At 38.2% G+C, this 72089-nt stretch overlaps 2 protein-coding genes, 2 long non-coding RNA genes and 1 pseudogene across 5 annotated transcripts; 3 read left to right on the top strand and 2 right to left on the bottom strand.

Annotated features, from left to right (window-relative positions):
• Positions 1–9992: 9992 nt before the first annotated feature.
• On the bottom strand, positions 9993–10840 carry LOC114320118 (vacuolar protein sorting-associated protein 28 homolog 1 pseudogene; annotated as a pseudogene).
• Positions 10841–25543: 14703 nt separating this feature from the next.
• LOC114320158 (Tetratricopeptide repeat (TPR)-like superfamily protein) lies at positions 25544–34360 on the top strand. Its single transcript, XM_028267284.2, has 5 exons — positions 25544–27120; positions 30475–30659; positions 30743–30913; positions 32004–32456; positions 33733–34360. Exons 1-5 carry the CDS (start codon positions 25644–25646, stop codon positions 34174–34176), a joined length of 2730 nt encoding a protein of 909 aa, XP_028123085.2. The 5' UTR covers positions 25544–25643; the 3' UTR covers positions 34177–34360.
• Positions 34361–39171: 4811 nt separating this feature from the next.
• LOC145798579 (uncharacterized) lies at positions 39172–40588 on the top strand. 2 transcript variants are annotated; one of them, XR_014339658.1, is made up of 3 exons: positions 39172–39405; positions 39842–40157; positions 40487–40588. It is a non-coding gene; the product is annotated as an uncharacterized LOC145798579 (long non-coding RNA). The 2 variants fall into 2 exon arrangements; XR_014339657.1 differs by lacking the exon at positions 40487–40588 and adding an exon at positions 40287–40392.
• A 13246-nt stretch (positions 40589–53834) lies between these two features.
• LOC145799406 (rRNA-processing protein fcf2-like) lies at positions 53835–54479 on the top strand. Its single transcript, XM_082888981.1, has one exon. It carries the CDS (start codon positions 53835–53837, stop codon positions 54477–54479), a length of 645 nt encoding a protein of 214 aa, XP_082745107.1.
• Positions 54480–57055: 2576 nt separating this feature from the next.
• On the bottom strand, positions 57056–57741 carry LOC145798578 (uncharacterized). Its single transcript, XR_014339656.1, has 2 exons — positions 57386–57741; positions 57056–57279 (listed from the first exon to the last, which is right to left on the bottom strand). It is a non-coding gene; the product is annotated as an uncharacterized LOC145798578 (long non-coding RNA).
• Between the last annotated feature and the right edge of the window lie 14348 nt (positions 57742–72089).

Here is a 72089-nt window from a genome sequence, read left to right as displayed (position 1 = left end):
ATTGCATTTCCATTCCATGCATTGTCATGCATTCCGGAATACGTGCGTTGTTGCGCATTTAAGCCCATTTACACTCCGTGTGGCATGCACGTCACACTTGGCATTGCACTTGTTAGTGCATTGTATTTTGTTCGCGCTATCTTGCGCACCTCACTTGCACTTGTTTGTGCATTGCATTTGTTCGCGCTATCTTGCGCACCTTACTTGCACTTGTTAGTGCATTGTATTTTGTTCGCGCTGTTCTGCGCATTGCACTTGTTAGTGCATTGTATTGTTCGTGCTGTTCTGCGCATTGCACTGTCTTGTGCATTTCAAACCTCGCGCTGTTCTGCGCATCGCACTGTTTTGTGCATTTCAAAATTGTTCGCGCTATCTTGCGCACCTTACTTGCACTTGTTAGTGCATTGTATTTTGTTCGCGCTATTTTGCGCATCGCACTATTTTGTGCATTGCATTTGTTCGCGCTATCTTGCGCACCTTACTTGCACTTGTTAGTGCATTGTATTTTGTTCGCGCTGTTCTGCGCATTGCACTTGTTAGTGCATTGTATTGTTCGTGCTGTTCTGCGCATTGCACTGTCTTGTGCATTTCAAACCTCGCGCTGTTCTGCGCATCGCACTGTTTTGTGCATTTCAAAATTGTTCGCGCTATCTTGCGCACCTTACTTGCACTTGTTAGTGCATTGTATTTTGTTCGCGCTATTTTGCGCATCGCACTATTTTGTGCATTGCATTTGTTCGCGCTATCTTGCGCACCTTACTTGCACTTGTTAGTGCATTGTATTTTGTTCGCGCTGTTCTGCGCATTGCACTTGTTAGTGCATTGTATTGTTCGTGCTGTTCTGCGCATTGCACTGTCTTGTGCATTTCAAACCTCGCGCTGTTCTGCGCATCGCACTGTTTTGTGCATTTCAAAATTGTTCGCGCTGTTTTGCGCATCTCATTGCATTTTGCATGCATTCCATCGCACTGTCCTGTGCACTCGCGTTGCCTAACGCATTGCGCTATTTTGCGCATCATACCGTCGTGCAATACCGCCGGTCTGGCGAGACCTTAAACACGCATGGTCTGGCGAGACCTTAAACACGCACGGTCTGGCGAGACCTTAAACACGCATGGTCTGGCGAGACCTTAAACACGTACGGTCTAGGAGACCTTAAATCCTTGGAAGGTGTAAGACCTTTAGTGTTCGCATTGTCGTACACTTCGAGAGCACGCGTCTTTTAAACACGCACGGTCTGGCGAGACCTTAAACACGCATGGTCTGGCGAGACCTTAAACACGTACGGTCTAGGAGACCTTAAATCCTTGGAAGGTGTAAGACCTTTAGTGTTCGCATTGTCGTACACTTCGAGAGCCGCGTGTTGTCGCGCATTTCATGCAACATGTATTTCATGCATTTCACTTGCATCATTTGCATTTCAAAAAAACAACAAACAAAAACATGCATTGTCATGCATACATTTTGCATCCCGGTCTAGGAGACCTTAAATCCTCTGAAGGTGCAATTCCTTCGGTGTTTGTCGTGCCCGAACGACTTTCGGTGGTCTGGTAAAGCCACCTGTCTGTGCTTGCGATGAGTTCCTAGAAGACCAACGGGGACGGTGGAAACTAGAGTTCGAACGGCTTATGCCTAGAACGCAAAGGTTCGGGAGTTCCGAGACTAAAGTCTGGTTTAAATACCCAGAGGTTTACCCTCGGCTTGAAATCTGTATGGAAGCCCCATAGGTTGAGGCGGCATGTCTACGCCTCAGTTCTGGATACTGAACCAACCTAGTATATCACCCTGTTGGTAAGATAGGGAAAGTTGCAATCATAGTCATTGCATATTTGCATTGTCTTGCATTTGCATTGTAGTTTGCATGCATTCATTGCATCACCTTCCGCCTTTGGCTTGCGCCTTTCCATGTTGAGCTTGGTCTGGTATGTGCCCTTACTTTTCATGTTAGAACACAGTTCTGTATGTGTATCGCGCCGATTCCACGTTGATATGTTGGTTGAGGGTTGCGGCACCTTTTCTGTGTTACACATGGCTCGTATGTGTGCATGCCTTTCCTAGGCAAGATTTGGTTTGGCTTGTATGCCATATCCATTGTATCCATTCCATTGCATATTTGTAAATATTGCATTGTAGATTGCATGCATTCATTGCATCACCTTCCGCCTAATGGCTTGCGCCATTCCAGGTTGAGCTTGGTCTGGTATGTGCCCTTACTTTTCATGTTAGAACACAGTTCTGTATGTGTATCGCGCCGATTCCACGTTGATATGTTGGTTGAGGGTTGCGGCACCTTTTCTGTGTTACACATGGCTTGTATGTATGCATGCCTTTCCTAGGCAAGATTTGGTTTGGCCTGCGTGCCATATCCACCCATTACATTGTAGTGTAATTTTTGCATCCGGCATTAGGATCGTAGTCCTTTCTCCAGCGGGTTGTTTCCCCACTTGTGTCATTCCACCCAATACTTGTTCTTGCGTCTGTCTACAATACTCATAGTTCAGTTGACCGTTCTATGGTAGACAGACTTGTTACCTCCATCAATCTATTTGACATAGGTGTGGTTTCGAACCGCTCGTGATTGGATCACGATTCAATTGCTTTGCATGTAGCTTGCATTGTTTCAATTACATTGCATCTGCATTTGCATTGTTTATACATTGTTTTGTATATATCGCATATCGTTTTGCATCCACATTTGCATTGTCATGCATGTTGCTAACAATATTGTACCTGTTAAGTTTGTTTTCTTTTTCAGGCACGATATTGTATGTACGGTTCATTTGAAGCTGGTGCAACCAGACGAGCCGCACAGGTATTGTATCTCCCGAGTGAGACGTATTGAGAATTCCATAATTCTCTTACATCCTTTCTGCATTGTAGTGTAGTTTGGTATGCTAGCTTAAAACTGTCGCATGTTTGCTTCATTACAGCTTTCTTTGCATCATCATAAGTTATGCTCGGCTCTGTGCATTGTCGTGCATTTTGCCCCTGCCTTCGGGCGCATATCTTATTTGTATTGCATGTTTGTCTAAGTCTTCGGCCTTGTCAAAAATGGGTCGTCTCTAGGCTTTGACATTCACTCCCGTCATTGTTATGACTTTCGAGTTCTGTCAAAGAGGGGCAACTGTAGACACCCCATTTTTGACCGTCCTCAAGACTCGGACGTCACCGCTTGAACACTCGGTGATTATCCTTGTTTGTGTTTGTTTGGAGTTCCCGGAGGTTTTGGCTCTCGCGCCCTACCTCAGAATCTCCGAACTTGACCGTTCAGTGTCCGGTTTTGCACCGAACACTTGTGTTTTGCCTTGGAAGGGCAGGGTAGGGCTTGTAGACCATCCCCACCCATCACCGGCAGTGGCTAGAGGCCACCGGCTGGTTTTTGCTGCCACCGGCAAAATAGTTTGCCGGTCGGCACTATTTGTTGCCGGTCAGCACTTTTTTGTGCCGGTCGGCACTTTGTTTGGCCAAGATGGCATTTTTTGCCGGCCGATTGCTGTTCATCTGCTTTTGCAGATATTTTAGGACAGCTGTATAACTTTTTCTCCCCTCCATACACGTGTATGGAGGGATCTCCCTCTTGCAAAGCTTGTTGAATAAGCTTTACAAGAGGCTTATAGAGAGGGCTCTCTCTAAGGCTTAGAGGAGGGAGGCTTAGACATTTTAGAGAGAAAAAAAAGACAGAAAAGAGCTCTGGTTTTCTAGGGTTAGGGTTAGACATACACAATCTATCTCTCTTTCCCTCCCATTTTGCACACTAGGTGTTTTGTGCCTTACTATTGCACACAAACACCTAGTGTTTCACCTTCCTCTTAAGATTAGAGTTCTAAGGGGTTGTTCTTGAACTTCTTGACTGATTTGGAGCCAAAGGAGGCCATTGGAGCATCCTTGTTGAAGAGGACTACAAGGGTAAGAAACTTACACCTTTATTCCCCATTCTTGCATCAATTTTATACCTATCTTAGAGCTGTTTTTGTGATTATTGTATAACATAAAAAAGTTCTATTTTTAAGCCCTCTTTATTGTTTATTAAGAGTGTTTTGTTGTTTGAGGGGTGTTGACCACCCTTAGGCCCCAAAAGGCCTCATTTTGAGCCATTTTGTGCTAGCTCCGGGATTTTGGTGTTGAGGTCTCTTCACCACTGAAATCTTGAGGGATTTCAGTGGTGAAGATGATCCTTTGAAGTCCCAAGAAGGAGAGGGCCACCCCCTCTCCTTGTTGTCCTTGAAAAGGGCACATCTTGGCCTCTTAAAGAAGCCTATGCTTGAGTGTGTGTTGAGCATGTTTGGTTTGTTTTTCATGCTTATATATCCATGATATAACATGATTTCAAGTTGGTTTTGGAACCTTATGCATGTTTAGCATAGTTGCCTTGTAATGCCATATTTGTGCCTTAACATGTCTAGGTTGTTAGCCTTTGTTGGAGCATGTTTTAGGCTTGTATTTGTGAAGATTATATGCTTATTTTGCCATGTTTTAGATCTGTCCATAGTCGTTTGGGTCGATTTTAGCATGCATTATAAGGCTCCTTTGCATTTAGGTTTGTTGGCCTTGAGTATGTGCATGTGTAGCATGCAATCTTTGCATTGTTTTGGTGATTTGGGATCATTCTACATGTCATTTCAGTCCCATTTCCATGCTTGTTTGATTGCCTCGCATGCCTCTTTAATGCTTTGAAAGCATGTTTTGCAATGTTCCATGTTTTGGTGCCTTTGCATGCCTTTGAATTTGGGCCACTTAGATGCCATCTAAGGAGTCCTTTGGCCTTGTTTTAACATGCTAAAAATCTATTTTTAGTTGTTTAATGCATGCCATGTTTGGTCATGATAAGTGTAGTTCAATGCCTTATCAACTTGCCTTGAACACTTGGACTTTTTGTTGCATGCTTGACTTGGTTTATAATTTGATTTGGCATCATTTTATAACATGATTTTAAGGCTCATGTTGCATGCTAATTTGTCCATGTTTCCTTCTTTCAAGTGTGCTTGAATGTTGTTTGATTCATGCTTAAGTGTTGGTCCTTATGAGCATGTGTGTGTGCATGCCATTTAGCTCTCACTCTTTAGCACTTTTGGCTACTGTTTTAGGCCTATTTTAGAATCGCCTAATTCATGTTTAAGTCCATCTTTGCATCCATTTGCATTGCCATATGCATGCTTGTATGCTTGCATAAGTGTTTTGCCATGCCATGTTGCATTCCTAGCTTGTGTGCCTAGGTTGCATTGCATTTTGCATGCATGCCTTGTTCCTTGAATTGGTGATAGGAATTGGGCCTAATTTGTTTGATTGGTGTGCATTGCATTTGAAACCAAAGTTGCATACTTGGTTCTTTGGGCCATCATGCATGGAAATGCGTGATTGGTGGTCCGAGAACCGAGGCACATGTCCCTTTGAGTCGTCACAATGATAAGAGACATGGTTGATGCATACATGCCTTGAAATATGCTACCATGCCTTGTTTTGCCCTTTGTTGCTGTGAGTTGCAGGTTCTGCAGGAATACTCTGCCGACCGGCAGTGTAGTGTGCCGACCGGCACATTTTTCTCTGCCGACAGACCCTATTTTGTGCCGATGGCTATACTACACTGCCGGTGGAAGTTTCATTCAGCCGGTGATGATACCCTCTGTCCAAGGATGTAGTCCTGAGGTTTTTACAACCTCCAGAGGAGGAAAGGAAGGAAAACAGAGGCAGCTTGCGCATGGTGGCGCGTTTCCCGAGACGCTTTCCTGCTTTAATTAATTAGTTAATTTGTTAATTAATTAATTTGTAATATTTAATTAGCTCGCGTAGTTAATTAATTTGTAATATTTATTTGGTCCCTCCGAGCGAGGGCAAATCTGTAATAAGTGTGCGTGAGTGTGTGTATGTCTTCCAACCTCACGTCTTTCTTCCCTTTTACTTACCTGCTTTGATGGTTAGTATTAGGTCACGTCTAATTTAGCATACCTTATGCTATGCATGTGTGCATCCATGCATTTGTATTACATGCATTAGGCTCGGTACATCACGCTAATTGCATCAATACTTCAATTTTCAAACTGAATACGTGATAATTGTGCATTTTCACATGGCATGTTTAGGATAGCCGAGCCTATCTTAGCGACATTTTGTATGCGATGCATTAGGCACTTCACATGGACTTGGATCATGCATGATTACTAACAAGTTCTTTGTTTTGGCGCGGAGTACTATGTAAGTATTTCCGCTTTAGCATATCGCATGAGTGTGAATGTTGCCATAACAGCATGCTTAACATGTGGCTAGATGCTTATGTGTTAAACTGTTTTGAATGCCTGTGGGTGAAGGTTGGGTTGTTTGAGTTGGAAAAACTCGTTGAAATCCGTATTTTAGCCTACTTGCGAGTAGCAAATTCCAAAGCATTTTCAAACCAAACGGATATGCAATGTTTATTTCCAAATTAGGCAATCTAGTCTATACTTGTTTGCTGTGCGCATAACATAGTAATTCTAGGCTAATAAATGGAATAAGAACACGTAAAGTTTTCAAAAACGGATATCATGGTTAGTAGAGGCCGGTCTTCGGACCGGGCGAAAGGGGGTGCTCATAGCTGACCTTCCCCGATCGTACCCAAGCTCCCGAGCCGAGACAACTCCGGTGATGACGGACATGTGGCCTTCGGCACCGAGTCAGGGTTTCCTAAATTCTCCCATAAAAAAAATATTTAGGTGGCGACTCTGTATCTGGCAAAGCAGTCCATGTTTGGCACTACTTTTTCAAAAAATCTGTTTCTCAAAACGATTTGCCAGATTTGGACTCTTTGGTTCAGATTTAGAACCGTGACTACGAAAAGTCGAGTCCGAGCTGTAGCGAGGTCCCCACGCGGGCGCTGTTACACATGCATTCCTCATGGTGTGCCTCGGCTATATTAATGATAGACTTGGTGATTTCCGTTCTTGCCTCCCTGGAAAGTCCAAGCTGGTCAAAGAACTGCTTGAACTTTACACAGTCTCGCAGGGTTTTGGCATAGTGATCCGGATCTTTTTCCACTCTTGGAGGCTCGTAGTTAACCATCTCCTCGGTCTCCTCAAAATAAGATGCCACATAAACATGGTGTCCTCCTCTTCCATAGTATTCTTCTCCTCCTTCTGGATCAAAGGGATCTTCGCCATGAGTCATAAATGTTCTGCCCTCTGGATCGAGAGCACTTCCATAGTAAACTTGCTCACCCTCTGGCTCGAGGATGTCGTCCAGATAACAGTCATCGTCATCGAGATTAGCGATAGCCTCGATCATTGGGCCTTCATAAGCTATCATAGCAACGTTCTTGCCCTTGTCTCGGTGTTGAGGATATGGTTGTTCTCGGATGTCTTGAGTCCCTCGCTTTTTGAACCTCAATTCGTCTGCCTCGACTTTATCTCTGAAGATTTTCCTGAGAGTCCAACACTTCTCTGTCGGATGTTTCAATGTACGATGGTAGACACAAAATTCAGGGCTCTCACGGTCCTTTTTTGATGGCATTTCTTCAACATAAGGCAATTTTAGCTCTCCGTCAGCCACCCATTCCTTAACTAGAGCTTTCACTTCCTCGATTCCACATGGATAAGAAACATTCCCCTTTTCACCATTATATTGCTTTCTTTTCTGGCCTCTATGACCTCCCCCTTGTGAATTTCGGGTATCCGGGGCAGAGGCAGCAGCAACGATAGGTCCACGAGATGACTTGAAACTAGTCTTGTAACTGGCTTTAAATCCGGACTCCTGAGCCTGAGGAATGCTAATGTTCCGAGCTGCTTCTATTAATGCTGAGAAGGTGGGTAGTTTGTGGTTAACTAGAAACATTTTGTACCTGCTCAATGCCCCTTCTAGACAAATTTGAACCAGATAACTTTCCTCAACTGCTTCATGACAATCTACGGCCTTGTCCTGAAACCTTTTGACGTAGTCAAGGATGTCTTCACTTTCTTGTTGCTTCTCTTTACACAATGTAAGTGTGGTCACCTTCTCCGCCACTTGAAAGAACTTGGAGTGGAATTTGTTAACCATTTCCTCCCAACTTCGGACAGAGTTTGGGGCCAAATTAACATACCAACTATATGCTCGGTCGGTGAGGGACTTAGAGAATTCTCTCAGTCGGAGGACGTGGTTTGAACCATGAATACCCAGAGTCTCGATGAATCGCACAACATGTTCTCGGGCATTTCCTTGTTTGCCGTCGAACTTGATGAACTTCGGCACTGTATACCCTTCAGGATATGGATAACTCAGCATCTCAATGGGGTAAGGCGGCTTGATGTCTGGATCAGGCAAAGAGGGTAAGGTCCTCTTGCCCCGTTCGAGATCGAACATGGCCTGCACATCGGCAAGAGTGAGAAACTGCTGAGGGAGAGAGTTTGATGGTGGTATTCCCGGGACTTGGCTTATGTACCCGAAGACTGAGCTAGGGGCGTCTTGGCCATTCTGGTGCTGCGAATTCATCATTGGTGAGGACATTTGACGATACTGGCCATCAGCGCCTATAGACAAGCCAGTCGGTGATGGGATATTGAATTGAGGCCCATAGAGTCCACCGCACGGCGCCGCTATACCGGGTTGTGCTTGCAGATTTGTTGTTGGCACCAAAGGAGGCCCGCTTGGTGCTTGGGTAACATTCACTGGTGGCGTAACAAGATTAGGTACGGGCATAGCTCCCTTTTGCGCCATCATGCTCCTTATGTTTTCCTGGACACCAGCAGTCGTTGGAGTGCCGTTCATTACACCAGAAACTCCCCTAGTCACCATTGGATCTTGGCTCGGCACGCCATGGAGCCCGGGCATGGGCAAACTGCTGCCGCCTACTGTGGTTTGAGCATGTGTTACTGTGGCTGTGTTGCCATGAGCCACAGGTTGATTGGGGCCTGCTTCTCCTTGGATTTGATTTTGCGCTCCGGCGGGAATAACTCCACCACCCGTTTGATTTCCGTTTGGCGCCGATGCAAAACTAGAACTCATCACTAACATGGTGTGAGTGAGATTCTGAAGAGTGGTAAGAATCTCTTGCTGAGTATTTTGAAGTCCTTGAATGGCTTCAAGCAAAAGTGGTTGATCTGGAGCCATGGTTCTATCATCACCACCATTAGAGGATCCTTGTTGGTGAACTTCATCTTCTCCCGCCATCCTTGTTGGAGTTGTGTGGATTCCAGATCTCGTTGAGACCATTAACCAATCCGCCTCCCCAGCAGAGTCGCCAAAATGTAGGAATGGGTTCAAGAAAGGAGTTGGAAAATTCGAAGATCTTCAAAGATCCTTGAAGAACAACTTCGAATTCTCTAGAATATGATGAGAGGCTTAGATTCTTCAATAATCTCAACTTAGGAACACGACAACAAAGGAGATGATGGAGATAAGAGATTGGGTGAAGAAGAAGGCAAAATGGCTAGAGAATAGAATAATGGCAAGGCTCTCCCATGGATCTCCCACTTTCACTCTCAAGGTTGATAATGGAGAAGGGAAATTAGTTCTTTCCCAAGAGTTAAAAATCTCCAAAATCCATCCCTTGTAAAGCTATGGGTGGGTGCTATTTATAGGCACCTCATGATGTAGGATGGAGCCCATGTGCAAGGCACATGGGGGATATTCTCTCTAACCACCTTGTCCGAGGAGGTGACCTCTCCGAGGAGGTGACTTCTCCAAGGATGAGAAAACCCCGAAGAGGAGATCAGTCCCTCGGCGAACCCTTCTTCTTAGCCACACCTAACCAATGATCCCCAATCATCCCAAAGGGTCAGGGGTAGTCCCAGGGGACGTCCTGCCGCAAAATATTGCCGAGTCTCATGGACCCCCCGGGGTCGTGCCACCTCGACCCGGGTATAGGCTAGTTTAACCGAAGAGTGAATTTATCTCCACTCACCGTCCTCGGGATCGGGTCCTTTGTTCGAACTCCATTACGCCCATGGTTCTGGTGCGTAGATCCCGGAAAGCTCCGAGCCCGCAAGTGTTCTGGGACTCATTAACGGAGCGACTTCTAGATTGCGTTTGAATCCGTTCGAAGCCAAGTATTTCGGACCTCTAGGTTCGTGGATCCGAACCCTTTCGAGTCCGAGTGCCTCGGATCTCTAGGCTTGCTTAATACCCTTTCGAGTCCGGGCCCGAGTAAGTCTCTAGGTTCGTGGATCCGAACCCTTTCGAGGCTTAGAGCCATTTAGCCCGTTTGATGGCGATAAATCTGGGCCCACCGATTCTTGGACTTGCAATAAATTCGGGCCCACTAATCTTGGGCTATTGGGCCTAAATAATTTAGTGGGCTCAAATTAGCCCCTCTTACAGACTCCAAATCAAAGTGAAGCTGCCGAGCCTGCTGCTCCGTCAACTCATCTGATGCTCCCATCTTCGACAGCCACCCAATCCACTCCATCTTCATCTTCCCTTCGAAATCAGAAGGCTAAATGGTATGCTTGTTGAGTGAAGCTGAAAGATCCGAAAGCAAAGGGTGGACCTGATCAACAACAACCATGTTCAGTTTCAAAGATTCCATTGTTGTAATAAAGTTTTGCACGCATTCAGCCACAATAGCTGCCAAAGTAGTCGTTGACATTGCCGCAGCTGCCCTGTGCTCAACCGTTGCAGGCATGCCTGAAGTTACAAGGCGGTTCAAGGCTGCCATGCAGTCCATTTTGTATGTGTCATGAAACCGCTCAATGTTTGGAACAGTGTCTTTGAGAGTGAAAGTTAATGTTTTGAAATGGGCAATCAGTTTTTGGCACTCTGGCTCATACACTGCTGCCAAAATGATGTCGCGAACATATGCCTTCTCAAGCTTCTCGGTGGCTTTGATTATGGCATAAAGCTCGGAAAAGTTCTCATACACCTCTCACTCTCGCTTGTCATTCCACAGCTTAACTTCCATTAGATAGTAAAAGTTAAGGTTTTTCTTTTTAATCAATTAGGGCTTCAAATTTGGAAATGGAGAATAAAATAGGACACGCGCAAACAGGTTCGGCTTTTTTTGCTGGACAACAATCACATTATAAACCCATCAGGGTAAACAAAACTAAATAACAAAGAATAAGATTCTATAAGCTACATAGATATGTATATGCATACTAGTGTTCATATCTCTGTTCTTGTATGTGTTGAAGGATCAAACTTGCACAAAACACAAGTATATATGTTCAATTGGCCAAATATTACAGAACAAGACTATGATTCTATAAAACTACATGAATATGTATACATGAACACATAAATATGTATATTTGTATGCATATCAAATTTGAAAAAAAATTCCAAATATGTAAGTAGAATTGGCCAGATATTCTTCAAAACTACAGTACTATAAGCAGCTTAACATGTATGAAATTGAAAGGAACAAACTGATCAGAGCAATGGATTGAGGGAATACAAAAACACTTGTGTTTGAATCATGAATTTGGGTATTCATCAAAGCTTTTCCCAACCCATTTCAAATTTCTACCCAAATGCATGATCCAAACACACAGCCTAAATCCAAAACTCAAACTTGCGGAAGAAAAACACCATATATACAACCCACAATTTCCGAATCAAGAAAACCCATGAATGTACCTCAAAAAACAAGTAAACCGTAACAAATTTTTAAAAGAGAAAAGTTAGGAATCAAGAAAATTTTCTCATGAAAATGATCATGAAAGATTTATGATCCTTGAATTCCCTTGATTAGTGTGTGGTGCTTTTTTTTAAGCATAATCCAAAGATCGCAAAATTTTCATGATTATTTTCATGAAAAAATTTTCATGATAGCATTGCTGTTTTTAAAAATCAACTCAATGATACGTGTACACAAACGTACATATAAATCCAATTAGAGAGAGAGAGAGAGAGAGAGAGAGGGGGGACTCACGAAGGGTGGGAAACGCGGCTTTGAAAAATTAATAAATTAATTAATAGTTTTTAATAATGCTAAAATTTTATTTCAATTAATAATTCAAATAATTTTATTATTGTATAGGTAAAAGTTAGAAATTTTACTTTTTTAATTAATTTTGTTAAATAAAAAATTTTGATAGAAAAATATTTGTAATTTTACAATTTATATTTTAAGCAAACATGTATTTGTAATTTACCTTAATTTTTCTATTTTATAATTTGATTCTGATTTAAAAAATTATAAAATCGGTGTTAGTGGATCAATTTCATATTTGAGTCAACTGTCTTAAATTTAAATCGAATGGGATCGTATAATTTAAATCATGTAGCTGCTGTTATTGGTGTTGTTTTTTTTAATTATTTAACATAATTTTAATTTTATAGTTATTGTTATTACAACAAAATATTTATTTGGTGGAACTTTTATGTTTATTACATATTAAACAATTATTTTTTTGTTAGATATTCGGTCTCTTTAAGTTAATGATTGGATAATTGGCCTGTTTAGATTTTGAAAGTTTATATGAGAATAATTTGTTTGATGGACACTTTATTATTTTTGAATTTTATGATAGGTTGATTTTTTTTTTTGAAAATGTTATATAATTTTTTTTTATGTGAACAGATTATGTGAAATTGTTATTCTAAATCGAACAGCCATGTTCGAATGATTTGATTTGAATTGATTTCATAATCTAAATGGTTTGATTTGATTCTAATTTTTATAGAACCGTAAATAATAAATTAATCCTGATTTTATTCTAATCGGATCTAAATCAAACTATGCTCATCCCTTCTTACAACTTCCCTTCTTAGCTGAAGTTAATTGGGACAATTATTTCATTTGAATAAAAAAAAAAGAAGTTAATTGGGACAATTAGTTTGTGAATTCAGCTAGACTTAGTCAAATTGAAAATTTTAAAAATTAAAAAAAAAATCAAAAAGATAAAAAAAAAAAAAGTAAAAAAAAAAAACTGATTTTTTTAATATTTACTTTTGGCTTCTAAATTTTTTTAGAATTTTTCATTTTTTTTTTAACTTTTTAGATTCGTGTACACAAGACGAACCGAAAAAGTAAAATTTTTAACATAATTTAAAAAAAAATTCACTAAAGACAAAAAAAAATTCAGAAAAAGAGGTGATTTTTTTAGGTGTTCCCAAAGACGTTATCTTAACCGTTTTTCTCCTAAATTTCATAAAAATTATTTGTACAAAAAATCAATTTCATCAGATACGAATGATAGATGAATAATTAATAATTTAAGTTTAAATTATAGTTGTCGTTTATTTTTAAAATTAAGATGTAATTTATTTATGTCTAATGATATTTGATGAAATAAATTTTTTACAAAATAAAATATGGAGAGGTATATAAAAAATAGTGAGGAAATTGAGATAGGGAGATGAGCATTCCTTGAGTTACTAATCAGGAGAAATTTCTCGTCTGTTTCTCATTTGTTTCTATCTTTATTTCATTAAGTTTTTTCATTTCAATTTTATTGAACTTAAAACTTACACTCTAGATTTAATTAAGAGTACCCAAGTCCAATTCAAGTAAAATTCCTAAATAAATGAAGTAATGCAAATATTTTTTAAAAATTAGTGATAATTGCATTTTGATTAAAGTAACATAAGAAATAAATAATCGACCAATTATAGTCAATAAACATGTATAATATGTGCATGATGCAAGTAAGTTTTTTATGTGAAGTAATTCTACTTACACCACAAAATATACTTCTTACGCCTATTTTCTTTTTGTATCATTCTTAATTTTATTTTCTTCTCATTGTACCTATGGTAATACCCAATTTAACCTTGTCTTCTCAAAACCAAACCCTATCCCACTCGCAATCAGCACCTTCGGGGGGAGGCCGTAGCCTCCAACAGCCAACCCCTAATCCCTTTCCCACTAACGACCAACCCTAATAACCTTTGACTACTGTGATCCCCCTTCCTTCTCCATTTCCTCTTCTTCTTCTTTTTCTTCTTATTTTTCCACATATGAGTTCTTAGATCTGGATTCACTCAGTCACTCTCTCTCTCTCTCTCTCTCTCTCTTGTGTTTTGTTGGCAGTGAAAGAAGGTAGAGTGGTTGGGTCGCGATTAGGGTTGGAAAAAAGTTGAGTTGGGCCGGGTTTGGGCTGGGCTAGCATACATAATAAGGGATTTTGTATCTGCCCAAGCCTGGCCTAGTCCTAATTTCGGGCCTCTATCCCAAGTCCGGTCCAAAAAATAATTATTAATCTCAAGTCTACCCATCGAGTTATATGGTAAAAAAAATTAAATCATTCCATAATTAAATTTAATCGCACATTATATTTTTTAAATAAATATATTAATATCATCATAAATTGAATGATTTTGAATACAAACTGAAGGATTTCTTAAATAAATTAAATGTCAAAACAAACGTGAGTTTTAATAAAATCAACAAAGATAAAGTTTAGATCCCAACAAAAAATATATACTTTAATGTATTATAAATAAATAAATAATTCAATAATTCAATAGCGGACCGGGCCTGGTTGAAAGTATAAATTCCAAGCTCAGCCCATTAATATTTTCAGGCTAAAAATGTTGGCCCAACCTGACCCTATTAGCTAAAACAACCTTCCCAAGCCCTAGAAAAATAAGGCTAGGCTAGGCGGGCCAACGGGCCGATGTCCATCCCTAATTGTGATTGGTAGGGTGAATGGCAGGGATGTTCATGATGGGGCGGTGGTGCTCTCTCTCGTGTTCTGTTATCGGTGGAAGAGGGTAGAAGAGCTTGGGTTGCGACGGTGAGAATGGGCGATGAAACTATTCGAGATGAGGTAGCGGGGGATGGAGCTAAGTTGCAATGACGGGAGGTAAGGGAAAAAAATATGGTTACGATGGCGGAGGTAGGGGAAGAATAGGGTGGCGATGGTGGGCTGAGTTACTGATGGTTGAGGGGGGAAAATCATTGGTAAAAGAGAGTGGGTTGGAGGCAAGTTGAGTTGCTGGTGGGTGAGGGGTAAAGGTTGCCGGTGAAGGAGAGCGGGCTGGAGGTTAGTGGCTAGATGTGGTGAGGTTGCTAGAAATGGAAGAGGGGGTAGCCAACGGTAGTGACTTTGGTGGATGTCGGTGGAGAAGCTGGTGAAAAGGTTAGGTTGGTTAGAAATTAAGTTTAGGATTTGAGGGATTTTTCGGTAATTTTAAATAAGGATAACATTGTAATAAAAAAGAAGAAGAAAGAAAACCATAAATGTAAGGAGATAAAAAGATTGTGTAAGTAGAACTACCCTTTTTTTTGTGTTAGGATAGGAGCAAGCATTTAGTGTTCACACGTTCAATGTAGTTGTCAAACAAGTTCAATGTATCCTCGACCTTTTAAAATTTACTTAGAAATTAACTTTCATTATTTATTTATTTGTTTATTAATACACATGTTAACTTAAAAACTTGTATGAGTTGACATAAATGTCACTTGCACTTGACATAATTTTCACTTATGTCATCGATGTAGTTTTTATTGCACTGTATCTTGTATTAGATGCAATTGGTTCACTTTCTTGTTAGTTTAAATAGTTTTAAAGAAAAATATTTTCCCATGTTGGTCTTCAATCTAAAAAAAAAATATTTAATTTAACAATTTTTTTTTTCTTTCAATCACAATTTATCATACCATTTACTAAATATATTGTTTCACTTCCCCCTTCTCTCGGACAATGGGGCACAGCAGCAACTGCTGCCCCCTTGTGGGCGGTTTTTCCGAGTGTTTTTCGTTTATCTGAACCGTTCATATTGTAGAGTTCGCCCAGAATATTATTCTTGTAAAAAATCAAGTTAATCGGATATTCAAAACCCTGTGATAAGGTCCTAATTATTTTTAAAAATTTATGAAAGTTATGTTAACCGTTAATTTTTATAGAAACAAATATGCTTTGGTTATAGGGCTACAGATATCCAATCAAATTGATTTTTTGTACGAATGATCTACTCGACGAACCCTACAGTATGAACGGTTCAGATTATCGAAAAACAATCGGAAAGAACTCCCACAAAGACAATTACTGTTGTGCCTTAAGGCCCAGCAGTGCCCCCTTCTCCCCTTCTCTCTCATCTTGTATGCACCTTTCCACTCCACTCTCACCTCACATCTGATCATTTCTCTTTTTCCAACCCATCACCCAATCTCCTCTATAAGGCTCTAAATTTTCAATTTACAGCCTCTTTGCTTTATGAATGACATATATCTACTGCAATATTTCATTTTAGTACATTCGATATAAAGTTAATTTTTGAGATTTGGTAGATTTAGGGTTGAAAAGAGTTTTAAGATTATGTTAGCTTTATATTTATGGATCAAAGTGATAAAATTTTAAGTTTTTTAAGGACTAAATGGAGAAAACTTAATTTTTTAGGAACCAAAGTGAGAAAATTAATTTTTGAAATTCCTAAATTGCCTTGGGAATTGATAATTGGACTAAAATGGAAACAAAAAATAGTTTAGAGACCAAAATGAGAGAATCTTTTATTTAAGAATCATAGTGAGAAATGAATCGTGCTCTAGAGGTGAAAGTGTAATTTATCTTTAAAATGTAAAAAGAATGAGATGTGTGATTTTATTTACACCACACTTTTACCTCATGACATTGAATTTCGAATTACGCTATATACAAAAATTCAAAATTATAATTTCATCTCCTTACACAATATAATACCAAGTATACCCTCATCTTTACACATCTTACATATGAAATCCTAACACTACCTTACTCTTAACCACTTCCTCCGATTGCCATTGTCATTGCCATTGCCACCGTCACGACCACTACATCCTCCACCAACCTTCAACCTTTTCCTACCATGACCTTTTCTCCCATTGATGACTTTCCTCTTTTCTCTTCCAATGTGACTATCTTTTTTTTACTAGCCACCGTCACTCTGAATGAGAGAGAGAGAGAGAGAGAGAGAGAGAGGTTTGAAAAAGAAGAACAAGACGATATAGAGGAAAGGGGTTAGGCGTTGCATCGGAGTAAAGTGAAAGGATTAGATGGCACGCTGATGTAGGAAAAGAGAGGATAGGGGGATGTAGATGGGAGGCAATGTGGTTGCAAAGGGATGGCGTGAAAAAAAGAGGGTGGCAAGGAAATGCTACAATATAAGGGCTGATGGACGCCTGCGACTAGTGAGGAGGGTTGGTGTTAACGACAATGGGTAGCAAGTGGTGGAAAAAGGGTTTAAGTGGGTAGACAAATTAATGTTTTAATTTTATTTTTTTTTTTGGATTTAGGACGTAAAAATTAATTTTATATAAAGGTAAAATTATAATAAAAAGGTAAAAAATAAAAGGTATGTAATGAGTTGAAAGTGTAGTGTGAATATAAGGAACAAACACCTATATTTGGGTACTAGTGTATGTCAGTGCCTGAAGGCACGATGTAAATAATGTTGGGATTAGAATAAAATTATAATCCCAACCATTTTGTCTTAAAATTAAATTATCAATTTAATATAAAAACAACACTATTCTTGGGAAAGGAAACCAGACCCACATGGGTTGCCCCTCACTCCCTTTGATTTTTCTTTTCTACTTTTACTTTTTTTTGCTTTTGTTCTTTTTTTAAGCAGAGAGCTCTGTCTCTCTTTTTCCTCTACGTCTCTCTCTTTCTATTTAAACTCCATTGTTGCTCAAGTTTGAGTTTCGAATGGGAGTCATAACCCAATTAATGAAAATCATAAACCCAAACCCAAATCTTAGAAACACAAATCGAAGCACAATGAAACCTTTCAGAAAATCAAACTTTTGACGGTAGAGGACGGAGGCACCGTTACAGGTTAAGATTGAAGAACAGTCCTAAGAATTGAGAGAGAGAAGAGATGAAGAGTTACTGTCGGTAAAGATCGTGGAAGCATCGTAACAATGGAGAGTTGTTGTAGGTAGTAGAGATGTTACTTCTGGTAGCGGCAGAGGAGGGAAATGGAAAGAACGTGAAGAGAGAGAAAGGGTTTTGTCGATGGCGTGTTCCTGGCTGAGAGCAACGGTATCGAGAGGAGAGGTGGTGAGTGACAGGCCGAGAGGAGAAGAAGAAGATAGAGTGATGAGAGGTAAAGTGAAGACAAAGTGATGAGAGGTAAATGTGTGTGTGTGAGAGAGAGAGAGAGAGAGAGAGAGAGAGAGAAACGTGGACGTGGCTTTGAGAGAAACGTGAAAAAAGGAAGGGAAGAGAGAGACAGAGATGGCTTTGAAAGAGAGAGGCGTGGATGTGGGTTAACTGACTTGGGGCAAAACTGATAAAAGATGTTTATGGACGGGAATCTGAAATCCTTAGATTTGTTCATACATTTTTGAGCGTTGGATATTGTTATTAAAAGTCATTTCAGTCGTTCAAATGTCCTAGTAAGACAAATTCAAAAACCCTTCTGTACAAAGCGGCGTGGCAATGGAGAGTTGTTGTATGTGGTAGATATGTTATTTCTGGCGGCGACAGAGGAGGAAGAGGGAGAGGACATGAAAAGAGAGAAAGGGTTTTGTCGACGACATGCTCCTGGCTGAGAGTGACGGTGTTATGAGGAAAGGTGGTGAGCGGCAGGCTGAGAGGAGAAGAAAAAGACAGAGTGGTAAGAGGTAAAGAAGAAGACAGAGTGATAAGAGGTAAATGAGAGAGGGAAAGAGAGAGAGAGAGATAAGCGTGGACGTAGATATGGGTTTGAGAGAACTGTGGAAGAGAGAGAGAGAGAGAGAGAGAGAGAGTAGTGGAATGATAAAAGATGAGAGAGAGAGAAGGGTGGATGTGGGTTAACTGACTTTGGGCAAAACTGATAAAAGATATTTATGGGGAAATCTGAAATCTTTAGATTGTTTCATACATTTTTTAGCGTTGGATGTCGTTATTAAGAGTCACCTCAGCTGTTCAAATGCCTTAGTAAGACAAATGTGTGCAGAATAAATTCAAAAACCCTTCTTTCTTGTTATATAGATTGCCATTTTCTTCATGCTTTAAGTTTGTGTGTTGGGATTAATTTTATCAGTAATTGTTTTGTTGGATTATTTTTTTCATTTTTAATAAAATTTTTTTAATAAAACTTTTATACTTTTAGGCTTATTTAAACCCATTAGAAAAATAAAAAATAAATAAAAAAATCCTCATTATTGACAAAACAAAAGCGAAAAAAACTTATTTTTTGTTTTTTGTTTTTTGTTTTTTGTTTTTTTTTATTTAGTGAACTTTATTTATATTTTATTTATTTATTATTTTTTAGATCTTTTGCACCAGAAAATGTGCAAAGTAAAATAATTTGACACAAATTAAAAGTAAAAATACTAAAAAAAAGTGACTTTATTTATTTTTTTGAGAAAATTACAAAAAAAATTATGGTTTCACTCTTATAACAAAATAAATTCTAAATTTTTAATTTTGTCATTTTAAACCCTAAACTTTTGATTTGTTTTCAATATAAATCATTTGTCTATTTTTATTAAGGTTCCGTTTGTTTTGACAAAAAATATTTTTGTAGAAAATATTTTACTTATTTTCCGTTGTTTGGTTCAATAAAAAGTAAGTAAAACATTTTTCAAGGAAAATATTTTTGCATCATTTTTTTTTTCTAAAATGACTTGGCTTCAAAAATTTCGTGAGTCAATTTTTACGAAATTGACTCTCATTCACTACCTTTTCAATATATTTACCCTTTTCAAATAAATATCTTATAGCTCACTAAAAAGTCATAAATGACACTTTATTGAATCAAAACTTCTTTTTTAAGCAATAAAATGTTTTTATTTCAAGTGTCAACCAAATGTCAAAAAACAAAATCAAAAACATTTTTTGTGTAAAATATTTTATGTCGAAACAAATGAAACCTAAGTAAAATCAACCGAAAAAAAATATTTTAGTCATTAAACTAAACGAAAAAGGGTATTTTAATCATTTTATGTATATGGCATTGAGTTTAATAACCGAAATATTTTTTTCATCGATTTTACTTAATGAGAATAGACAAATGATTTAGATTGAAAATAAATATTAAATTTTAAATTGACAAAATAAAAAACTGAAGATTTCTTTTGTTATAAGGCTTAAACTAAGAATATATATAATTGTTTGTAATTATTTTATAAAATCACTATTGAATTGTAATTTCCTCAATTAGTTTCCTCTTTCTCTTTCCCTCGATTTAAATCCTAAGGTTTTCAAACAAGTGACTTTTGTAACTTTATTAATGAACATCGATGGATGATTTTTTTTTTTTTTTTAATTTTTTATTTTTTTATCATGATAGGGATTTGAAATGCAACTGATAAAGCCCTGGTTTGGTGTTATCCAAGTTGAAGATCATAAAGCATGAATCTAATGGATCAATGGTATCCAATCCTTACAAGTAAGGCCTTCTTTTGGGAAAGAAATGAAGGACCTCAAGCGATGACAAGGTGGTATGTTACTATGCCAAGTCATCGACAATGCTGTAGCTATATCCTATAAGCATTCCTCGCATGTGTGTTATGAGCAATACACTTCAGAGGTTCCTTTAGTACATGTGGTGCAATGCATGGTTGCTACGAATGCATGGTATTTGCAAGGGATTTTGGATTCCATAGATTTCCCTCATGAATGAATCGAAATCATATAAGTGATTAAGGCCTTATTTGTCATAATTTAAAAAAGTCAAAAAGTCAAAAAATGTACTTATTTATATCATCCCAAACCACCCCTTACTCGAGATAATGGACTGTATTGACAGAAGCAACTTTTTCTTTCTTTCTCTTCTACTTTGTTCTCATCCCGTGAATTGTCTAAGTGCTCTTAGCTTTCCCTGGGACCCCTATTAGGCCCTTTTCTATCTATCCTTCCCTTAAAGAGATTTGGAACTCAAGTAAGAAAAACCTTCTCCTCGTGGGATTTTTTTTGAATAAAGAATCCCATTTGAAACTTTCTCTTAACCTCGGACAATTATTCTATTCATTTGAATTTTTTTCTATCATCCTCTTGTTCTCTGTATGTTTATACCAATCCCGGCTAAATTAGAACCCCTTTTTATGTATTCTTATCTTTCTTGCTATAAGAGAGTGGTTTGCCTTTCTTCCTTCCTTTAGTAAGTACTACAGTAGTAGATGGCTTAGTTACCATTCATTATTCCTAAATAAAGATAAGGACTTCTTCCTGATTTGCCTTTCCTGGGTCAATCAGCAAAGATTCGACGATTTTCTCTTCTGAATTAATGGAAAGTGCATGTGTTTCCTATCTTGACATTGAGGAATTCCCCTAGGTTGAAAGAGTGGGTTAATCAAGTTTCTTCAATTTAATAAGAAATATACATGCAGTTTGCTGCCAGTGGCGTAGCCAGGAATTCCCCTCAGTGGGGTCATTCAAAAGGAAAGAGAGAACAAATGAAGAAATGCATCAATGGTTGTTAGAGAATGAAGCGTTGATGGGGCAAATGAATGAACGAACACTGAGCTAAAATTGACACCACTAAACAATGAATAGCTCCAAATATATGTGATATATGTGATATTTATTTAGATTCACTAGGGTCATTTTGTTAAAATTGACACCACTAAACAATGAATACCTCCAAACACTGGGGTCATTTTGTTAAAATCCAAAACTATTAAACAAAATTTCATATATATTTGAACAAAAATTTAAAAGTTCAGTGGTGTCAATTGACACCACTAAATTAAACATAGCCCCGCCCTTGTTTGCTGCTATCCCTTGAGCACGGGAAGATAAAGAATAGGAGCTCCAATAATTCCACTGTCCCTTGGGGGCCTCTCAATACTCAATAGAAGAAGTAGAGGCCCCATAGTTGTAACAACCCTCATGCTGTTTACTGATTAATGACTGATTGATTACCGATAATCACCGATTACTGCTAAACGGAACTGATAATGACTGATAACTGACTGATAATTGAACTGATTAAAGTACTGAACTGACTGACCGAACTTTAAACTAAATTAAATGAATACATCTGTTTGAATTGCATTCTATCTGTTTGACTGTATGATTATCTGTTCATGCTTATATGTTTAAACTGCTAATTGAAGGCCTTATCGGCGGCCGAATCTTGAATTGGTCAGTGTTTTATGATCCTCATAATTAATGTAATTTTATGGTATAATTATCTGAAAACCGATTAGGTATGATTAAATTAGATTAAAATAAACCAATTAAAGAGGTTGACGTAATTACCCTTTTGCCATCTAGTGAGGCCTTTGTTTACTCATATTTGAGCCTTGTGTATGCTTTATCAAAACATTTCTTCAGCCATATTTTGAGCACACCACCGAACTAGAGAGAGAGGAAGTGAGAGAGTGGAATTGTTCTAGAGAATTGGCTTGAAAGGCTTGAAGAGATCATAGGAGATTTGCCTAATTGGACTCCTAAACCTTGAATACAAGCTCTAGGTAAGGATTTTATCTTCTCATTCTTGTGTTTGAACTGGTTCTTGCATGGTTCATGTCTAGTTGTAGAGCTAAGTCATGAATTGGTCCATTAATGGTGAATTGAAGCTCAATCTTTGCATGCATGTTAGTATTGTTGGATTTTGAGTTGAGTTCATGGCAAAAGGTTACATGCATGTTCATAATTTTGTAATGGTCCATGTTTTCACCATGTTTTGAAAAGAATTGGCTCCTTAGAGCATCACATTGGAGCTTCAAAATGGTTTGAATTCATGCATGTTGCATGTTCATATTGTTCTTGAAATTGGTTTGAAATTGGGTTTGAATAAAACACCCTTGGGCTTTGATTTCTCAAATTGAGTTTTGAACCATGTTTAACTATGAGTTCACATGTGTTTTCTGGAAATTTAGCCCAAGAGGTCGAGTTTTGATGCTTTTGAACTTGGTTTTGAGCTTGGAGGTGCAATCTGGGTTTTCCAGATTTCACACTTCCGCTCGAGCGGGTGAAATGCCGCTCGAGCGTGGAATCCGAGCATCCAGCATCTCTCTGCACTGTTTTACAGTCCGCTCGAGCGGAGGATTGGGCGCTCGAGCGGAGTCTTGTCTCAAGCTCGAGCGGGCGTCGAGCGGAGATTCCACCCATCCAGTACTTTTACAGTACGCTCGAGCGGGTAAGTTTACGCTCGAGCGTGTACTTTTGTTGCGTGACCGCTCGAGCGGGGAAACATGCGCTTGAGCGGGACCCTATTTTTCTGAAAATGCTTTTAAATGTACATCTTTGCATCCTCATTCCATTCTAGGCATTCTTAGGCCTAGTTTAAGGCATCTTGTTGAGGATATAGATGTAGAACACACCGAGGCATTAGGAATTAAGTTATTACCGTTCCCAATTGGGTAGCTTAGTGTGTGTTCAATCTGTTAACTGTGTAGGGTTGGCGACTGGGGAGGCACGCTCTAGCATACTGTAGCCCAAACTCTGTGAGTAACAATTGTGTAAAGATATGTTCAACTGATATCTTTTGAATACTGAACTGAACTGTTTACTGAACTGGTATTACTGAATGAATGTATGTCCTTTATTTCTGAACTGTACTGTGGCATCCTTAGTACCTACTGTTTACTGTTACTGTTACTGTTACAGAGATCTCTGTCGGTTCCCTCGTGGAACCACTACTGTTTACTGACTGATGGCCATCATTACTGTTCGGTCTTTTAAGACCTACTGTTACTGTTATGCTAATGGATGTACCACATATGACTGTTTGCTGTACTGAACAACTGAAATACTGATTGAATTGAACTGTTTTCATTACTGTAAGGACATTCATTCTAAACCCCTTTACGCTTTATGTTATTCACTGGGCTTTAGCTCACTGCTCATATATATATGTAGGTGTACAGGCACCAGATCGGAGCTAGGAGCGTCAGGGTAACTCCAGTTTTGTCAAGCCAGCCTTTGTGCCTCACTGCGAGGTTCCGAGTTGCCATGCTATGGCTTGGGGGTGTTTTGTTTGTTTTCCCCCGCCTGTCTTCATACTGTCTAACTGTTCTGTATAGACTAAATGTTTACCGTACTGTTATCAAGGGATTAGGTCCCTGTACTGTGTGACTGTAAATTCTGTATAGACTGTACTGTTTGTGTATGTATGAATGCATGAAAAATCTTTTTGGCATGCAGACCGTCGCAGCTCATTGGACATTGTTTAATTACTGTTTTGGCTTCCGCCAGGCCTTGTACTCTGTTTTACTGTATTACTGTTCAGCAGGCCTTCGGTAATCTCGGATTACTGGCCGGTTACGGTGCTAAACCCATAGGGCCGGGTTTGGGTCGTGACAATAGTTCACAACTTTGTTATTAATACGATTGATTGTGTATTATACAAGGTGTACCTCAAGCTGAGTTATCAAGTCAAGTTTTGGATTTCTTCCTATGTTAATGACTGGTAGATAATCCTATCTTTCTGTTCTGAGTGAATTTTTTTCTTCAAGTTAACCAAGGCTAAGTTCTAGCTTAACTTAAGTGCACTTATAGCTCAATAAGGTATTTGATTCTCTCCGTTCCAAAGGACTGGTCCTGGGGCTCTCTTTCCTAGTAATTGGGTAGCTAGCTAGATTATGAGACTACCCTTTTGGAGGATGATTTGTGAATTCGACATACAAGAAGGCTTCTCTCGAGTTTTCACTTGGTTTTCCTTTATTTTATGGTTGGACCAAAGGTGCTAGTTTGTTGCATATGGCAACGAGCCTTCTTTTTTTTTTTTTGTTTTTTTTTTTAATTTTTAGTGGATCTAATCCAGATCCAAATCTAGTATACATACAAGAATAAGAATGTCTCTTGAGCTTGAAGCTATGCGGTCTAGAAGCCTTCATTGATATAAGGGGTTAGTCTTACGTGTTAGAAGCCTTCATTGCTAGATGAGCTCAACACACAAAAGCCATTTCATTTTTTAGTGATTTCTTTGTTGAAGAAATACAGGAAAATAATAATATGTTCTCCTACCCCTTTGAGGAGTTTTTACTAAGAATTTGACAGAATTTTTCCAGGCAAAAGCTTGTCCCTCCATTCCATCCGCATGTTTGGAATGAGACGAAATAAGTTCTAAGTGCCGATCTTCCTATGTTATCCTATTCGCTAAGTTCTTTATTTTTTGTCATCCCTATCCTACTAGTAGGAAGGGTGTCTATAAAACTAAGACAATAGATAGTAGGCCTTAGAACATATCTATCAAATTAATTATTTTTTATTTTTTAGTTAAAATAGTAAGTAAATCATCAAATTTTAACTCTATCAAACAAGTTATTAAGTTAGCTATTTTAGTTTTTATCGATTTGACTTAACCAATGTAACTAGTGGTTTAGACTAATCAAACATTAAAATATATTACTTTATAAAAAATAATTTTAAATTAAAATTAATAAAAATAATATTTAAATAACATGACAAAAGAATATAGAGTTTGATGGAATATTTAAAATGTGTATGGCCAAAATATAAAAAGTAGCTGTTAAATCAAAATATAACTAATTTGATTCTAGGATAAAAAGTTTACTAAAAATATAAATTGTCCTATATATTTTTAGAAATTACAAATACTCCCTTATCATAATTTAACAGAATTAACATAAAAAATAAAATTTATTACTATTTTTTTATATAATTATAAAATTACTTGAATTATTAATTAAAACATATTTCTAATATCATAAAAAATTATTAATTAAATTGATAATTTATTTGTCACTAATAAAATGAGTAATTAGAAAATTGAATGTAATTTCTAAATGATACTAATTAAATTGATAATTTATTTGTTACTAATAAAATGAGTAATTAGAAAATTGAATGTAATTTCTAAATGATACACAAATAAGAGCACTCGATCTCTCGGAACCTAGGAATTCTAGGGTTTATGAGCAAATCCACAAATCAATGTCGATTCCTCGCGAACTCTACCCAAGTGACGAGGATCTATTGTACGAGGAAGAACTTCTTCGCAACCCCTTCAGCTTGAAGCTATGGTGGCGCTACCTGGTCGCTCGAACCGAATCACCCTTCAACAAACGAGCTGTGATCTACGAACGAGCTCTCAAAGCCCTACCTGGAAGCTACAAACTCTGGTACGCTTATCTTCGCGAACGTCTCGAACTCGTTCGAAATCTCCCCATCACACACTCACAGTACCAAACCCTAAACAACACATTCGAAAGAGCACTCGTAACAATGCACAAAATGCCTCGAATTTGGATCATGTACTTGATTACTTTAACTGAGCAAAAGCTCGTCACTCGCACTCGACGCACTTTCGATCGGGCTCTCTGCGCCTTGCCGGTGACGCAGCACGATCGAATTTGGGACCCTTATTTGGTTTTCGTGAGCCAAAAGGGTGTCCCAATTGAGACTTCACTTAGGGTTTATCGGCGGTATTTGAAGTATGACCCTGCTCACATTGAGGATTTTATTGAGTTTTTGATAAATTCTAGTCTTTGGCAAGAGGCGTCAGAGAGATTAGCTGGGGTTTTGAATGACGACCGGTTTTATTCAATAAAGGGAAAAACGAAACATAGGTTGTGGCTTGAGTTGTGTGATTTGCTTACGCAGCATGCCAGGGAGGTTTTGGGGTTGAACGTAGATGCGATTATTAGGGGAGGGATTAGGAAGTTTACGGATGAGGTTGGGCGGCTTTGGACTTCGCTTGCTGATTATTATATTAGGAGGAATTTAGTGGAGAAAGCAAGGGATATATTTGAGGAGGGGATGACTACAGTTGTAACTGTTAGGGATTTTAGTGTAATTTTTGATGCGTACTCTCAGTTTGAAGAGAGCATGCTTGCTCTGAAGATGGAAGAAGAAAGTGAGGATGAGGAAGATGATGGTGAAGAAATTGCTAATGATGATGATGATGAAGATGACCGTTTGGATGTGGCAAAGCTTGAGAAGAAGCTTAAAAGATTTTGGTTGGGTGATGATAAAGATGTTGATTTGAGGTTGGCGAGGTTGGAACATCTCATGGATAGGAGGCCTGAACTGGCTAACAGTGTGCTTCTTCGCCAAAACCCACATAATGTAGAACAGTGGCATCGGCGAGTAAAACTTTTTGAGGGTAATCCCACAAAGCAAATTCTGACATACACTGAGGCAGTGAGAACTGTTGATCCCATGAAAGCTGTGGGGAAGCCTCATACATTGTGGGTTGCTTTTGCCAAGCTGTATGAGAATCACAAGGATATTGCCAATGCAAGAGTTATTTTTGATAAAGCAGTACAAGTCAACTACAAAACTGTTGATAATTTGGCTAGTGTTTGGTGTGAATGGGCTGAAATGGAGCTTAGGCACAAGAACTTTACGGGGGCTTTGGAGTTGATGCGGCGTGCGACAGCAGAGCCGTCAGTGGAGGTCAAACGAAGAGGTAATTCTTACCTTTCTTTATTCATTGATGATTTCTTAGAATTATTTGTTATTCTCCAGACATTCATGGATTGGCAAATTTCTATGTCAATTAGTGTACTCCATTGTTGCTCTTGATTATATTATCATACTTCTATTTGATGCCAAAACTTGTAAAATCAAAAGCAAACCACAAAATTGTAAAAGATTGTATTTGAACTGACTAAAAATTTCAATTGAAAATTGAAGTATTTAGTTCCCTTCCCTTTTTTTCTCTTCATTTTTTAAAGAGAACATAGGAAATATAAGAATATGTGTGTATGAAAAATAGTAAGATAGAACCAATACTATGCATATTTATCCTAATGCAAATATATATTTGGACCAAGTATGATATAAAAATAAAAAATATATATAATCTTGTGCAGTGTTTTAAAAGGTGCGCCTGAGGCGCCTCAGATAGCTTGAGGTGAGGCGCAGTAGGAAAGGCGCATTTGAAGCGCTTGAGGTGCGCGCCTTAGGCTTAGGCGCGAGGTGCACATCTCATGTGCTTTATTTAAATTTTTACTCCATCCTTATTCTTTGTGTGTGTAACCATATGGAATTACAACCCCTCTAATATAAAATGTAAACACTTGCTTTAAGCCCCAATTTTCATATCAAAAAAAGCTCTAGCCATTAAGCAAAAGCTCTGGGATTGCAAGATGGATATATGGCTTTGGGATTCGATTCAATGTAGTAAATTATAACAGTTTCGAGCCAATGATTGAAGCTATCAGGCAATTTGGTCTTGATTCAAAATTAAAACCACTAAGGTATTATATGGTTTGAGTTCCTCATCTAAAAAAGAAAAATGAATCACGTTAATAAATTGATTAAAGAAAGATAAATAGTATAGGGCAAATTAAGATTAAATGTTTCTTTTGAGAAATGTTTGAAACTTTGAATGTTATTTTTCATGATTTTTGGAATATTGAATGTTGTTTTATTTATTTATTTATTTATTGAAATTCTAAAAATATTTATTTTATGTTGAAAATTTCGCCTATGTTAATATTTTGGTTATCTTCAACAACTTGCGCCTCACCTCAGTGAGGCGCGCGCCTCGCCTTGTGCCTCATGCTTAAGCTCCAGAAGACCTTAGCGCCTCAATGCGCCTGGAGCTTTTTAAAACACTGATCTTGTGACCAAAGTGGTAGTCATGTCTCAAAATGCAAATTTTGATAAACTATACCTTTCTACAAGCTGTTGAGATACTTTTTGCTTGTTGGCATCATTGCCACGCAATCATTTTATCATTTTTTTAATTATCAAAGATGAATTTCATTTATAAAATTCCTTTTGTGAACATATTTTTTTCTCTAATGTTTTGGACCTCCATTGATGCCATTGATCATTATATCTAGTTTTTATGTCGTGTTTCTTTTGCCCATAGTAGATTAAATGTTCCTTTATGCATGTCATCACGAGCTTATGTTGATTCATACAGTTACTTATAGTAGATTATAAGTATGTTCCTTTTGGTGCATTTGTTGATTCATACAGTTGCTAAATTAAATCTAGGTTAGCACAAACAAAGTCTTCTATGGTCTCGTCATCTACTAAGAATGTAAATTTGGAGTCTTAAAATTATGAGAGTTGGGTTTTGAAAATCAAGATACTGTTTTTTTAAATGTGAACTTTGGAGTTCTAAAAATACCAATTAATTCTTTGCAATTATATAAAAAAATCATATCCTTATTTTAACGATATGATTTACTTTTTTTTTCTAGTAAGACATGATTTACTTTTTGGATATGGTACCTTTATAAGTAAAAAAAAAAAAAGTAATGAAGTTTAGTATTTTAAAATGACGAAGTATGCACTTAAACATTGATCAACTGTTAGCTAGTAAGATTTTCCAAAACATATCTTGAAAGAATAATTTTTGGATAAAAAATAGGGGGACTATAATATAAATGGACAGTGGGAAAATTAATTGCAAATCAACAGAGAAAATCATTACTGCAGTTTGTGATTCCTAATTATTAAGATGTTAGTGGGAGTTACAACTCATTCATCTCACGAGGTATTTATAGAAATCTTGATTTTTGATAATTTTGTCCTAGGAATGACCCAAATTTTCTAAGTCCCTTTATTCCAATGTAATCAAAGTTTTGCCATAAGTTCAATTATAATCAAATTGCCCCTAGTTTGCCATAAATTCCAATGTAATCCCTGAGTCAAGGAGTCAAGTCTAGCCAAGCAAGACTCCCCTTGCCAATGCTACAACCTTAGATGTACTAAAACAAGAATAGATATTAGATGGAGTCTTATTGATAAAAATTGCTTTCTCCAAGAATCACTGAGCCACACTCTACAACTAGGCTCAAGTAGCTCTTAGGGCTCAATCATGTAAAGTGAAATTTTTTCGTTCTTTTTTTAGCCTAGGGTTACCATCATTTTTCACTTCAGAATTTATTTCAATTTGATATTATCCAAATTCATTTGTTCTATACGAAGTTTTAAAATACGTCATTGAGGCTCGCCGCAAGATGAGACTAAGGCAAAAAGTATTGAGGCTTTGATTTTTGGGCGAAACTCCTCAAAGGCTTGTGCATCACAGTCTGAAGCGTGTGTTTTATATGCATTTTACACATAAGTATATGAGGAGTACGCATATAGAGAGCTTGTTTTGGGTTGTTGGTAAACTTGGTCTAATGTATAGTTTAAATATAAAATTGAAGAGCATATTTTGTAACTATATTCCATAGGAAAAATCAAGTAAATGGCCAACCAAAAAAAAACACAGAGCTAAGGCTTTTTTGAAGAGCTCAATAATCGAAGTTAAGAATGTTGATGTCACAAGCGATGACGGCAAGATTCCTTTAACTATAGTGAAATGTTCTATGCTTTGAACAAAATTATTTACACCTTTATATTTAGTTTATAATATTTTTTAGTATTTAAGAATATTTTATTTATTTACTAAATATGAAAATTCAAAATTCGAAATACTTATGCCGCGATGCTTAGGGGTTTACACCTTGCTTCATGAGGGGTAAAACGCTTCGCATTGGGTATGTGCCTTTAACAACTTAGGTTGTATAATATTACCTTGGTAGCTCTATATGGTCCATCAATACTTCCACAGCTAATTGCCCCTTTTTTTGTGCGTCTGTTGTGAAGTTTGGAAGTGTATTTTTAATTGAGTTTTTGGATGATTAGTATACACAAATGGTCCATTGTCTCACATACCTTAGTATACACAAATGGTCCACATTATGCTCTACATTATGTTCTTTTTAGTTTCTACTTAAGTTGGATTTTTAGTGATCAGGCATTTGTTGAATTTTAACTAACCTTTGTCTTTTGGTCTATATGTTTTTGCATGCAGTGGCTGCTGATGGCAGCGAACCAGTGCAGATTAAGCTTCACAAATCCCTGAGGCTTTGGACTTTCTATGTTGATTTAGAGGAAAGCCTAGGTACCTTGGAGTCGACTCGTACGGTTTATGAACGGATATTGGATCTAAGAATAGCCACGCCACAAATCATAATTAACTATGCTATGCTTTTGGAGGTAAGAATCTTCCTTCTACTGTCTTGCTATTATCTGTCTAGTGTGCGAGCATGAAAACTAATGATTTAAATTGGCTTTCCCAGGAACACAAATACTTTGAGGATGCCTTCAAGGTATATGAAAGAGGCGTGAAGATTTTCAAATATCCACATGTGAAGGACATATGGGTCACTTACCTTTCCAAGTTTGTTAAAAGATATGGGAAATCAAAATTGGAACGTGCGAGAGAGCTGTTTGAGCATGCCGTTGAAGTGGTATGCACATTAGTCTTCTCTTGATCCTTGTATAATAAGCACAGTTACCTATATGTTTCAGCCACTACTTGCATTGTCCTTAGTTGCCTAAAAGCTGTTGAACTGTTGAGTAATCCTGAGTTGTAAGTTGTCTATGGAGGTTGAACTGCATTCAAAATTTCCTCTGGAGTTGTAAATTGTCTATGGTAAACTTCTGTTCTGGTCAACAGTTAGATTGAATTAAATAAACGAGTATTTGCTGACTTGGCTGGTTGGCCTTAAGGATATTTGTGGACTGTTCTTACATGTGGTCCTGTTTGCCTCGGCTGCTTTATATCTCTGCCTGAAATTATTTTCTTGGTGTGCTGATATAAGGTATCTTTCATCGGTTGGATGATGTTTAGTATATGTTTTAAGTCAAGTTGTGGTCTAGGGTATGAGGACCTTCTCATTAGTGTGATAAAAAGGTAAAGGTAAGGAAACATTATAGGTGATAGGAGGTGGACTTGTTAGCTTCCATGCATATAATAAGGTTGCAAGTAGGTAGGCTATATTGGCAGTGATCTGATGGATTATGGTTATCATAGGAAGAAGATGAGGTGGTTGATCATTATTACTTAACAGTAATGACATATAATTTACAAAGTTTGTTCATAATACTCGAAGATTCTTAGCTTTGTGAAGTTAACATGTCAGGTTATCTTTCATGTAGTAACAGCAGATTGTAAATTTAAGCCTGAGGAATGAGCCAAGCTAGCTCAGAAGATATGAGCATCCATCATAGAATTTGTATAAATTCAAATGTAATCTATATACTAGCTGTATCAAGTAAGATCCTGCTCAGGCAAATTTTAGGGGAATTACTAGGAAAACCTGATCCTTTACTTCACTTACTGCTCCCACCATTTTCTGTCCTTTTGAATTGTTAATGTAGCATTTTCCTATAGACAAATTGTTTCTCTTTATTAAGGTGTATTTATATTGTCTACAATCATTGTGCTTTTGAGTTCAATGGTGTTAAAATGTTCTCTTTTTATTTGCTCTAGGTGCTATGAATTATTGATCATGCTGACTTTGTATCTTTTTTTTTTTAAATCTTATTGTCTATCAGGCCCCTGCTGAATCTGTGAAGCCACTGTACCTACAATATGCTAAACTAGAGGAGGATTATGGTCTAGCAAAGCGAGCTATGAAGGTTTATGATCAAGCTACAAAGGCAGTCCCACCCTCTGAAAAATTGAGCATGTATGAGATCTACATAGCTCGTGCTGCCGAGATATTTGGGGTTCCAAAAACAAGGGAAATATATGAGCAAGCAATAGAATCTGGTCTTCCAGAGAAAGATGTGAAGACCATGTGCATGAAATATGCAGATCTTGAGAAGAGCCTTGGAGAAATAGATCGTGCTCGTGGAGTTTTTGTGTATGCATCTCAGTTTGCTGATCCACGATCAGATCCTGATATCTGGAACAAATGGAACGAGTTTGAGGTGCAGCATGGAAATGAAGACACCTTCCGAGAAATGCTACGTATCAAACGGAGTGTTTCTGCAAGCTATAGTCAGGTTGGTTATGCTTTCTTTCCTTATATTTTGTCTTTTTCCCGTGCCTCTTTACTGGCAAAGGAATTATTTTTTTGTAGACATTTTACTTTGTTTCAGAGAGTTACAGCTGCATTGACTTGAGTGCCTGTCTGCATCTTGTGTTGGAAACAATTTTAATCGGATTTTCTGGGGAAAATTTTACTTGGATCAACTCATCAGAGAATGTTGACAAGATATCAAATAGAATGAGTTTTAGTTCCACTTAAATGGACTACTAATTAGCTTCTGTAAAAGAATTGTGCAACTAAATACTAGCATTTTCGTAATGGAGCCTAGTTGATAGTTTTTCCTAAAAAATTATTTCATGTTAGCACACAAAACGTTTAAGATGACTAGCATGAATGAGCCAGATTGAACGCAACCTAATCATATAGACTGACTTTGAGGTCTGGAGGAGAATTGGCCATTCAATCTTGTGAACTAATTGAGACTGAAATTGGAAAAATAGATATATGAAAGGAGTATAACCAATCGATGAAAGAACATGAAACCATTCTGTTTCAATATAGGTATTAGAAGTGGTTGTGGGCCATGAAGTAGGTGAAGTGGTTGTTTTTGCGATCTGTTCCAACCACTGCTGGATATGATTCCAACAGCCAAACGAGAATAGAAGAGTCAACACCAGGCTCCCTACTAGAATGTTTTAGGTAGCGCTTGGTAGAACTTTCTAAATATGATTTGAGAGTATGAGTTATATTTTGAGTTTGTGAGTTTTGGAATTATGATTTGAGTGTAGAAAATTTGTTTGGTGAAAAAGTTTTGAATTGAGTGCGAAATTTTTGATGTGACATATGATATTTGATACAAAAACTTACAACTTATAACCAAACACACAATTCAAAATTCTATTAAAGCTCATGAAATTTTTTTAAAAAATTGAAAAATATTTTTTTCAAATATATAAAAATTAACATGTGTCTTGCCAAAAAAAAAAAATTGCATTGTTCCGGTCAACCGGCCGGACGACTAGTGGGACAACCGGTTAGTCCAAATTTTCTCGCCTTCGACCGAGTTTTCAAAAGTTAGTGTGAAATTAATTTTTGAAGCTAGTAAACAAGCATCATGTGTAAAATAAGCCCTGGAACTAATGTTCCAAAGCTGTACCAAACAAAGCCGTAGTGTTATTTATTGTTTTGCTTGCATTATATTGTATAAGAGGAGCGGTGATTTGTGTTTTTGTTTCTATTTGCTCATGTACTTAACTTGTTACTCATCATAATTTTAATCATTCTTCCAGACACATTTCATCCTTCCTGAATATTTGATGCAAAAGGATAACAACCCAAATCTTGACGAAACCATGGACGCATTGAAAAAAGCTGGGGTTCCTGATGATGAAATGGCTGCGCTAGAGAAGCATTTAGTGCCTACAGCCAATGACACCGCTACCACAGATGGTACACGCAAAGTGGGTTTTGTGAGTGCTGGAGTGGAAACCCAGACAGACGGAAATCACGAGAATATTGAATTGCCCGAGGAGAGTGATTCAGAGGATGACGGAAGAGTTGAGATTGCAGAAAAAATTGTTCCTTCGGCTGTTTTTGGTAGTTTGGTTCGGAAGCGGGAAGAGGAAGGTGATAATGATGGCAATGGAGACGACACCTCTGCTGTGAAAGATAAAGATGGTGATACTCGTCTCGGTGCCCTGGAGAGAATAAAAAGGCAAAGGAGGGCCGGATAGGGGGTAAATTTACACTTACCTCCCCTTGAGGTTTAGCGTAATTGCAACAATCACCCCGTTGGTTTTTAAAATTACGCTAACCTTCCCTTTCTTTTTCCGATATTCCTTCTGTTGTCATTTATTGTGTAGATTGTGATAAATTTTGAGAGAAAATGACAAAAATACCCCTCTCATCTTCTCTATATTTCTTCCTCTACTAATTCAAAAAAATTTTATTAGTATTATTTCTCAAAATAATTAATTTTCATAAACAAAATTCAAAATAGTTATATGTATTTTTAAGATAACTTTTTATTAAAAATAGGTATTTCAAATTTTTATAAAAACTTAATTTCTCAAAGTAGGTATTTCTTGACAATTTTTTTTATTACTAATTATTTCTATACATAAAATATAAATTGGTGGTCTTTTAAAAAAATAAAAATTGATATTTTTTATATTTTGTTTTGTAATTTTCAATTAAAAGATTGTATTTAATTTAGTATAAGGTTTGATGATGATCGATTTGTTGGTTTTTAATGTGTGGTTATTATACTATATATATATGTTGATTATTATATGGGTCTTGATTACATGCAACGAAATGAGCAATGATTTCTATTTATTGTTTAAACACCTTTATTGATCTTAGTTAGGGTTTAATAACAAAGGTGAGACGTAATATGTTAATTTCTAAATTTTATTTATTTATTTAATTTTTTTTATAGATTCATACATATATATTAAATACTTAAGATTGTCTCAGGTTACAAAATAAAACATGACCTAATTATAAATATATGCAATATTCAATGGGTTCCATGGATTTAAGGAGTTTATTTTGTTTAAAAAATAAAGAAGTTAATTTCTTACCAATAGGTGTTACTTTTGAGATCTATTATCTAATATTAAGTTCTATTGATAAATTTATCAGTCTTGTTTATTTTTATGAATAGATTTATAGTGATAAATCTATCAATTAGGACATGTAAATAAATAAATCTAGTTAATGGGACTAATTAGTAAGTATCTCTTGTTTTTAATTTGAAAAAAAATAACAATCAAACAATATGATAAATTTTGTGTTATTTATATAGTGTGAAATAAATCTTATGTAAAATTATTAAGGTATTATTTACACTAACATTAATTTCAAAGATATGATTTCCTTGTAAGTATTTTATTAAAAAAAATAGATTTTATTTTTTATTTTTGAAAGAGTTAAGGCACGGAACATTGTATGGAAATTTTAGATTTTGTTTATATTTTATTTTATCTAAAGTTTTTAGATCTTGTAGTGAAACAAATTTAGTTATTGCAGGTTACTCTTCCCAAAAAAAACGAAAGAAAAGAAAAGAAAAGAAAATTATTGCAGGTTTTCCTTTTTTATATCTTGTTTTGAATTGGAATAATAACATTTCTTCAAGCATAATGATTTAACCACCATAAGCATGTCCTTAACTTTTTTAAGCTTCTCATTGATTGAAAAAGGAACCATGATGGTGTTTTTGTTACTTCATTTATCTCGCTTTTTTGCTGCTTCTAAAGAGCTGTTGGTGTAGAAACCAACCCACCCCCCCCCCCCTTTCTCTTTTTCAAGCTTCTCATTGATTGAAAAAGGAACCATGATGGTGTTTTTGTTCCTTCATTTATCTCACTTTTTTGCTGCTTCTGAAGAGCTTTTTTAAAGAAGGTATAGTTTAGGTACTTGGTAAGAGCATCCATAATGGATGTGTTAGTGGGTGTACTAGTGTCGGCTAAAATTTGATTTAAAGAAGGTATAGTTTAGGTACTTGGTAAGAGCATCCATAATGAATGTGTTAGTGGGTGTACTAGTGTCCGTGGCTAAAATTCGAGAGACATACAGTAACTTTTGTCTTCACAATGGAAGTGTTAAGAAGTGTGTTATTGGGTTGTGTTAGTGTCAGTTGTTAATTTCTTTGTTAACTATGACTAACATTTTAGCCGGCAAAAGAGAGAGGAGGGGATGTGGGAAGTGCCGTGGGGTCGTCTGGCTAGATGTCAGGTCAGTCATCCCCCGGATGTCTAGACCTTCAAGTAAAAAAAAAATATTGCAGAGTTTTTTTGGTCGGTCGATTATTTTTTTTTTGGCCGGCCGACTGTGTCAGATGCTTAGTGAACAAGCAAAGGGGAGAGAGAGAGAAAAAAAAAAAAAAAGAGAAGAGAAAGAGAGAGGGGCACTGATAGTGCAGTGTGGTGGGGTCTACTGCATTTTTCAGTTATTATTTATTTTATTTATTGTTTATATATATATATATATATTCTTAACACACACTTTAATACATTCATTGCACTACTATTCACTCTAAAATTAATAAACTCTTTAACACACCTTAACACACATTTTTTGTGTCTCATTTTATCATTTTTTATCATATAAAACACTTTAACACACTTTTAACTATCTTATTGTGAGTGCTCTAGTCAGGCAATGGCATCATGGTAACGCAATTTGGCAAGTCAAATGAGTGCCACGGTAACATCATCAACTAGGATTGCAAATATGAATAAAAACAAAAAACAACAAAACAAAAAAATTAGAATTGCAAACAAATCAGACTATTGATCAATTTAGACTCGGCTTGTTAAAGGTTCAGTTCAGATTAGTTTGTTAAGTAAATAAACGAGTTTGGGTCTTATTTTGAACGAGCCAAACTAAACCTCAAATAAGCTTGGCTCATTTATTATTATATATTAAATAGTATAAAAATATGTATAAATAATAGTATAAATATATGATTTATAAGTTAAATAATATAAAATATCTTTATTTAAATAATGTAAATACTAGTAAAAAAAATTCATTATCAAGTTTCCAGTCTAACTCAAATTTGATTAATATTCACGAGCTGAGCCGAGTTGAATTCGAGCTTGATTAGTTATCAAGAAAAGTTTGAATTGAATAATCGAACTCGATAAACAGATAAGCCAAGCTCAAACTTTGCGAAGTTCAGTTCAGTTTCATTCTTTTGCAGCTCTACCATCAATAGTATTTTTATTTTATTTTTTTACTAAAAAACTTAAGCATAATGTGATCACGACTCACCACTACATAAATAACAATGGTGTTGATAGTAGAGATGGAGGTGGAGGTGGTGATAGGCAACATGCACATCGACAAGCACATTACATATAAAATCAAATATAATTAAGCTCAAGAAATAATGGCAAACTTCCTTATTTTATTTATGGAAAACTCGACGAAAGTGGCATTTGAAAGCCAAATTGAATGAGCCAATTGAAGCCAAACAGATTGTAGGAGAGGGTTCAAGAAAGGAGTTGGAAAATTCGAAGATCGAATTCTCTAGAATATGATGAGAGGCTTAGATTCTTCAATAATCTCAACTTAGGAACACAACAACAAAGGAGATGATGGAGATAAGAGATTGGGTGAAGAAGAAGGCAAAATGGCTAGAGAATAGAATAATGGCAAGGCTCTCCCATTGATCTCCCACTTTCACTCTCAAGGTTGATAATGGAGAAGGGAAATTAGTTCTTTCCCAAGAGTTAAAAATCTCCAAAATCCATCCCTTGTAAAGCTATGGGTGGGTGCTATTTATAGGCACCTCATGATGTAGGATGGAGCCCATGTGCAAGGCACATGGGGGATATTTTCTCTAACCACCTTGTCCGAGGGGGTGACCTCTCCGAGGAGGTGACTTCTCCGAGGAGGTGACCTCTCCGAGGAGGTGACTTCTCCGAGGAGGTGACTTCTCCGAGGATGAGAAAACCCCGAAGAGGAGATCAATCCCTCGGCGAACCCTTCTTCTTAGCCACACCTAACCAATGATCCCCAATCATCCCAAAGGGTCAGGGGTAGTCCCAGAGGACGTCCTGCCGCAAAATATTGCCGAGTCTCATGGACCCCCCGGGGTCGTGCCACCTCGACCCGGGTATAGGCTAGTTTAACCGAAGAGTGAATTTATCTCCACTCACCGTCCTCGGGATCGGGTCCTTTGTTCGAACTCCATTACGCCCATGGTTCTGGTGCGTAGACCCCGGAAAGCTCCGAGCCCGCAAGTGTTCTGGGACTCATTAACGGAGCGACTTCTAGATTGCGTCTGAATCCGTTCGAAGCCAAGTACTTCGGATCTCTAGATTCGTGGGTCCGAATCCTTTCGAGTCCGAGTGCCTCGGATCTCTAGGCTTGCTTAATACCCTTTCGAGTCCGGGCCCGAGTAAGTCTCTAGGTTCGTGGATCCGAACCCTTTCGAGGCTTAGAGCCATTTAGCCCGTTTGATGGCGATAAATCTGGGCCCACCGATTCTTGGACTTGCAATAAATTCGGGCCCACTAATCTTGGGCTATTGGGCCTAAATAATTTAGTGGGCTCAAATTAGCCCCTCTTACATTTGCCCCTTGCGTGTATGAGAAATTTTAAATTTCTCAGACATGCATACTGTCATTTCTTCGGCCCTGTTTCGCATCACGTTCCCCACAAAAAAAAAAAATATGTTGTCACGACAGAGCCTATGGATAAAGTTGATGACGCACTTCATTTTACAGAAAAAATTGACAAGAATAATGCTCCCCCTTTTTTTTATTTAAAGAAAGGCCTGAAAACCCTATTCTATACACCTTCTTTTTGTTGCACAGCCGCCACAAGCACAGACCCAACTCATCTTCTTCAACAGGCGCAAACCCAGCTTCTTTCTTCCTCTCCAAGAAGACTTCATTCTGGACTGCTAAAGGCCACCGACGTGCTCGTCTTCTTCAACAAACTAGGGGCTGCTGCAATTTGTACACTAATTTTCATCATAGCTTCAAGCAACACCGCCGACCTAGCCCCGCTCCGACTGCCGCAGACGTCGCGGCCTAGCCATTGTCGCGACCTAAGCTGCTGCTCACCGTTGGTGTTCTACTTCGGCTCATTGACGCAGCCTGCACACCGAAGCTCGATTTCGCGGACCAGCGCCGACACCGACTCGTCTGCGACGCCACTGCTGCTGCTACGGTTGGCCAGATCCGACACCAGCTCCGCCGCGGCATCACGATTGTTGCTTGCTTGCGGCTCAGTTCGCAGCTGCCCTACGCGTGCAACCACCAGCTCGTACGACCTACGTGCCTTGTGTCCGACATCCGTGACCTCACTGTTGCTACCAGCCGCGACCGACCAGAGCTGGCCACGCCGCCCACTCAACGCGGTGTTGGCCTGCCCAACATCCTTTTAGCCCACTGTTCACGCACGCTGCTCGCGCCGTCATCGATCTACTATGAAACCCATTTTTGGTGGGCCTTGGTCTTCCTCTCAACTATTTTCATTCTTTTTCAAAACCTTTTTTCTCTTGATTTGGGGTTTCAAAATTTTGGATAAGTTTTGGCCCTTGTACAATCTGGCTTGAGATAGGTAGTACTCTGTTGACCCTGTCCTGATTTACATAACTTCTTCTTGAAGAAAAACAAATTTCAAACCCATGTCTGAGCTTTGAAATTCCATTGATGAATTGACTTGAATATGGCTTGTTGGCTTTTATCATTTGAGAGAAGGCACGATGGGACTATGTTGAGTATTGAGCATCAATTTTATTATTTTTTTTTTTTTTATTTTTTTTTTATTTTTTTTTTATTTTTTTTTTTTATTTTTTTTTTTTGGCTTGACAAACTTTGGGCAAATATATATATATATATATATTGATTATCATACATATATATTTTTTTTGTTTAGAGCTCGGATTACCCACATTAGCCTTGGCTTGTGCACAATCAATTGCTGCTTCCGGCTTCAGCTTATCCGACGTCGACCACGCACGTTCGCCCTCTCAACGCAACGTGTGTGGTCTTGCCCAACCTAGCTCCATATCGCTGCTTCCGGCTTCAGCTTATCCGACGTTGACCACGCACGTTCGCCCTCTCAACGCAACGTGTGTGGTCTTGCCCAAGCCTAGCCCAGTCTTGTTGATTACAGTCTGTAAAGCCTCTCTGATTTCAGCTTAAATTTCCAGTATCGGCTTCGGACTTCACCTCTCTAACTGCCCAAATTTGTAAGTATGAAATTCGGCTCCCTCTTCCTCTCGTTGAATAATAAAGATGATATATTGTTGTTTGTTTAACTTGTGGATGCTTGGGAAAAAATACATAGCTGATGCCAAAATTTTGTGTGACTGTTGTAGTTTTACGTCGGCTTGAGAGAAACCAGCCCGGAGAGACAAAAACTTGATTGTTGCATTTTCATGAACTTGCTCAGAGTAATAAAATTGTTGTAGCTTAAATAGATAATTATTATTTGTTGATGTTGCCCCATTCTGATAATGCCTGAATCATGATCTGAAATTTATATTGTTTGTCTCAGTTGTCGGTTTTGCTATTTCAGGCAAATGAATTCTTGATTGAAATCCACGACGTCGGGGCCCTTGGAACCCGAACTAATGAGAGCAAGGGCTGTTCCTCGGAAGTCCGAACAGAAGCAAGACTGTCCCTCAGGAGTCCGAAGGTAGTACACACCCTACTTTGGCAAGAAAGATTCCTCTGGAAGATAACCGAGTCTACCAAGCTTGCACCAACAGAAATAAAGATTGTCTCCCAGAAGTCCAAGCAGAAGCAAGGCTGTCCCTCGGAAGTCCGAGCAGAAACAAGGCTGTCCCTCGGAAGTCCGAGTGGATGCGCACTTCTACTTCGGCAGCTAATGGAAGCAAAGGCTATCCCTCGGGAGTTCGAGCAGGAGACAAGGCTCTCCCTCAGAAGTCTAAGCAGAAACAAGGCTATCCCTCGGAAGTCCGAGTGGATGCACACTTCTATTTCGGTAGCTAATGGAAGCAAAGGCTATCCCTCGGGAGTTCGAGTAAGAGTCCACTCTACTTTGAAAAGAAAGATCCTCGGAGCTCGTATTGATGAAATCAAGAGCTGTTCTTCAGACCCGCACTAATGAGAGCAAGAGTTTTCCCTCAGAAGGCTCTCCCTCAGAAGTCCGAGCAGAAACAAGGCTGTCTCTCGGAAGTCCGAGTGGATGCGCACTTCTACTTCGGCAGCTAATAGAAGCAAAGGCTATCCCTCGAAGCTCGCACTGATGGAAGCAAGATCTGTTCTTCGAAAGTCGAGGCGGAGAACACACTCTACTTCAACAAGAAAGATCCTTAAAGCTTGAACTGACAGAAGTAAGGGCTATTCTTCGGAGGTCGAAATGGGAACACACACTCTACTTCAATAAGAAAGACCCTCTAAGCTTGCATTGATGGAAGTAAGGGCTATTCTTCGGAAGTCCGAGTGGGAGCACACACTCTACTTCAGCAAGAAAGACCCTCAAAGCTTGCATTGATGAAAGCCATGGCTGCTCTTCGGAGGTCCGAGTAGAAGTATACTTCTACTGTGTCAAGAAAACTCCCTTCAGGTTGGTAATTGAGTCTACCATTCCTTTTTCTTCTTTGAGGGGCAACAAAATTGAAAACTGTTTCAAGCAAAATAACACAATGAAGATATACAATGTAGAGAAAAATAACTTTTAATGGAGATACATAATATGGAGGAAATAAATTTCTTCATAACATAAGAAAGATAGAACTTCATGGACAATGCAGTAAATGCAAACTGTAAATGTCATAGATAGACTTCTTCTACGGAATGTTGAAATTTGCCCCTAGAGTTGCAAGATCATTTGGAAAGCTTTCACCAGCTGCTCGGGTTGTGGCCATCATGCACCATCATAAATAGTACACCATCTTGCCTCCTTCTCGAACTTTCATCACCTTCCGAGGAATAGGCGGACTTTCTGGTCTAGACATTGCCCGCTTACTTGACTCTGCCATCAGCTCCTTGTCATCTTTGATATCCTCCCAACGAGGAATTTTGACCCCTCGAGGCTTAGAGGTGGTGGGAACTTCTTCGACAGCCAGTTCGGTGAAGTAGATGGCATCAGAATAATGAGCTTCATGGATCTCGAAAGGCCTTTCTGTAGCCTGCATTGTCACCGTCTTCTTTCCCCATTTTGCCTTAACACACTGATGATAACTCGATGGTACAGCCCCATATCTATGCATCCAGGTCCTCCCTAGAATGATGTGATAATTTGTCTCAGAATCGATAATATGGAACTTGGTGGCCGAGCGAATCTCTCCAACGGCTAAATCAACTGTTACGCATCCGATAGTAACTCTCCTTTCTCCACCGAAGCCAGTGATGACTATTGGCTGCTTCACAATGCGTTCTTCAGAGATTCCGGCCTTTTCTAGAGTAGCGCGAGTCATAATGTTGATAGAGGCTCCACTATCTAGAAAGGCCCTTTTGAACTCAACCCCGTTAATAAAAGCAGTCACATAAAGCGGGCGATTGTGAGAAAAAGGATACTTTCGATCAACCTCGGAGAAAGTAATGACACTAGACTGCTCTTTTGCCTTCCTCGGGATAGATCCCTCAGTCGACATGCATCCCTCATGGTGTGCCTCGGCTATATTAATGATAGACTTGGTGATTTCTGTTCTTGCCTCCTTGGAAAGTCCAAGCTGGTCAAAGAACTGCTTGAACTTTACACAGTCTTGCAAGGTTTTGGCATAGTGATCCGGATCTTTTTCCACTCTTGGAGGCTCGTAGTTAACCATCTCCTCGGTCTCTTCAAAATAAGATGCCACATAAACATGGTGTCCTCCTCTTCCGTAGTACTCTTCTCCTCCTTCTGGATCAAAGGGATCTTCGCCATGAGTCATAAATGTTCTGCCCTCTGGATCGAGAGCACTTCTATAGTAAACTTGCTCACCCTCTGGCTCGAGGATGTCGTCCAAATAACAATCATCGTCATCGAGGTTGGCGATAGCCTCAATCATCGGGCCTTCGTAAGCTATCATAGCAACATTCTTGCCCTTGTCTCGGTGTTGAGGATATGGTTGTTCTCGGATGTCTTGAGTCCCTTGCTTTTTGAACCTCAATTCGTCTGCCTCGACTTTATCTCTGAAGATTTTTCTGAGAGTCCAACACTTCTCTGTCGGATGTTTCAATGTACGATGGTAGACACAGAATTCAGGGCTCTCACGGTCTTTCTTTGATGGCATTTCTTCAACATAAGGCAATTTTAGCTCTCCGTCAGCCACCCATTCCTTAACTAGAGCTTTCACTTCCTCGATTCCACATGGATAAGAAACATTCCCCTTTTCACCATTATATTGCTTTCTCTTCTGGCCTCTATGACCTTCTCCTTGTGAATTTCGGGTATCTGGGGCAGAGGCAGCAGCAACAATAGGTCCACGAGACGATTTGAAACTAGTCTTGTAACTGGCCTTAAATCCGGACTCCTGAGCCTGAGGAATGCTAATGTTCCGAGCTGCTTCTATTAATGCCGAGAAGGTGGGTAGCTTGTGATTAACTAGAAACATTTTGTACCTGCTCAATGCCCCTTCTAGACAAATTTGAACCAGATAACTCTCCTCAACTGCTTCATGACAATCCACGGCCTTGTCCTGAAACCTTTTAACGTAGTCAATGATGTCTTCACTTTCTTGTTGCTTCTCTTTACACAATGTAAGTGTGGTCACCTTCTCCGCCACTTGGAAGAACTTGGAGTGGAATTTGTTAACCATTTCCTCCCAACTTCGGACAGAGTTTGGGGCCAAATTAACATACCAACTATATGCTCGGTCGGTGAGGGACTTAGAGAATTCTCTCAGTCGGAGGACGTGGTTTGAACCATGAATACCTAGAGTCTCGATGAATCGCACAACATGTTCTCGGGCATTTCCTTGTTTGCCGTCGAACTTGATGAACTTCGGCACTGTATACCCCTCAGGGTATGGATAACTCAGCATCTCAATGGGGTAAGGCGGCTTGACGTCTGGATCAGGCAAAGAGGGTAAGGTCCTCTTGCCCCGTTCGAGATCGAACATGGCCTGCACATCGGCGAGAGTGAGAAACTGTTGAGGGAGAGCGTTTGATGGTGGTATTCCCGGGACTTGGCTTATGTATCCAAAGACTGAGCTAGGGGCGTCTTGGCCATTCTGGTGCTGCGAATTCATCATTGGCGAGGACATTTGACGATACTGGCCATCAGCGCCTATAGACAAGCCAGTCGGTGATGGGATATTGAATTGAGGCCCATAGAGTCCACCGCACGGCGCCGCTATACCGGGTTGTGCTTGCAGATTTGTTGTTGGCACCAAAGGAGGCCCGCTTGGTGCTTGGGTAACATTCACCGGTGGCGTAACAAGATTAGGTACGGGCATAGCTCCCTTTTGCGCCATCATGCTCCTTATGTTTTCCTGGACACCAGCAGTCGTTGGAGTGTCGTTCATTACACCAGAAACTCCCCTAGTCACCATTGGATCTTGGCTTGGCACGCCATGGAGACCGGGTATGGGCAAACTGCTGCCGCCTACTGTGGTTTGAGCATGTGTTACTGTGGCCGTGTTGCCATGAGCCATAGGCTGATTGGGGCCTACTTCTCCTTGGATTTGATTTTGCGCTCCGGCGGGAATAGCTCCACCACCAGTTTGATTCCCGTTTGGCGCCGGTGCAAAGTTAGAACTCATCACCAACATGGTGTGAGTGAGATTCTGAAGAGTGGTAAGAATCTCTTGCTGAGTATTCTGAAGTCCTTGAATGGCTTCAAGCAAAAGTGGTTGATCTGGAGTCATGGTTCTGTCATCACCACCATTAGAGGATCCTTGTTGGTGAACTTCATCTTCTCCCGCCATCCTTGTTGGAGTTGTGTGGATTCCAGATCTCGTTGAGACCATTAACCAATCCGCCTCCCCAGCAGAGTCGCCAAAATGTAGGAGAGGGTTCAAGAAAGGAGTTGGAAAATTCGAAGATCGAATTCTCTAGAATATGATGAGAGGCTTAGATTCTTCAATAATCTCAACTTAGGAACACAACAACAAAGGAGATGATGGAGATAAGAGATTGGGTGAAGAAGAAGGCAAAATGGCTAGAGAATAGAATAATGGCAAGGCTCTCCCATTGATCTCCCACTTTCACTCTCAAGGTTGATAATGGAGAAGGGAAATTAGTTCTTTCCCAAGAGTTAAAAATCTCCAAAATCCATCCCTTGTAAAGCTATGGGTGGGTGCTATTTATAGGCACCTCATGATGTAGGATGGAGCCCATGTGCAAGGCACATGGGGGATATTTTCTCTAACCACCTTGTCCGAGGGGGTGACCTCTCCGAGGAGGTGACTTCTCCGAGGAGGTGACCTCTCCGAGGAGGTGACTTCTCCGAGGAGGTGACTTCTCCGAGGATGAGAAAACCCCGAAGAGGAGATCAATCCCTCGGCGAACCCTTCTTCTTAGCCACACCTAACCAATGATCCCCAATCATCCCAAAGGGTCAGGGGTAGTCCCAGAGGACGTCCTGCCGCAAAATATTGCCGAGTCTCATGGACCCCCCGGGGTCGTGCCACCTCGACCCGGGTATAGGCTAGTTTAACCGAAGAGTGAATTTATCTCCACTCACCGTCCTCGGGATCGGGTCCTTTGTTCGAACTCCATTACGCCCATGGTTCTGGTGCGTAGACCCCGGAAAGCTCCGAGCCCGCAAGTGTTCTGGGACTCATTAACGGAGCGACTTCTAGATTGCGTCTGAATCCGTTCGAAGCCAAGTACTTCGGATCTCTAGATTCGTGGGTCCGAATCCTTTCGAGTCCGAGTGCCTCGGATCTCTAGGCTTGCTTAATACCCTTTCGAGTCCGGGCCCGAGTAAGTCTCTAGGTTCGTGGATCCGAACCCTTTCGAGGCTTAGAGCCATTTAGCCCGTTTGATGGCGATAAATCTGGGCCCACCGATTCTTGGACTTGCAATAAATTCGGGCCCACTAATCTTGGGCTATTGGGCCTAAATAATTTAGTGGGCTCAAATTAGCCCCTCTTACACAGATACATTTGACAGTCTCTCTCAACCCACTGGTCCAACCGAAAAAAGACCACAAACTCAAAATTTGTGCCTATAAATTAATTTAAAAAAAATTAATGTTTGATTCAATTGCATTTAGGATAATATTATTTTTACCCTTTTTATTCACACGTTATATGAAAATTAAATCCAAGGCACAATTTTTTCTCAATAAATTTTTAAGTACAAATGCATAGTTCTATGTATTAATTAATCCAAGTATGACTACAACTAAGTCCACATATTTAAGGTACAAGGGTTAGGAAGACCAGGTGATAGTGTGTTCATTCGATAATATATTGTCATTTCTTTATCATTTTTTTTGATTTTAGGCCTATGTAACTATTAGGTCTCTTACTATTAGTTAGACACACTGTCAACATGAAATTTTTGAAGGAGTGAATAATTACTCTAAAATGAGGCTCTCTCTGTCTAAAAATAAATCCAAATGATGTAGTGTCTATTTCCCACAAAGCAGGGGCTGGTTCTTCTTTGCTTTCTATTTTCTATTTTTTAATTTTTTTTATATTTTATTTTTTTATAAAGATAGGCAATAGAGTGCATCAAAGTGGGTTATGATGGTAAAAATACAAGGTTGTTGTTGTTCTATGGGCTTTTTCACAACATTAACAACTTCTAAACGGCCCATGTCGAACCAAAGACCAATTTTGAGCTATCATCACACACCATTTTGTTTTTCAGTTTTCGTTTCTATATGTGAAATGGTGTGAGATTGTCAATCACCAGTTCATTCAAAAATTAAAATATTAAAAGAGAAAAATAATTTTATTATTTTTGTACTCAACACGTTCCTTCACATGTGATCAAACTATTTTTCGCAAGTAGATAAAAATATATATATATATATATTTTTTAATTATCTATAATCTATAATTATTTATTTATTTATTTTAAAAGATGAATGTCCATGATGAATTGATTGATTTTCTCATGTGTAACCAATATTAGGAGTTCTCTAGCTTGTCTTATTTTTTTAAAAGTACATAAAATGCTTATAATGTTTGGTTTGGTTTTTTAAAATATGTTTTTAGATGAGTTTTTGTTTATTTTTAGTAATTTTTTAAATATATTTTAATCATATATTTTTTTTAAATATTTTTTAGATGCACCTAATCAAGTTGCATCTAAAATGTAAAACAAATACGCTTATCTTTAATAATGTGCATTGGGGGACAGAGGAAATAGCTCATTATGTGTCGAATTACCTCAACGAATATAAATTGGTCATGCAAACAACAAATGTGCCCATCCAATCTTGAGGGCTGATGCCTTGGTGTGTCCTTAATCTTATAAAATTTTAATATTAGAGACCTTAAAAAAGATTCCCCTAAAACATGACCTAATTACAAATATATGCAATATTCAACGATTGTTCCATGGATTCAAGGAGTTTATTTTGTTTAAAAAATTAAAAAATAAAGAAGTTAATTTCTTACCAATAGGTCTTACTTTTGAAATTTATTATCTAATATTAAGTTATATTGATAAATTTATCAGTTTCTCTAATTTTTATGAATAGATTTACAGTGATAAAATTATCAGTCAAGACCTGTAGGTAAATAAGTCTAGTTAACAGGACTAATTAATAAATACCCTTTGTTTTTAATTTGAAAAAAAATAATAATCAAACAGTAAATACATTAGTTCAAATGATATTTGCATTGTTTATATAGTGTGAAATAAGTCTTATGTAAAATTATTAAGGTATTATCTACAGTAACATTAATTTTAGAGACATGATTTCTTTTTAAGTATTTTATAATAAAAAAAATTAGATTTTTTTGTTTTTTGTTTTTTGTCTTTTTGAAAGAGTTCAATCGTTATTGTATGGAAATTTGAGATTTTGTTTATATTTTATTTTATCTAAAGTTTTTAGATGTTGCAGTGAAATAAATTTAGTTATTGCAGGTTACTTTTCCCAAAAAACGAAAGAAAGAAAAGAAAAGAAAATTATTGCAGGCTTACCTTTTTATATTTTGTTTTGAATTGGAATAATAACATTTCTTCAAGCATAATGATTTAACCTCCATAAGCATGTCCTTCACTTTTTTTAAGCTTCTCATTGATTGAAAAAGGGACCATGATGGTGTTTTTGTTTCTTCATTTAGCTCACTTTTTTGCTGCTTCTAAAGAGCTGTTGGTCTAGTTTAGGTACCCTCTATTTTTTTGTTTTTGTTTTTAGAATGTATAGTTTAAGTACTTCAAAAATGTTTAGGTGCCGTTTGGTAACACTTACGTTTTCAGTTTTCTGTTTATATTTACAAAAATTTTAAAAATTCAAATAAAAACTTGTTTGGTAAAATTTTTGATTTATAAATCAGTGGTCTCAGTTTATAAATTTGGCCAAAAAATGAAAACACAAAAAATGTGTTTCCGTTTTGAGTTTTCAGTTTTTTTTTTTTTTTATCACCCAAAACTAGCCACCACCCGCCACCATTTTCCACCATCGTCTTCCGCCACCACCACCCACCACCCACCTGCCACCACCACTCACCACCAACCCGCCGCCACCACCCACCACCCGCCACCACCACCCACCTGCCACCAACTCACCACCACCACCCACTTCTTGCCGCCACCACCACCACCCACCACCCACCTACCATTCACCCACCATCACCCACCACCCGCCACTACCATCCACTGCCCACCACCACCACCATCCACCACCTACTTGCCACCACCACTTATCACCTACCTGCCACCACTATCCACCACCAGCCACCTGCCACCCACCTGCCACCACTACACACCACCACCACCACCGCCATCAACCGCCACTGCCACCACCACCCACCACCTACCACCCACCACCGTCACATACCCATCCACTGCCACCACCTACCCGCCACCACCCACCACCAGCCGCCACCCACCTGCCACTACCACCCACCGCCACCACCACCACCCATTCGCTACCACCCACCCGCCACCACCCACCACCACCCGCCATTCGTCACCCACCTGCCACCACTACCACCCACTCGTTACCACATCACCCGCTACTGTTACCCATCCACCCACCACCGCCACCACCGCCTACCTGTCACCACCCACCACCCACCACCACCTTTCATCCGCCACCCACCTGCTACCCACCACCACCACCACCACCACCACCCACTCGCTACCACCCGCTACCGTCACCCACCCACCCACCGCCAGCTACCCACCACCCACCGTCACCACTTTCCACCACCGTTTTCCGTCGCCACTTGCCACCACTTGTTATTTCTCACTCTTTTATATTTTTAAATTTTTTTAAATATTTTGTTAATTACCAAACGCGTTTGTAGTTTATGTTTTTCTAAAAATAAACAAAAAATAAACAAAAACCAGTTTATAAATTTTTTGTAAATATAAACTAAAAACGTAAACGTTACCAAACACACCTAGAAGCTCTAAACTATGAGCTGTAAAGGAATTTTAGGGGGTGAGCTCCACTCAGTGATGTGATGTTTTGATCCTAATTTTTTTTTTTTTTTTTTGAATTTCTACCTCATTAGACCATCTCTAACCCTGAACCAAACTTGGCATCAAATTTAAAATTTGGTGAAAAAAGCATTTTTTCATACTCCAACAGTTTCACCAAATTGATATCAAATCGAGATTTCACCAAACGTTTCACCAAAATGAGGACAGACTCCGTATTTCACCAAAACACTGTGCATGACCGTTGGGGAGACCAACCGGTCGACCACCAAATGGTTCAAATAGTTCCAAACAAAAGGTTCAAACAGTTAAAAAAAAAAAAAAAATTCGCCTTACCAGTTGACTAGCCGGTCAACCGGTCGGTCGATCAACCGGTCGACCATTAAACGGTTCAAACAGTTCAAAAAAATTGGTTCAAACAGTTCAGGAAAAAAAAATATCCTCTTACCGGTCGACCAACCGGTTATTCCCAGAACAGATTTGATAAAAAGTAAAGCATTGAAGCCAGTGGTTTCAAATTGAGGAAAGAATCCTTTTTTTCATCAGATTTGATGAAAAAAGAAGTTTAGAGTTGGAGATGCTCTTAGTACTCAATTAGAGCTCTCAAATTAGAGGAATGAATCATTATTATAAGTACTTAATCAAGCAATGGCATCATGGGCAAGTCAAATGCGTGCCATGTGTATATCATCAACTAGGATTGCAAATATGAATAAAATAAAAAATAAAAAACAAACAAACCAGACTTTTGACGAATTTAGACTCCGCTCATTAAGGATTCAGTTCAGCTCAGTTTGTTAAGTAAATAAACGAGCTTAGGTCTTACTTTTATACTCGTTTAGTAAACGAGCCAAGTTCAACCTCAAATAAGTTCGGTTGTTTATTATTATATATTCAATAATATAAAAATATGTACAAATAACAGCATAAATATATGATTTATAAGTTAAATAATATAAAATATATTTATTCAAATAAAATATAAATATATTAATTACATATTTAAATAATGTAAATACTAGTAAAAAACAATTCATTATCAAGTTTTCAGCCTCACTCAAATTTGATTAATATTCACGAGTTGAGCCAAGCTGAGCTTGATTAGTTATCAAGAAGAATTCGAACTGAAAAATCAAACTTGATAAACAAATAAGCTCAAACTTTGCAAAGTTCGATGCAGTTTCATTTGTTTGCAGCTCTACCATCAATAGTATCAATTTCCCCCCCCCTCCCCCTAAAATTTTAAACATAATGTGATCATGACCCAGTACCACATAAATAACGACGATGATGGTGGTGGTGGTGGAGGAGGAGGAGATAGGCAGCATGCACATTGACAAGGACATTACTACAACATATTTTTTTTTTTTAATTCAGTGACACTTGAAAGTGCTACAAAATTATTCTTCTAATGACATTTTGAACAAGTGTCATTTATACCCAAGTCACAGTAGATATTAGTAGCACTTCAGTGACACTTGCAAATCCCACTATACCGTAAAGGCTAAAAGCCCTCACTGACACTTCAATGTCATGTTAGACACTATTTGTGACACTATCAACGCCGTTAAACAAGACTTACAACCTAAAAAATGTCACTATATACTTTTTTAATGGCACTTCTTATGCCACAATTGATATTATTTATAGACAATTGATTGCCATATTAGACATTATTTATGACACTTTTATACATACATCTGTGGCACTTCCAAGCGGCACCAGATTTTTCACTAGCGACATTTAGAAATATCACCTTGTCTTAATTGTTGGTACTCACATGACACATTTAGTGGCTTTGTGGTTGTCACTAAAATTTAAAAATAAAAAATAAAAAATAATAAAAACAATATCTAACTCAAGAATATTTCAAACCGAAAATATTACAACTGCTTCAAATAATTCATCAAGATATACTATCTTCTATCTTCAATGACTGTTAAAACACCAATCCCATTTTATTTTTATTTTTTTTAAAAAAATTTGCTAAAAATGTTGATTTCCTTACATTGGTTTTGAGTTTTGCTACAAGTCTGTTCTTCATCATACCTCCCAACACGTAAGCATATCCATTAGTGCTTCTATTCTTGTAATCGTACTTTGTTGAATTCCTTTTGCAAGAGCTTCAAACCTATCAAGTTCATTAAAATATTCGTAAGTAGTAGAAGAACAGAGCAATTGACATGTTTATGTTAAATAAAAATAAACAAATAATAATAATTGGAAATTGACCAAGTGAAGAGAATTACATACCTTAAAAGCCTTTAATAATGTCAAAAGTGCACTATGAGCAACAATTCCAAGATAGTCAATTAATTACTCTTTGGTTATTCTAATACCGCTATTCTTGCAAAAGTAGTACTAGGTATTATGAAAAAAATATCATGAAAATAATCATAAAAGATTTTCCACTGTTAGATTACATATACAAAGAACACTACACACTAATCAAATGATGAAAAATCTTCATAAAGCATTTCATGATCCCTAGTATTATTCTGCCAGATATATCCATTTCAAATAGTTATTTTCATTATCCAAGAAGGTTTAAAACAGAAAATATAGTCCCCTGTTTGATGTGAATTTTTTTGTTCCCAAGCATCCACAAATAAAGATCACTTCCACTACAAAAAGCTAATTGATTGAGAGCATCAATAGAATTCACTTCCATTCCCCAAGAAGTTATGAAATACAAAATAGAATCACCATAAATGATAGTGATGTGTAAAGAAATGTTTGGGACAAAAGAAAATCTTATTAATAAGTAATACAGGGATTCCAACTTGGAAACAAACTCTTAGAAAAATAAAATTATAAGAAGCATTACAAAACTTTCTTAATATCTCTAAATTATCAGATCTCAAAACCAAATTACAATTTATACTCCGTTACCTGATCTATGCAAGTAATAAAGTTATTAATTGAGTACTCCTTTATGTCCTTATAGGCCTTCACCTAGTGCATCGTTCCCACTAGTATAATATCTACAACTTCCTTCCATTCTGCAGCAAGTAATAAAGTTATTAATTGAGTACTCCTTTATGTCCTTATAGGCCTTCACCTAGTGCATCGTTCCCACTAGTATAATATCTACAACTTCCTTCCATTCTGCAATTTCATTGTTAGAAACAAAGTTATTGCGCTGAATCAAAGACTGATTAAAATTGTGAAGAATAGTGACTCCCAAATTAATTTCTTCAATCCATCCATTTCAAATCAAAATCACCATCTCATTAACATTTTCAAATCAACAGGATATACTAACAATAAACCCCGCCACTTTAAACAAAAACTCCAAACCTTCATGAAATGGACATAAGCTATTTCTAGTAATCAACAAATCACAAGTAACAAAAAACATGAACTTTAGGTGGAAAATGAAGGATTTCCGAACCAGTTTGTATACTGACCTTGAGAGACCATATGAAGCTTGATGATGATTATAAAATGAAGCTACAATTAGGATTTTTACATAATTTCATAGATTTAATCCCAACTAACTGCTACCACCATACTAATACACAATGATTAGTAACAAAATCACAAAAATTCATAAGAAAATCACAAGATTCATAACACAATCACAACAATTCGTAATTAAAAAAATTTATGGTGCATGCTTCCTTTACCACCGTAACCCACTCTTCCTTCCCGACTATAGACCACAATGATTGGTAACAAAAGTTAGAGGGAAAAGAAATTCATAACATAATCACAAGGGTTTGTAATTAAGAATCTTTTTTATGGTGCACCTTTCGTAAGTATATGACATTAATTCGTAACTAGCACCACAAAAATTCAACACTTTTTTTCATGGTAAGGTGGTGTGTACAATAGTTTGACCCTAGAAAGTAATATAACACACAAATATGTTATATATAACCAAAAGACTAAAGCAATTGGCTAAACAACAGATCAAGATGCACGCTTACATATGAACTTGATTACAAAAATATCAAAGCAATATAGTGGAAATCGAAAATTGGTCTGAATCCACATTGAAATTACGTGATAACAACTTGGATGAAGATTGCAAATTACTTGAAAATTTGTGAAAGAACTCTCAACCGACCTAACACATAACAAAACCATCATACATATATATAACAAGTATATATAAAGAGAAGAAAAATGAACATACCTACTGAAGGAAAAACAGAGGAAAATGTTAAAATTTACCATCACCTACCACCAATTTACCATCACCTACCACCACCTACTCCTCACCTACTCCTCACCTACTACACCCACCCTCTCCTATATAATGAGCCACTCACCATTTGTAATAAACACATCAATATAAATCAATCAATAATATACATCAATTTTTCTTACATGGTATCAGAGCAATAAGATTTAGGCCTATATTCCTTTTTTTTCCGGCGGGCAGTCGGCTGGCACCCATGCCTTTGCTGCCCGCTGGAATTTTCAACACCTCCACAGAGTATGCCTCAATCCCAAGCTTACTTCCATCAAACACAGAAGTTCCAATTGCCACAGATAGCCCACCAAAATACCACCACCTTCTTCCATCTATGAGCTTTGTGTTAGATTTATATACCACAGCACTACTACTACTACTTTCAGGCAAAGTTCGAGGAGGCTTGTTTGTTCCACCGAACAACCCTAAAAAATTGCACAAATTACTGAGGAAGCAATTCAAAGATACTGCTGGGAAGAATTGGTTTGACATGGTGGCCCAAACCCTCATCCCTGAGTTGAAGAAAGATCTCCAGCTACTCAAGTTGAGGAGCGTCATTGATCCAAAGAGACACTACAAGAAGGGTGACTCAAAATCGAGAACAGTTCCCATGTATTTCCAGGTGGGCACAGTGATAGAGTCGGCATCAGACTTCTTCACAGGTCGGCTTACTAAGAAGGAGAGGAAAGCAACCCTTGCTGATGAGCTACTCTCTGATCATACCCTTGGGGAGTACAGGAAGCGCAAGGTTCGAGAGAGTGAAGAACAGAACCGTCCTGGAGGGGTGGAGAAATGGAAGATAAAAGGTGGACAGTCTTGGAAACGTGCTAAGCAAAGAAGACGCTGATGGCTTTCGATGTTGTTGACCCTGCAAAGGATATTTTTCTCCAGCTCAGATTCGGTTTACATCTCTCTCTCTCTCGGTTTACATCTCCCACCATTTGTTTTTTAACCCACTTCCTCTCTCCACTCAAGGACATGCACATCTTTGTCCACTTTTCAACCCTTTCCTTCCTCTTTTTGCACCCCACTCACAGATTCACACACCATCACTAGTTTTTCAAATCATTATTTTATGTTTTATTTTTTCTTTTTGATCATTACACCATTGCCCCAACATCCTCCACTCACAAATATTCTCCCTTTTCTTTCTCTATTTTTTATTCTTATTATTATTATTATTAAACACAACAAAAACAAACCACACCCGACACACTACTATCTCTTACAATCATCCCTTTTATTCCCACTTCCGTTTATTCTTATTATTATTATGAACCACCTCAGAACCCATGTGCATCCCTTTTATGACACTTTCCTTATTTTATTATTTTATTTTATTTTATCTTAAAAAATAAAAAAAATAAAAAAAAAATAAAAAAACAAAGCCACCCACGTGGGCTTCTCCTCACTCTTTCTTCCGTTTAATTTCTAAATCTATTTTTTTATTTATTTTTCTCTAAATCCTCTTTTTTTTTTAATCTCTTTTTATTATATTATATTAAAATAAAAAAAATAAAAAAAAAAATAAAAATCTTCATCTCTCATCCGTTTGATTTCCAACTCCATTATTTTTATTTTTATTTATTTTCTCCAAACCACTTTCCTTATTTCCTCCATCTTTCATTTTTTGATTTCAAATATATTTTTATTATTTTTTCTTTATTTTTCTTTCACATTCTTTTTAATCTTTTTCCAATTCCCTTCATACCATATAGCTTTGCACACCAAATCATATTTTATTCATCTCAGGGATCAACCCCGATCACAATTTTACACAAAAAAAAAAAAAAAAAAAAAACACCAACAAACAAACCAAAACAACAAAACCACATCCACAGGCGGGATTTTTCTTCTCTACTCTGCCGCCGATCTTTTCTTCTTGCCTCCGTCCTGGGCGGCCCTTGACGGTGTTGCCTCCGTGTTTCCCACTCCACTGGGCACGATCACTCCACCCTGCTCCTCCACTACAGCATATGGTGGACCTCCAAATCGGAACATCACGGTGGCCTTCCGCTTCAGCTCCTTGTTTTCTGCCTTTAGCACACTTATCTCTGCTCGCGCATCCTTATACATGCGTTGAAGCAGAGCCAGCTGGGAGTTTAACTGCTGCACCTCATTTGCCCTACTCTGCAGCCGGTTCGACAAATTTGTAACCGCAGTCATGGTTTCCACACATGACTTCAAGGTATACTGATTGGCCTCCACATCCGACTGCACTGCCATTCTTTGCTCCACCGACCGCATCGGAAAGTTCAACGGAGCAAAACCAGAGGTGTTTGGTTGAGGTTCACGGGCCACCGCACCTGTTATCTCTCCTGTTGACTCGTTGAGGTCGGGAAAGAGAGTGAGCAGACCTCGGGAAGATGAGGCCATGTTCTGGGTAGCTGAACGGGAAGAAGAGGCCATGTTTTTTGGGTTACTGAGTGTTTCCGAGAAGGGTTGGATACAGAGTATTTACAGATTGTTTCAGAATGACCAGTTCAAAGGTTTCAGTCTGGTTTGGTTTCCTCCGCCTCCGCATTGGTTTATATTGACACTGACGACGCGGCCGACACGCCACTCTGTCGCTCACGTGCCTCGCCGCGTCTCCGGCTCACCTTTTGATGGCTCGACGCTTTCTGTCAGGCACGCCTTTTGATGACGTGGGCACGCCTTTTGAGGGCGCGACTTTTGAGGGCTCACTATATATATCCATATATATATATATTTGGGCAGCCTATATACACCATCATACAGTGTATTTTTTATGGGTCCGACAAGACTCTGTAAACTGTCCCGACATTATACAGTCTATTTTTTATGGGTCCGACAAGACTCTGTAAACTGTCCCGACATTGATTCCGGTTAGCTCCTTTATGGGTCCGACAAGACTCTGTAAACTGTCCCGACATTGATTCCGGTTAGTTTCTACAAGGGTCCAGCAAGACTCCGTAAACTGTCACAACAACTGTCACAACATTGTCTGCTACAACGGTCCGACATGACCCCATAAACTGTTTTCTACATCGGTCTGACACCACCATAAAGTGTCCTCTACCACGTTATGACACCCCCATACAGTGTCCTCTACAACGTTATGACACCACCATCCAGTGTCTTCACCAACGGTCTGACACGACCATACAGTGTCTCCTATCCTCTTTTATTTTTATGTATTTTCTTGTTTTGTTACTCTCTCCAAACTCAAGTTGGTTAGTTTCTATCCTCCTTGAGTTTGCGGGGGGCTGTTAAAATTTACCATCACCTACCACCAATTTACCATCACCTACCACCACCTACTCCTCACCTACTCCTCACCTACTACACCCACCCTCTCCTATATAATGAGCCACTCACCATTTGTAATAAACACATCAATATAAATCAATCAATAATATACATCAATTTTTCTTACAGAAAACCTCGTGGACTCCCATAGGATTAAACAAACAGTGTTGAAACCATTTTGTTATTGCTAATTACTCCCCAAATCTCCCACTCTACACTGATATATATATATATATATATATATATATATATATTCGAATGAAGGAATGAGGGAAAACTCCAAATTCAAAATATAGAAATTCTCTGTAAATATATGTGCATATATTGATGATCTTCTCGAACAAAATCCTAATTCGAGATTGGCCCCTCGAAATCTCCTAGGGAAGAAGAAGAAAAGGAAAAGGAAAATCAGTAATGGCTAGGTGTGTACATATATCTGAATGTACATAAATTTCTAATGACTAGGGATTTGGAGAGAAATACCAGGGTTGGAGTAGCGAAAGAAAATACCGAAACCCAGCCCCACTTCATTTTCCTACCACGGTCCCTCCACAACCTTGCCACCTCTCCACCACCAGAACCCTCACCCCGTTCCCACCAATATACCACCACCGAAACCACCTCCCACCATTAAACCACCACAATAGAGAGAGAGAAGTCATACCTATGTGATGGAGAGGGTCAGCGTGCAACGCGAGAGAGAGGCATAGGCTGAAAGAAATTTGGGAGCTAGGGCAAATCACGGGAGGAAAACGAGAAAAAAAATAATTTAGCTAAACATCGGGACATTTATAATTTAGCTAAATCTCAATTGGGATGTCCGTAATTTGCCCAAAAAAATAAACGGTATTCAGAGAGGATTTTTTTTTTCTTGCCTCTTTTTTAAATATAACTAAATCACAAAATAAAAGGAAGAATTTCAAAATAATGGAACAAATAAAAAAAATTATAAAAATATATAGGGTGCAAGTAATTTTATGATAGGGTGCAAACGAAAGATTATGGGATGTTTGTGTATATTTGTACCCCGCCATGTTTGTGTAAAAAAAATAAAAAATTTCTTCGGATGTAATTCTCCAAAACAAAACAGTACAATTTAATTTGCAAACTTTTGGGCACGCTACGAGTTTTTTCGCCAAAGAAACTAAACACTTTTGTCGACGCAAGGAAGAGTCGTAGAAAGTGGCTTACTTACTGTTGGGAAAAACTACTCACATTACATAATTTCACATTGCATATCGCAAAATTATGAGATGAACAAAACAAATCTTCAATCCCATGAAAAATAACATGCTGAATAAAATACAGATAAAATATAAAATAGTTAAAGGAAGCAAATCGAAGCCTGTGCGATACCACAGTCTCTTTAAAATAGATTTGCCGCCTCACCGTTGGGTGCTGGAGGTACGCCGGCGTCTACTTCCCAGGATACGACGGTTTTTACCAGCTACAACAGAAGCACCTTCTGATTAGCTTAGCGAACGGACAACGGCAGCACTCTCTCTCAGGAAGAAAATTATAGGAAAAGTAGACTGACAGTGTATGGATGCCAAGGAAAAATTCTATATATCTTTTCAAGGAATAGGGCCTCATTTTATACACCATGAGGGAGAGGGGATGAGCTTTTAGCCAGCAAGGCTGGCAACTAATGCTAGCAAAACTGCCCAATCAATTTTGTAAAACTGATGAGCCTTAAATGTGTGAGTTATATACACATTTATGAGGCAATTTCTTATTCAACCATTTTTCTCCAACAATCCCCCATATGAATAAAAATTTATTGAATACAACAAACGCTCAACGTTTATCAACAAAGACTCGGAAAGAGAGAGAGCACATAGACTAACCCTGTATCAGAAAAGGTAGCTATTGGCCTTGAACCTTTCGTAGCGAAAGCCTATCGGATTTACTAGCTAACCAGTGAGCGTGATGTCTTGAACTATTCTGCCGTTTATGTAAACCGAGACAATAGACCTCACACAGGAGTTAGTCCAACTATTGTTCTTGTTCTCACTAGTGTGTCCGGTATGGCCCTGGAACACTAGCCTGGTTCTGTAAGTGTTTTTAAAGAATTCGGCCTTGGCAATTCTTAAAGAAGTGGCCCCACTTCGCACTCACATAGGTGACCTAGATACGGTATTTCATTATACCACATCACTAAAGTCATTAAAAGCATTAGCTTAACCTTCCACCCCCACAGGGCATCACTGTATAAAGGAATGGGTAAGAGGATTTACCTCTTCAGTGACTCACCCGTTACACGAAGTTAGGTTGTCCCTTTGAACCTAGATCTTGGGATCTCCAGTCAACTAGGTTGGGTTTTCCGTTCCGGTAACCTTTACTAAAGGCCTTAACCCCATTCCTCTTGACGACTTTTCTACTAACTCTCAAGTTAACCCTTTGGTTAGCGGATCCGCAATGTTGTCCTTAGACTTGACATAGTCTAGAGAGACAACTTCATTTGAGAGTAGTTGTCGTATGAAATTATGTCTACGACGGATATGTCTAGACTTTCCATTATACATATTACTCTGTGCCCGACCAATCGCTGATTGGCTATCGCAATGAATACTGATAGCTGGCACAGGTTTCAGCCAACGTGGAATATCCTCAACAAACTGGCGAAGCCATTCAGCTTTTTCAGTTGCTTTATCTAAAGCAATAAACTCAGATTCCATCGTTGATCTCGAGATACACGTTTGCTTAGCAGATTTCCAAGACACGGCTGCACCTCCGATGGTAAACACATAATCACTAATGGATTTGGAATCTTTTATATCAGATATCTAATTTGCGTCACTATACCCTTCTAGTACCGCTGGGTATCTGGTATAATGCAGCCCATAATCCAAGGTGTAACGGATATACCCCAACACCCGCATAATGCCCTTCCAATGAGTAGCATTAGGATTACTCGTGTATCTACTCAGCCTATTAACAGCGTAGGCAATATCCGGTCTTGTACAACTCATCAGATACATCAAACTCTCAATGACCCGAGAATATTCTAGTTGAGAGACACTCTCACCATTATTCTTGGTCAAATATAGACTTAAGTCTACCGGTGTCCTAAACATACTTGTATCTGACTTTCCAAATTTCTCAAGTATCTTATTAACATAATGAGCTTGAGAAAGTACAATACCACCAGATGTTCTGGTGATCTTAACACCCAGAATGACATCTGCAAGGCCCATATCCTTCATGTCAAGCTTAGAGTTTAACAATCTTTTGGTAGCTTTAATCATTTCATCATTGCTACCAACAATGAGTATGTCATCAATATATAGACACGAAATGACATAACCTTTGTCAGTGTTTTTAACATATACACACTTATCACACTCATTGATTCGAAACGCATTTGACAACATAGCATTGTCAAACTTCTCATGCCATTGTTTGGGAGCTTGCTTTAAACCATACAATGACTTGACAAGCTTACAGACTTTCTTACTTTTTCCTGGAGCTTAAAACCCCTCGGGTTGCTCCATGTAGATTTTTTCATCTAAATCTCCATTTAAAAAAGCTGTTTTTACATCCATCTGATGTATTTCTCAACCACGTAAAGCTGCTATTGCAATCACCATGCGAATGGATGTAATCCTTGTCACAGGTGAATACGTATCAAAATAATCTAGGCTTTCTCGTTGTCTGTATCATTTGATAACTAGCCGAGCTTTATATTTGTCAATTGACCCATCCGCTTTCATCTTTCTTCGAAAGATCCACTTACTCCCTAAGGCCTTACTGCTTGGGGGTAGATCAACCAACTCCCAAGTATGGTTCTGTAAGATAGAGTCAATCTCACTCTTAATTGCTTCTTTCCATAAAGGACTTTCAGGTGAAGTCACAGCTTCATGGAACGTTCGAGGTTCTCCCTCAAACACATAAGTCAAAAAGTCTGGACCAAAAGACTTTGTGGTTCTAGCCCTTTTACTCCTTCTTGGCTCATCTACTTCATCAGCTTCATCATCTACTTGATCAGTTATTTGATCAGCTGATTGATCATCCATGTGATCATCTATGTGATCGTCTTTGTGATCATCTATTTCTTTCATAGAACTCGGAACCCTGTCTTAGGGACGACACGGAAATACATCTTCAAAGAAGATGCACTTCTAGATTCCATGATAGTATTCTTGTGTATATCTGAAATATCAGACTTGTGCACAAGAAATCTATATGCACTACTATTTTGTGTATAACCAATGAAAATACAGTCCACGATTTTCGGACCTATCCTAACCCGCTTGGGTGTAAGTACTGCCACTTTTGCAAGACACCCCCACATTCGTAGGTATTTATATGAAGGCTTGTGACCTTTCTACAACTCATATGGAGTCTTGTCCACTTTCTTCCGTGGTATTCTATTAAGAATATAATTCGCAGAGAGAATTGTTTCCCTCCATAAGTTCTGTGGCAACTCAGAACTTATCAACATTGCATTCATCATCTCTTTCAGCGTCCTGTTTTTCCACTCAGCAACACCATTTGATTGAGGCGAATAAGGCGTTGTGGTTTGGTGAATAATCCCAAATTGAGCACAAGTCTCGGCAAACGGGGATTCATACTCACCACCACGATCACTTCTTGTAGACGTCCCCGAACGCCCCGGGAGGATGAGTCCTGTTCTGTTCATTTGGGGTTACTACAGTTCGGACTCGACTTGTGTCACGGTTCTTAATCTGAACCAAAGAGTCCAAATCTGGCAAATCGTTTTGAGAAACAGATTTTTGAAAAAGTAGTGCCAAACATGGACTGCTTTGCCAGATACAGAGTCGCCACCTAAATATTTTAAAATGGGGGAATTTAGGAAACCCTGACTCGGTGCCGAAGGCCACATGTCCGTCATCACCGGAGTTGTCTCGGCTCGGGAGCTTGGGTACGATCGGGGAAGGTCAGCTATGAGCACCCCCTTTCGCCTGGTCCGAAGACCGGCCTCTACTAACCGTGATATCCAATTTTCAAAACGCTATGTGTTCTTAAACCAATTATTAGCCTAGAATTACTATGTTATGCGCGCAGCAAACAAGTATAGACTAGATTGCCTAATTTGGAAAGGAACATTGCATATCCGTTCATTTTGAAAATGCTTTGGAATTTGCTGCTCGCAATTAGGCTAAAACACGGATTTCAATGAGTTCTTCCAACTCAAACAATCCAACCTTCACCCACAGGCATTCAAAACATTTTAACATATAAGCATCTAGCCACATGTTAAGCATGCCGACATGGCAACATTCACACTCATGCGATATGTTAAAGCGGAAATACTTACATCCTACTCCGTGCCAAAACAAAGAACTTGTTAGCAAACATGCATGATCCAAGTCCATGTTAAGTGCCTAATGCATCGCATACAAAGTGTTGCTAGAATAGGCTCGGCTATCCTAAACATGTCATGTGAAAATGCACAATTATCACATATTCACTTTTTGATTTGAAGTACGAATGCAGTTAGCGTGATGTACCGAGCCTAATGCATGTAATACAAAATGCATGAATGCACGCATGCATAGCATAAGTTATGCTGAATTTAAACATGCCCTAATCTACCATCATAAGCAGGTAAATAAAAGGGAAGAAAGACGTGAGGTTGGAAGACATACACACACTCACGCACACTTATTACAGATTTGCCCTTGCTCGGAGGGACCGAATAAATATTACAAATTAATTAACTACGCAAGCTAATTAATATTACAAATTGCCTAATTTAATTAACAAATTAAATAGACTAGGAAAAACAGTAAAACGCCTTGAGAAGCGCGCCGCCATGTACAAGCTGCCTCTGTTTTCTTTCCTATGCTCCTCTGGAGGCTGTCAAAACCTCAGGGCTGCATCCCTGGGTACTGGGGAGTACCACCGGCTGAGTGGGACCATCACCGGCATTGGTGTGTGTCCATCGGCACAAAATTAAAGCTGTCGGCAGAGAAAAGGTTGCCGGCCGGCACCTTACACTGCCGGTCGGCAAAGAAAACCTGCAGGACCTGCAACTCACAGCAACAGAGGGCAAAACAAGGCATGGCAGCACATTTCAAGGCATGTATGCACCAACCATGTCTCTTATCATTGTAATGACTCAACGGGACATGTGCCTCGGTTCTTGGACCACCAATCAAGCATTTCCATACATGATGGCCCAAAGAACCAAGTATGCAACTTTGATTTCAAATGCATGCAAACCAATCAAACAAATTAGGCCCAATTCCCATCACCATTTCAAGGAACAAGGCGTGCATGCAAGATGCAATGCAACCTAGGCATACAAGCTAAGAATGCAACATGGCATGTCAAGGCACTTATGCAAGCATACAAGCATACATATGGCAATGCAAATGGATGGCAAGATGGGCTTATACATGAATTAGGCAGCTCTAATAAGGCCTAAAACAGTGGCCATTAATGCCTAAAATAGATGCTAAGCACACATGCACACACACACATGTTAAGACCCAACACTTAGGCACAAAGCAAGCAACATTCAAGCACACTTGAAAGAGACATTCATGGACTAAAAGCATGCAACATAAGCTCTGAAAATCATGCTAAAACAGACCTCAAGAATCATTTAAATGGCATTCAAATGACTCAAAGCAAAAGCATGAATAAGCACCAAAACATGGAGCATTGCTACACAAGCTTATGAGGCATTAAAGAGACATGCAAGGCAATCCAACAAGCATGGAAATGGGACTGAAATGGCATATAGGATGGTCCCAAATCACCAAATCGATGCAAGGATGGCATGCTACACATGCACATACTCAAGGCTAACAAGCCTAAATACAAAGGAGCTATGTCAAGCATGCCAAAATCAACCCAAACACTTATGGACAGACCTAAAACATGGCAAAATAAGCACATAATCTTCACGAGACTAAGCCTAAAACATGCTCCAACAAAGGCTAACAACCTAAGACATGTTAAGGCATAAACAAGGCATTACATGGCAACTATGCTAAGCATGCATGGAGTTCCAAAACCAACTTAAAGTCATGTTATATTATGGATATATAAGCATGAAAAACAAACCAAACATGCTCAACACACACTCAAGCATAGGCTTCCTTAAGAGGCCAAAATATGTCCTTTTCAAGGACAACAAGGAGAGGGGGTGGCCCTCTCCTTCTTGGGACTTCAAGGCATCATCTTCACCACTGAAATCCCTCAAGATTTCAGTGGTGAAGAGACCCCAACACCAAAATCCCGGAGCTAGCACAAAATGGCTCAAAATGAGGCCTTTTAAGGCCTAAGGGTGGTCAACTACCCTCAAACAACAAAACACTCTTAATAAACAATAAAGAGGGCCTAAAAACAGAACTTTTTTATGTTATACAATAAGCACAAAAACAGCTCTAAGATAGGTATAAAATCAATGCAAAAATGGGGAAAAAAAGGACTAGATTCTCACCCTTGATAACCCCTTTACAAATGGTGCTCCAATGGCCTCCTTTAGCTTGAATCTAACACCAAAACTTCAAAACAAACCCTTTAGAACCTCAGCTCCAAGAGGAAGGTGAAACACTAGGTGTTTGTGTGCAATAGTAAGACACAAAGCACCTAGTGAACAAATGAGAGGGAAAGAGAGATAGAGAATGTATCTAACTCAAACCCTAGAACCAGAGCTTCTCTCTATGTTTTTCCCTCTCTAAAATGTCTAAAGTCTCTCCCCCTTAGCCCCAAGAGAGAGCCTCTATCTATCCTTGTCACCAAACTTGCAAAACTTACAAGTTAAGCAAAACTAGAGGGCCATCCCTCCATACACGTGTATGGAGGGAAAGTCACTGCAATACAGCTGCCTAAAAATATCTCAAAAAGCAACTGCACAGTAACCGGCCGGCCAAAATTGCCATCTTGGCCAAAAAAAGTGCCGACCGGCACAAAATAGTGCTGACCGGCAACAAAAGGTGCCGGCCGGCAAACTATATTGCCGGTGGCAGCAAAAACCAGCCGGTGGCCTCTAGCCAATGCCGGTGGTGGGTGGGGATGGTCTACAAGCCCCACCCTGCCTCTCAAGGGCAAGATGCAAGTGTTTGGTGCAAAACCAGACACTAAACGGTCGAGTTCGGAGATCCTGAGGCAAGGCGCGCGAGCCAAGACCTCCGGGAACTCCAAACGAACACAAACATGGAAGATCACCGTGTGTTCAAACGGTGACGTCCAAGTCTTGAGGACGGTCAAAAATGGGGTGTCTACACTTCTTAATGCCTTGATTTTTCGACTTAATTGATTCTCAACTTCATTCTTAAAAAGAATAAATTTATCAATAGCCTCGCTTTGCTTTTAAGCAAATACACATAACAGTATTTAGTGCAATCATCAACAAAAGTGATGAAATACTTGTTGCCACCACGTGATTGTACAACTTTCAAGTCACACACATCACTATGCACTAAACCCAAAGACTGGGTACTTCTTTCAATAGAATAAAAAGAAGACCTTGTCAATTTTGCTTTTACACAAGTTTCACACTTGTGTTGTGGATTAATCTTGAAAGATGGTATGTGATCTAACTTGATTAATCTACGTAAAGAGTCAAAATTTACATGACCCAATCCACCATGCCATAAATTAGGGGACTCAAGCGTATAAGCAGAAGAAGAAGTTTTCTCATTAATCTTAGGGGTAAGTGTCATTACATTCAATTTAAACATACCACCTGACATATATCCCTTCCCCACATAGACCCCGCCCTTGGTCAACACGACCTTGTCTGATTCAAACACCATACGGAAGCCATGCTTGCTTAGGAGAGACCCCAAGACAAGGTTCTTACGAATGTCCGGTACAAAAAAGACATCGTTCAAAGTCAGTTCTTTTCCTGAAGTCATCTTCAGGATCACCTTGCTTTTATCCTCAACAGCTGAGGTTGCAGAGTTTCCCATAAACAACTTCTCCTCATTTGAAACCGGTTCGAAAGTTGTGAACATTCTCTTCTCTGCACAAATATGGCGAGTGGCCCCAGTGTCCACCTACCACTCCCTCGGGTTTGATCCCACCATGTTCACTTCTGACACGACGGCTGACAGATGCATGTCGTCCACATCGTGTGACAATTCCTCCATTTCAGCCATATGTGCCCAGTTTTTGTGTTGGGGAGGGTTTTTCCTGTAGGGCTTCTTCTTCATACAATCAACTGCCCGATGCCCGTCACTTCCACAGTTGAAGCATTTGCCATCGAACCTAAAAGTAAGCTCCTTTGGCTTGTAGGCTGGCCTTTTGGAGATTCCTCCTCTAGCCCCCAACTTTGAGCTTTTGCTTGTCGGTGGTTTTTCCCTCGCCCCCGAGGACTTGCCATGCTCAACCATGTTGGCTTTGACAGTGGAAGTACTCCCTCCTTTCTTTCTGTTGTCTTCTTCAATCCGGAGCCTGACAACGAGCTCTTCGACTGTCATCTCCTTTCGTTTGTGCTTCAAGTAGTTCTTGAAGTCTTTCCAGCCGTTAAACAACTTCTCAATCAAAGCAGCTGCCTGGAATGACTCACTTAGGACCATCCCTTCTGCATGTATCTCGTGCAGAATCACTTGAAACTCTTGGACTTGACTCAGGATAGTTTTAGAGTCCACCATCTTGAAGTCCAGGAATCGGCCGACGATAAATTTCTTTACCCCAGCATCCTCGGTCTTGTACTTTTTGTCCAAGGCATCCCACAACTCCTTAGTCGATTTCTTGGCATAGAACACGTTGAAAAGCGGATCCGCCAAGCCGTTCAGAATGTAATTCCGGCATAAGAAGTCTGCTTGTTTCCAAGCGTCCAGAGCCATGGGCTTTTATTTATCTTGCTCATTCTCCTCTACGGCTGGTACATCTTCACTCAGAAACCTCGCAAGGCTTAGAGTAGTCAAATAAAACAGTATCTTCTACTGCCATCTCTTGAAATTCACTCTTGTGAACTTCTCGGGGCGCTCGTGATGATTGAGCGATCCTCCCGGAACAGTCGGAGTAACAACAGGAGGATTGACCACAGAGGTCACAGCAAGGGTTGGCAAGCCAGTCGCCCCGGGGTTCGGATCCCCACCAACATTAGCAGCAGCAGTAGCAGCATTAGAGACAGTTGCCATTTCTGAAAAATTACAGCAGAATTTTCACTATTCTGTATTTCCAGAAATCAAATTTAACACTAGAAAATCCCACAATTGGAAATTTAATTCAAAACTAGTCTCACCACGCAACCTAGAATCAAACATGGTCAGGAAAGTTTCCAGGAAGACTGGAGAGGTCACACTGGTCCCACTTAAAACCCAGTTAACCTTAGACAAAACTTTCAAGAGCATTTTGACTCCTAGTCCATGGGAAACAACTTTAAGAATTAAATTTTTCAAGGGATGAACTAGGTTAAACACACCAAGTTCCAAACTATACAAGCAATTACAACACAATTACTACAATAATTACAAGCAAATAAAACGTGCTTTACATATTGGTGAATAACCACAAATGAACACTCAAGCAAACAATTGCTTCAAATATTTAGTCCAAATTAATCCTTTTTTCCATTTCCATAGGTATTCCTGCAATAAAGAGTTAGCAGCAAAATACAACAAAATCTCCCTCAGCTTTTCTTTGCTTTTGGCAAAGTAGTGATTGAAGGGGAGGGTACTAGCAAACAAACTAATAAATAACTGTAAGTAAAGATTAAAACCAACCCTTAAGTTACACATCTAGAATTTAAACTAAAAAAAAAATTGTAAAAAATTAATTACATAATAAACATGTAATTAACTATATAAGTTACAGACCTAAATCAAATATAATTAAACCATATTTTAAATTGATAAATGTTACATATGAACTTATGGTACACTAAACATGTAATTAATTGAGGCAAGTTACAAACATTTTATAATTCTTAAATACTTAAATCACATTACTAGGCAAAAATTGCAAATGACATAATTAACATGCAAATAATTCTAGAGAAATTAATATGAATTTAAATATAGGCAAGTTATAAACTTTACAACTCCACACCTAAATTAAAGATTAATAGGTACAAGTTATATGAAAATTTACTACCTAATAAACATGCTAGAAAAGTAAATTACACTAAAAATTAAACCCGAATGAACATGTAATTTATATTGTAAACTAGAAGCATGTGAACTAGAAGCATGTAAATTTAGAAATACAAGGCATGAACCGGTACACCATAAATTAATAAATTAATTAGAAAATACAGTGAATTAACGTTGCACCAATGGAACTCTTCTTCCCTATTGATAACAGTGGCCTATTCCATGCCATGGGAAGACCAAACAGTAGCATATACAAAATGGAAAAATCAAAAGCTTAACCCTGTGTACATGCATCTAATAAACCAATTAACTCGCTAGTACTACCAGTGGCCAATTACATGCAAAATTATTACACACTTATGAATCTATTAATCTAATTCTATGATAAACGTCGAATCTAGTTTAAACTTGTTGGGAAAAACTACTCACATTACATAATTTCACATTGCATATCGCAAAATTATGAGATGAATAAAACAAATCTTCAATCCCAGAAAAAATAACATGCTGAATAAAATACAGATAAAATATCAAATGGTTAAAGGAAGCAAACCGAAGCCTATGTGATACCACAGTCTCCTTAAAATAGATTCATTGCCTCACCGTTGGGTGCTGGAGGTACGCCGGTGTCTACTTCCCAGGATACGACGATTTTTACCAGCTACAACAGAAGCACCTTCTGATTAGCTTAGCGAACGGACAACGGTAGCACTCTCTCTCAGGAAGAAAATTATAGGAGAAGTAGACTGACAGTGTATGGATGTCAAGGAAAAATTTTATATATCTTTTCAAGGAATAGGGTCTCCTTTTATATACCATGGGGGAGAGGGGAGGAGCCTCTAGCCATCAAGGCTGGCAACTAATGCTAGCAAAACTGCCCAATCAATTTTGTAAAACTGATGAGCCTTAAATGTATGAGTTATATACACATTTATGAGGCAATTTCTTATTCAACCATTTTTCCCCAACACTTACAACAATGCAATTTTGACACTAAAATTATATTTTTTTGTTGTTAACCCCCCTTCCCTTTTTTCGAGTGCGCATTGTCCTTTGGCGCCTAATGCTTGCTTTAACTCTGTAGCGACTTGTGAATCACGTCGCCAAAAAGCTAATTTTCATCAACGAACATCATTCTTGTGTCGTTGAAAGTATGCTTTTGGCTACGAAAAATGGACGTTGTCGCCAAAAATTGTCGCTAAAGCTGCAATTTCTTGTAGTGATTTTGACTAAGTGACATTTCACAAAATGTCATAAAAATTTATTTGTTTATGACACTTTTCATTCAATGCCATAAAAAAGTTACTTACACCTACTTAATTTACTGGCATCTGTTGATAAATGTCATTAAAATAATTTTTTGTGTCATTCTTTTTTAAAATGTCATAAAATTGATGCAACTAAATCACATTATGAAAAATGACTCGTAGCTCGAATTTGGTCTGGCTCGAATGGCCCAAATTGCCCAAAACGACGTCGTTTTGGGCAGTGTTTTTTTTTTTTTTCTTCTTTCTTTCGTTTTTATTTTTTCCTCTTCATTCCTTCAAACACAGAGACAGAGAGGGAAGGGAAGAGAAGAGGAGGGAGAGAGAGAGAGAAAAGAGAGAAGAGGAATTTGATGTCTGGATCTGCATTTGCAAAAAAAATCTGCATCTGTATCTGGATAAAAAATATGAACAAAAAAAATCTAGATCTGTAAAAAAAAAAAAAAAAACTGCATCTGCATCTGGATAATGTCTAGATCTACATCTACATTTGAAAAAAAATCTGTTCATTTTTTTTCTAAGTCTGGATCTGCAAAAAAAAAAAAAAAAAATTTGATGATGATAATGTTGATCCGGATCTGCAGAGGAATTTTTTTTTGTTGTTGATGGAGATGATGAAGATGATGATGTTGAAGATGATGATGAAGATGATCCGGATCTGCAGAGGAATTTTTTTTTTTGTTGATGAAGATTATGATGTTGAAGATGGGAGTTTGATCCAGATGTTGAATTAAAAATGGGAGTTTAATTGCAATTCTGAAGATGATGATGATGTTCAAAATCTGAAGTTGTTGAAAAAAAAATTTGATCTGGATCTGGATCAAAAAAAAAAATTGTTCAATGGATCTGGATCTGCATCATATTTTGAACAAAAAAAATTTGTACAACAGCTTTAGATTTTGGTCAAAAAAAATCTGATTTGAGTCTGCAGATTTTGAACAAAAAAAATTTGTACAAAAAAAAAATTTGATGTTGATGAAAATGGATCTGGATCTGCATCAGATTTTGAACAAAAAATTCATGTTCAAATTCGGAGGTTGATCTCTCTCTCTCTCCCCTCTCCCCTCCTCTTCTTTCTTCTTTTTTCTTTCTTCTTCGTCTCGGTTTCAAACTAGAGAGAAGGGAAAAAAAGAAATAAAAAATAAAAAAAAATAGCAAAACGACGTCGTTTTGGTGTCGAGCCAAATTCGAGCCTCCAAATTTCGAGTTACAAATTGGAACTGACACATTATTGTTATAGTGATGTGACATTTCTTTATTGAAATGCCACTAGAATCTTTTATGTTTGTAGCTCTGTGATATTTTTCTAAAGTGTGTCACCAAATATTACTTTTGTAGCATTTTCTAAAAATATGCCACTGGTATAGTGCCACTAAACTATATTTTTAGTCTTGTGGTATTTTAAACAAGTGTTATTTATACCTATGCCACGGTGGATACTAGTGGCACTTCAGTAATACTTTCAAGTGCCACTACACCATCATGGCTAAAAACTTTCACTGATACTTTGATGTCATGATAGACAACTATTTGTGACACTATCAAACGTAAAAAAAGATTTAGTAGCACTTCAGTGACATTTGTAAATGCCATTACACCATCAGAGCTAGAGACTTTTAGTAATACTTTAATATCATGGTAGATACTATTCGTGACGCTATCAAGTGTCATTAAAGAAGACTTACAATCTAAAAAATACCACTATATGGATTTTTAATGGTACTTATTATGCCCTAATTGATATTTTGAATAACTTCATAAATGCCACTAAATCCAATTCATTTGTGTCATTAAATGGATATATGTGCTATTGGAGTTTATTCTAGTGACACTTTGCAAAGCTACTACAAATACTTCAAAATGCCACTTATATGTTCTTTTCATTAACACTTTTAAAAGCCACAAGTAAGCATGTGTACATGTCTGTAAAAATTGAATCAATTTTATAAACAATTGAATATTAATTGTCATATCCTATATTAATTTGACATCCATTCATCTTGTAATATTTTTTTGATGATAAACAAATATTACCAACATAGGATCATCACATCAAAAATAAAAAAAAAATTCAAACCGTAATTATTTTTTTTATCTAAAAATATAAATTTATTTATATTGCAATAAAAATCATAATCAAAATTATAAAATATTATACCACACTAACAAAGTTAAAGTAAAAAAAAAAAATTAAAAGAAAATTATTCTAACCATAAGTTCTGAAAAGCCACGGTGATATCCATCTTCTGGAGAGACAAATTATCAAAACAAATTCAGTTTCTAAATTTTTCAACTTTACTTGTATAAATATTCTCGGCTAGCATTCATAACTTGTGAAATCTGTATCCAAAAGATAAACATATAAAGGTAATTGAAATTATATTAAATTAATATAAATTTGTTAATGAAATTAGTATTACGAAAGAAATATACCACAAATGAAACAGACAAAGCAACATGAGCTCCAATAGCTTGTCCAATTGTTTTGACCAGTCCATATGATCGGATCAAGTTCTCATTATGCTTTTAAATACTCCGATTATAACTGTTTCTGTTAGCCTAATGATATTTTTTAGAACAATTATATCTCCTACCTGTAAATCAAGATTTAACTACTTAAGTAATTATATATTTACAATTAATAAATAATATTTTAATAATAAATTAGTACAAAGTGCCAGAGTGAAGATGATCACAACTGAAAGTGATATGCATTTCTCTAGTAGACAAACAAGCCACATGATTTAATTATTTAATTGGTTCACCACACTACAACAAATTATATAAAAGTAACAACCGTAAGTCTTTAGACTACATCAAACAATAGCTTAAAAAATCAATAAGTCTGTACAATTTCAAAATATTTTTTTGATATTTATTTTTGTCAAATTAGTTTATGTT

The sequence above is a fragment of the Camellia sinensis genome, chromosome 9, assembly GCF_055761805.1.
Source record: "Camellia sinensis isolate YWXY chromosome 9, ASM5576180v1, whole genome shotgun sequence".
NCBI classification, from domain to species: Eukaryota; Viridiplantae; Streptophyta; class Magnoliopsida; order Ericales; family Theaceae; genus Camellia; species Camellia sinensis.
Note: the sequence above shows the minus strand (reverse complement) of the source record. Positions and strands in the feature narration are given on the sequence as shown.

Bases quoted from the DNA above. Each gene is read 5' to 3' on its own strand.
- LOC114320158 (XM_028267284.2), top strand. From the start codon at position 25,644: ATGTCGATTCCTCGCGAACTCTACCCAAGTGACGAGGATCTATTGTAC. The intron at 30,660-30,742 runs GTAAGAATCTTC...TGGCTTTCCCAG, and splicing joins ACTATGCTATGCTTTTGGAG to GAACACAAATACTTTGAGGA. The intron at 32,457-33,732 runs GTTGGTTATGCT...TCATTCTTCCAG, and splicing joins TTTCTGCAAGCTATAGTCAG to ACACATTTCATCCTTCCTGA.
- LOC145799406 (XM_082888981.1), top strand. From the start codon at position 53,835: ATGCCTTTGCTGCCCGCTGGAATTTTCAACACCTCCACAGAGTATGCC.